This window comes from Lagopus muta, chromosome 4 (assembly GCF_023343835.1).
Source record: "Lagopus muta isolate bLagMut1 chromosome 4, bLagMut1 primary, whole genome shotgun sequence".
Lineage (NCBI taxonomy): Eukaryota > Metazoa > Chordata > Aves > Galliformes > Phasianidae > Lagopus > Lagopus muta.
Genome location: NC_064436.1, coordinates 38,462,772 through 38,518,290, shown reverse-complemented (window position 1 = coordinate 38,518,290; position 55,519 = coordinate 38,462,772). Strand labels below are relative to the sequence as shown.

General features: G+C 38.6%; 1 protein-coding gene across 1 annotated transcript; it reads left to right on the top strand.

Moving 5' to 3' along the window:
- The first annotated feature begins 351 nt into the window (after window positions 1-351).
- Window positions 352-54,284, top strand: EGF (epidermal growth factor). The gene is made up of 25 exons (XM_048942397.1): window positions 352-994; window positions 8,025-8,156; window positions 10,913-11,112; window positions 12,046-12,227; window positions 14,957-15,187; window positions 16,160-16,362; window positions 20,126-20,251; window positions 21,186-21,308; window positions 23,180-23,302; window positions 24,476-24,601; window positions 25,430-25,566; window positions 26,714-26,862; window positions 29,328-29,432; window positions 31,040-31,263; window positions 33,991-34,158; window positions 34,967-35,116; window positions 36,068-36,217; window positions 36,540-36,656; window positions 37,616-37,741; window positions 39,282-39,401; window positions 41,198-41,348; window positions 42,920-43,078; window positions 45,913-46,015; window positions 49,678-49,780; window positions 51,229-54,284. The coding sequence occupies exons 1-25, from the start codon at window positions 814-816 to the stop codon at window positions 51,429-51,431; spliced, it is 3,792 nt and encodes a 1,263-aa protein (XP_048798354.1). The 5' UTR covers window positions 352-813; the 3' UTR covers window positions 51,432-54,284.
- The last annotated feature ends 1,235 nt before the right edge of the window (window positions 54,285-55,519 follow it).

Here is a 55,519-nt window from a genome sequence, read left to right as displayed (position 1 = left end):
TAGCACAGAGCATTTTGGAGACAGGATTTGTTTGTGGTAGTAAAATGCAAGAAGGTATGAAAATGAATGCAGCTGATCACGACTGAACAGGCAAGATTTAAATCAGGCTGCAGTCTGTGAGAAAAATGTGGCTGTCACACCATAGGTACTTCTCAGGCCCAAGGGACTGCCTTTCTAAATAGGCTGCTCATTATGGGCAGCCATGTATCTGGCATTCTGGCTCTGGAACTGACCACGTTACTATTTGCAAACACAGGGTTCACTTGAGTGGTACTAAAAAGAGAAGAGGTGGGGCAACTGGTGCCTTAAAAAGGAAAGAGGAGTCCGTCCAAGTCTGTGTGTGAAAAGCAACTGTGTTTCACAGGACAGTACCTGGAGATTGCGCTCCCTGTACTCCACTGAGGGCAGCAGTGAAGTTTTCTGAAATCTTTGCTTTTAAGACCCAAACGGCAGCTTTGCGTGTTGTGAGGAAGTTTGCAGTGATGCTTGTGAGCCTTGCTTTTAAGCTGTGTTAAATTTGTGGCGAGAGTGTCAGGCATTTCATACTTGGCTTCCAAAAAAGAAAAAAAAGAAAAAAAAGAAAGAAACGAGAGAGAGAGAGAGAGAGAGAGAGAGAGAGAGAGAGAGAGAGAGAGAACGACGTGTGTGGGGAAGAAATCTCCCAGGAATTTCTTCAAGGTTGTATTCAGACACGCTGGAGTGACAAGAAAAGCAAGGCAAAGATAAAGCTTTGTGCTGTGATAAGATGTCTGAGTGTAAAGCAGGAGATCACAAAGACTGTTTGGGATTACCTATGTTCATCTCACCCTGGATATGACTGCAGACAAGCTAGCTCTTCTCAAGTGGCAGTTTAAAAAACTCAGGACTATGTTTCTCTTCCCTGTTGCTTTCTTGCCAGTTTTTTTTACCATTGGCTTTGCCAGCCCTTCAGCTCTGCAGCACTGGAACTGTCCTAATGGATACAGATTAAAGAGTGAAAGTTCTGCCTGCGTAGGTAAGTGGTGGACCATTCACAAATTAAGGAAAAGCATCTGTATTCGTTTAACTGAGCTTTATAATTGTCATGAGTTTTCTATATAGATTGCCTATGCGTAGCTGCACAATTGATACAGCAGCTTCTCACTTTCTCTTCCTTCTCATAATGGACATTTTGTCTAGTTGCTTTTTCAGAAATTGTTCCCTTGTCTGCCAGTTCAGCTATAACAAAGCAGGTTGAAGTTTTATGTGGTCAATAAGAGATCAGAACTGCTCACTAATCACAAAAATTCCTTTGCATAGCTGTAGTGTCTCTGTATTTTTACACACTCGTGCAGATTCCTGCTTCTATATGTATATAATTTGTGCATGTTTTTTTGTACTTCTATATGCATATAGAAAGAGAAATGTAATGATTGTGCATGTGTACAAGTAAATACTTTGATAAGGGCTGGATAACTTTAAAAACTGCTCTTTCTAAGATAGTACTGTTATCTACAGATTTGTGTGCAAATATACAATGAATGACTCACATGTACATAAAAAAGATATATTTGGAATTGTACTGCTATAGTTTGAGGGAGATGTGTTACATTAATGTTAGTATGATAACCATGAGTGATTTAGAATATGTAAAATGCAGGTTCTTATTATTCACAAAGTGTAGGATAAAACACGACAGAAACCTTCTTCCCCAATGTTCCTTGAAGGACTATGTTTTTTTTTCTGGTAAGGAGATAAGGAAATGCCCTGGAAGCCTTGCACCCAGACCTAATACTTTGAGTTCATGCTGTGCTTTAGTTACTTGGGCTTCAGAAGCTCTGACTCAGTTCTTGACATGATTCCAGTGAGTTAATAACAGGTGCCTTCTCTGTACATCCTGCCAAGAAATACCAACTTGTAAGCAGAAAATAGAAGTACACATGTTAAATGTCCTTGTATTGAGAGAAAAGGAGCTAGGCATTTCTTATATATAAATGATAAACCTGACCAAAGGCTTGCCAGAGCACCAAACACACCTAGGGTCCCTCTACACTGATTCTTGAATTCAAGGGAGAAACATGTTTCTGAAACTAACCTCCATACTTTTGCCTCTTACCATGCTTGCGTTCACATTGTGGGACAGTCCCAGAGTGCATGGACTGGATTCCTTTTATGTCAACCTAAACCAGAAGGTGTACCTTAAGAGAACATCTATCCTCTCTGCTGCTGTTGGCCATTTGGTCCACAAGACCATGTTAGACCTGGTTCTCCATAACCCTACGTGGAAATATGTGCAATCTGGATGTCAGATCCTCACCAAACATTGCACACTGCAGAGCCTCTCCTATAGGTCCACACTATTTACTAATATAAACCTAGCTTCCAGGAACTAATTAGGATGTACATTAACTATGAACTTCCGCATTTTAGGGAAGCTCAGTTAATACCTTGTGTATAATAAGGCAATCCTGAAATGAAATGAATTGATGGCACTTTCCTTTGGGTCAAAATGTACTCCACATCCAAAAGGTGACTATATATATATTTTATATATATGAAATATTATATACATATATATAATTTCAGATGACCCATTTTGCACATTAATGTACACTGTTCTTCCATTAATAGAGACATAATACTGCGTCTTCTGTTGAAATTTAGATATCCAATTGCTCTATTGGCCTTGAGGAGAGTCTGGGTAAAGCACCAAAACAGAATGGCTGCTAGTTCAGCAGCCAGTGCAAGAACTGATAGAAGTGGTCTTATGCATGAGAGCTGATGTTACTGTGAGCAATTCTGTGTAACGTATAATAAACAAAGAAATGAGCTATGCTAAGGTATCTTTTTAATTAGAGACCACTGATTCATGGGAGATTAAGAAAAGATAAAATTTTGGTGTGAAATATTAGACTGAAGGATGCTTTGATGGAATGGATTTCCTGTGTTCTTCCATGAACTGGATATGCAAATTCTGTTCTGACCAGAAGAGCGGATGTGTGATATTCTAGTTCATTAACTATGTGAGAGAGACTGCAGTGGCAGCAAATGGTAGGAAGCTGGGGGCAGACTTTGAAGGTAATAGTGGGGGTGCAAGTGGTGAGTGGGAGACATGACTCATGCCACTGAGCTGTGAACAATGACAGCAGGCTCTGATCTGTGGCTTGGCAACCATTCTTGGTGCTTTAATAAATACATCAATTGTAAAATGTTCTGTATCATCTGTGACCATGGTGGCATCCTGCCAGCCATAAGGACTACAGTGAATTAAGAAGCTGTCCCTTACAAACAGCATTGACTGAAAAGTGTTTTTCCAACTTTTCTAGAATAGTTTTCCATACAACTACTGTTGATGAAGGCCTAGGCTTTGCTCTTCACACACTGTTAAATAATTCACTTCTTAATTAGTTCCTTTTATTTCTAGGGATATTCAAAGATCAAAGGCATCTCATCCTGTTGAAGGATACTGAAATCTAGCTCTAAACATGTCACATAATTTTATACAGTTATTTTAAGAGACATTATTTGAATCCTGACTTGGTATACCAAGAAAGGAAAGGCCTTTAAGCAGGGAGCATGTATCTCAGAACAGAGATGCAGCACAGTTTATAAGAGACAAAGTATGGGAGAACAAAGCATGAGATCAAAGTAAGACTGGCCTGTTGCAAGGTTATATCCATTTATAAGAAATTTATGATGCAACTGGAAGCATTTTTTTTCTATTTTTGACATTGTCATCTTGACTTATGATGATGTAAAGAGTGGGGACTCGGTTACCATTAAATAACTTACCTTCCTTAGAAACAAAACCTACTTACTCTAAAATAAAAATAGTCTTGGCCACACTTGGTTCTTCCTGCAAGGTAAAAATGTGTACATAGAGAGGGCTTTGATTTCTCATGTTGTTAACCATCTAAGCATTCATGATACATCAGGAGATGGGTCTTATGCCTGTTGAAATCAAATGATTATCCCTTCCCGAAGTATTGACTTAACAACACTTTTTATAGTCCTGAGGGATATAGATACTCTCCCCACTTGAAACCAAGAAGATTTCCCACATGGCAGTGTTTATTTGAAGACACCCATAGAGCAGCCTCTTGCATTACCAATTTTCAGAAGGACACCAGTGCCTGTTCCTCTTGGGCTACCAAAAGTATTATGTTATGAATACTGCAAGATTTGGTATGCACCTTGGCTTCAGGACTGACTTTGAGAACTCATTCTGTCAGTTATAAAGGAAAAGAAATATAGTTATTAAAAATACATTTATTTTTTATAATATTGTAAAATTGTAACATATAATAAAAAGGGAAAACACAGCCCTTGTTATTAAAGTTGTACCTACCCATAGAACCTTACTCTACTGTCTCTACTAACTTCTGATGTTAACTGATCAGCTCTTTTCACTTCAGCATGCTGCACATTCCTACAGAGCTAAAGTCTGCAATTGAAGGTGACGACTGCAGCTATCTAGGTCAACACTTTCGGTCAGATGCTTCTTTCTGTGTTTCAAAATTTCCTCCTTTCTTTTTTGCTGTTGACTCTTCTCCAATCATAGAATGCTAGTGACATGAAATATAAAAGTATTCCTCTTTGTATTACATCTTTAAATTCATCTTGGCTAGCTAAATGCTGGCTTCAATTTGCTCCATGCAGCCTCACACCTTTTTAAGAATTCAGAAGAGCTGAAGTAGAGGCATGTGTTTGCCTCTTTTCAGTAGCTGACTTCCAGATATCTTACTTCGTATTACACTGCCATGGGGAAGTTGATTGAAAATACAGTTAACAAATAATAAGAGAGAATTCTTCAACGTGGCCAAATCATGAGAAGATTCCCTCTGAATTCTCTGGAAATTGATACAGCTGAATGTGGGTAAATACTGTCCTTATCTAGAAAATCTTGGATCAGAATAGAAAGGAGGGAAATGTGTCACAAGAGATGACAGAATTGGCATCATATTACATAAACATGAAGTTTAATGCTGAAAAGCAGATTCCAGGGCCAGTGACTGTTATTACAAGACTCATCAATGTTTTTCTCAGTGGAAAATAACAGATATTAATCTGACACTCTGTTTTAAGCAAAAATTATGACTTTATAGAATATCATTTGAAATTTGTTTTTAAAGGGAGCTGGAAGACAGTATTTCCTGATGCATTTCAAGGAGGGGTAGATAGGTAATAGCACCATAAAAAGCAATCCAATAACATTATGTTGAAAATTGAACTCTGTGATCTGGGAAGTAGAGGTCTGCTGGAACTACGAAAATACCTTGCACATGATTTTGTAGTTCCTAATTTATGTATGTTGTTTATTTATTTTTTCATTCTTGTGGCTTAACTCTTGAGATCTGAGTCCAGAAAGGTAGGATACTGAAGGTATCATAGTCCCTTACCACAATACAGGAGCACTCCAGAACCTCTACCCTCTCAAAAACTGTCAGCGCTTGGGCTGTACTTAAAATTTCATTTAAAAATTTGGTTGTAGAGATACTTAGTGTGCCACTTTAATCTTACTGTGACCCACTGGTAGCTGAAGAATCTTTTCTGGCTGTGTTCTGTTCTTTGAGTTGTATGTTTTTAACTAAATAGTTAGAAAAGATGGGTTGTTTCCTTAAGTGTGAATTTCAACCTTGTTGAAAAGGTTATGCTGGTGGCTAGATAAAGTGAATTTAATTCATCCCCAAAGTCCACATTAACCAAATTTTGAGTGAGTATGCCTATCTGCAAGTGTGTATTTTACATCTATAGTCCGTTCGCTTGGGGCCATAATGAAAGGCGACTTCTGGCTCACTGTGGTTTCTCTGTGTCCCTGCCAGGCATACTAATGCTTCACCTTCTGCAACTAGAGCCTTTCTCAGGACTCTCAACAAAGTGGCATATTTGTATGCAAAGTCATTGAGAGCTGCCAATGTCGTGATGAAATGATTCATCGTTTTTGTTGATTCTCAAGGCATTTTCTGCATAAAGAAGCCTTTGAGAACAGAGCAGAATCTCATTCGTCCTTTCAGGACTGGCTGTCAGGGCACTGCAGACAGCTTTTGTGTTCCCTAAGCTTATTTCTTTCACAGGATAAAGTTCCCACTGGGGTAAGTGGTTGCCAGGAGGTGTGAAACAGCTACAGCAGGATGCTGTACAGTTATGTGCATGGCTTTGGCACAAGGAACTCAGGTGAAGGCATGGCAGGTTTCAACTTGTGGATGTTTTTGTGGTCAAGTTCTCCCAAGCATTAAGAGACATTTATTTGTTTACTTCCCGCCCCTCTCCCCATCCCCCCGACTTTACAAAAAGAAGGGAGTATGTTAATAACAGGACCTTCTTCCACTGTTATCAAAATAAGAGTCAAATGTTAACAGTGTGTTTAATAACAGCTCAGTATTTCTCATCGCTTCCTTTCTACGTCTGGAAGGTCCACTCCTTGATGCCTGTGTGTTCTGTCTCAATATCCCTCTGCTTTCATTGGCAATTGATCTTCAGCTGGAGTGATTATTCACTTTTCAGTATGTGTGAAATTTCTTTACTGTGTGAACTTTGCTAGTGGTGAAAATGGGCATACTGATAACCTTAAAATCCTCTCAAGTACAACTACCCAGACAAGCAGCATAAATTCTTCTAGCCTGAATGATCAGTGTGATCTGATCTGTAGATTCATATTGTTTAATAATGGAGGAGACCACCCTGTAAACCACAGGCCATTTTCCAGTTACTTTAGTATACAGCTCGGCATCCTGTGCTTTATTAAAGCATGTCTCCCCATTCTGGTCTTGTCTTGAGAACATCCACTAGTGGTTTTCACAGTGTCACAGTTTTTTTTTTGTGGTAGCTTAGCAGTTCCCTTACTGAATCATATTTTCTGTTAACTGAATTGATTTTCTCTCATTTCAGTTCTCAGCCATGAACCTTTTTAATTATTTCCTGTGGGAGGTTAAAACGTCTCTGAGAAAAGCTGGTACTTTGTGAAAGTATTTATATATTGTAGTCATCTTCTCCCAGGTTTCTTTCTGATAAGTTAAACAGACAGAACTCTCAAGTGTCTCACTGACAAGCTGTTTTCTTACACTCAAATCATGCTTTTATTCTTATTGTGTACACTTTTTAATTTTTTGATCTTGGCTGAGGGAAAAGCTGCTCCTCGGAGCATCCTTCACTGTGCTTATACAAGAAATACAAAAGGGTATGATGCCAGCGACGTCAGGAAGTTGTTATCAGATGCATTTTATTTCAGTAGAAACTGAAGATTCTCCAAATTTTTAGGGACCATCATCCACGGTGCTGAGTGCTGCCCAATAATATCTTCCCCTTTTATTATTGAATGGGATCCTCAATGGTGACTGTTTTGAAAAATAAGGTCCTTAATTTTCTATATTTACTACTATTTATACCCTACCAGTTAAAATTCTAATTTGTTTGTTTGCTGCCTTGGTTTGGGCTTGCTGATCTCAGAATACACACACATATATATATGTATGTATATGTATATGTGTATATGTGTGTGTGTGTGTGTGTGTATATATATATATATACATATATATATATATATATATATAAATTTTTAAGTGTTTTGTATATGTTTTTTGAAACTCAAACAAAAAGGGCTTAAACAAAAATGAGCTCACTGCCATGGTAGACTGCTGCTTTGCTGTTTTTTGCAAAATTTGGTGTTTTATTTTCAAAATGTGGATAGAGGGATAATGATAGAGGGAAGCAGCTGCAGAGGGCATTTGCTTAGCAGGTGATTATGTAAATAGCAGAAATGGAGTATGAGACAAGTTCTGTTCCCTCATTTTGAGCAATTGGAAACCATTTGTATAGAGTGCCCAGACACTGGGTAGAATGGTTATTTCCCTGGATAGTCTCTTAAAAAAATAAAAATTGCTCTGTGTGTGATGGCAAGCAAAGGAAATAATTCTGAAAGCAATGCATAATGCAATACATTCACCCTCCTTTCCTCTCTTAATGTGATATTTTGTACCTACCTTTCTCTGTGAAGGGATTTCTTTCTGTTTGCCTTCTGCTGCTGTTTCTAGTTGAATTACCCTGATCTGTTCAAAAACCTGTTTCAGATATTGATGAATGCCTTGAAGGTGGTCTGGGAACCTGTGGCCAAACCTGTACAAACATACCTGGGTCCTACTTCTGCTCCTGCTTGCCTGGTTACACTTTGGATATCGACAAAAGGTCTTGCTATGTGAATGGTAAGTTCATTTTCTTTTTTATGACTAAAAAAGTACTTTAGAGTTCAGTTAGCAGTCAGCATTGTATTTAGAAGTGAGCAATATCTCACTGGACCCTACTCATGGTGCTGACTTAGATACTGCATAGCAGCTCCGGTTTGGTGACTGAAAAACTGCGTCTTCTGTGTGGTGATGGGAAAATGAATGAAGGATGGAAGGTTCAGTAGTGGGAAACAGGAAAACACACAAAAGCAAATGAAAACAAACCATGATTTTCTATTTAGCAAAGTTACTCTTCCTCTGTGATCAGAACTGTGATCACTCTACTACCGTGTCCCTACTTTTACCAGAAGAAGACAGCAGCATGTGAGATTTTGATACCTTCATCACTTTTAATCTGTTGGCACTGATGTCCAGCGTATTTAGGGTAGAGGCAGAACTGTGAAATGCAGGTAGCGCTTACTTTTTGGTTTGATCCGTAGGAATTTTCATAATAAACATGAATCACAGAATTGTAGGGGTTGGAAGGGACCTCCAGAGATCATCGAGTCCAACCCCCCTGCCAAAGCAGGTTCCCTACAGCAGGTTGCACAGGTAGGCATCCAGGCAGGTCTTGAACATCTCCAGAGAAGGAGACTCCACCACCTCCCTGGGCAGCCTGTTCCAGTGCTCCGTCACCTCACTGTAAAGAAGTTCTTGCGCATGTTTGTGCGGAACTTCCTGTGCTGCAGTTTCTGGCCGTTTCCCCTTGTCCTGTCTCCTGAGTGCTAACGTGAGGTCTTTCTCTCCTGCTCTCTTGAGGGTTTCAATTGTTTTTTGGTCATGTAAGAAGTACTGACATTTAAAGAGAATTTAACCCTTCTGAGAGGAAAATATCTATAATTACACCTTCTAAATAACCTTAGTTTTGTAGTCAATTGGTGCTATTCATGGGAAAAAATCTGGTTAGATTTTATTAATTGTTTAACCTTGCATCTAGAATACGGTGTGTGAGTGCTCTAAATTTCGCCTCTCACCTTTCCATGTTGGTTTCCTGAATGTCTGGTTTTGGTTCCTGTCTGGGACTTGCTACAACTCCCTCCTGGTCTAAGAGCTCAGGTTTTCTTTCTGATATTCACTTGGGACTCTCCCTGGCATGGAGATGGTATGTGGTAGAGCTGGTTTCCAAATGAAACCATTTGGAAACCATATTTGGAGATGTCCTTGATTCTCTCTGGATGTTTTTAATCTTCACAATAATCAATACAATACAATAATCAAAAGTATTCCATACAGCTCCCAAATTGTCACCAATGCAAAGAGCCAGGCTAGATTTCTTTCAGTACTTCTTAAGAATGTCTTCATATAGATTTATTTATTTTTTAATTTGGCTGCTTTGTAAGCCATTCACCTTTGAGCTGAAGAGACCTGAAAACAAACCTGTTAACCTGAAAGATATTTGTGCTCAGGTATCTTTCAAATAACAGTCTTGCTTTATTATGTTGTATGAGGGCTTCAACTTTAGAGGTTATTACTGATATTTATAGTAGTAATAACAATAGTTGAGAGGTGATAAAATTTAATCCCAAATCTGTCTGGCTCCTCTGTGATCAGAATCAGATTAGTTCAGTCCCAATTCCATTTACAGCCCTCATTTACAGGCTCCATTTGGGAAATTCAGAGAGTGGAAAGGACAAAAAAATGAAGTATAAAAATGCTCTTGGTCATCTAGTTGGCAGAAATGCTGGCAGTACAGCTGTCACATTCCTGAGATAAATCAACCTTGCTACACTTCTCTGTTCATTTACCATTTATGTAAAGCAAGCCTCCATAATTTAAACACTCTCACATGGGGCTGCTTAGTGCAAATAGCAGCAGAAAAAGGGAGACACTAACATCCTAGGAGCAATTTTTATAACTGGGTAATACCTTGAAAACTCCAAATACGCACTGCTGTAATAGTCTTGAAATCAGAGTGTTGATCATCTTCCTTGTGAGCAGCAGTTAATTTACATCCTGGTTGCTGTCAGAACTTGTTCAATGGAGAAATCAAACTTGGGCTCTTTCTTCTGCTGTGAAGGGGATTGAATTCTTGGAAACGTTAATTCAACAAGTGACAAGGTTTTAAACCTGTTATTCTCTTGGATCTGTATAAGTGCTTGTATTTCAAAGTCATTTGACAAGAGAATTTCTTGTATGCCATGATCTGTTGTTTCAAGCAACCATTTTATAAATCCCCACGGTAACAACCATCATGGGACTTTCTCCTTTGAATGTGCTTTAATGGTACACTAAAGATTGGTCTCTGTTCTAGTTACAACTTTTTCTGCAATCTCAGTTTCACTACTCAGATTTTTGACTTAATGGATTTTCAGCAGTAAATGTGAATGGACTATTATATTTATATCACATTGGTAATTGATTCTCTGTGATGTTACCATTAAAAATGAAGGAGAAGGTTAAATTTCCTACTCTGTCTAGGATAATACTGATGAGAGTTTAGAATCATAGAATCATTGAGGCTGGAAAAGATGTCTAAGATCATCTAGTCCAACTGTTTACCTACCCAGAAATATTACCCACTAACCCGGCCCCTCATTACTGCATCTATGCTGTTCTTGAACATCTCCAGGGATGGTGTCTCCACCATCTCCCCAGGCAGTCTGTTCAATGCCCATCCACTATTTTGGAGAATAATTTTTTCCTAATATTCAACCAGAAACTTAATGCAATGCAGCAAAAATTCAATGCTTATCTATTAATTGGTGTTCCCCTCCTCCCCTTTCTTTCAACACTAGACCCTGCACCATTTCTACTTTTTCACCATGGAAGTGCCATCTACAGAATTGACACTGAAGGGACCAATCATGAAAGATTGGTGGATGATGCTGGTCCATCAGGACTTATAGATTTTCATTATACAGAAGAGAAAGTGTACTGGGTAGATTCAGAAAAGCGACTTCTGCAAAGAATTCACCTGAATGGCACAAAAAGAGAGGTAAAGTCATCATTTCTCTCAAATTGTTTGAGTTATTGGGCATTAAACTCTATGCAGAAACACCTACTCAGAGGTGCAATTCTGCTTGTTTATTTATTGGCATTTCAGGCTTATTAAACAGTTTGCAACCATAATGATTCTGGTTCTGAGCCTAGGCTGTTTTACCAACATTCACAGTACATGTAGTATTTTCTACAGATCAACTAAAAGGGAAGAAATGTAGACAAGCCAAATCTTTGAAGACAATAACGTCTCTATCAGTTTTAAATTAATCTTTGGCATTATGAAAGTTTGTCTTTCAGATTAACGTAACTCAAACCACCACAAATGGTATGAGAAGAATGTGCTTGAATTCCTGCTGGTTTTTTTTTCCCTCAATCTTTTTATCGGCTTCTATGGTTGCATAAATGCTTCTTTTAGAACTGCATCCTTTGTTCAGAAAAAACTGTGTAGTTCATTGCCTCTGGCTCATTAAAGGGAAGACAGGCTGGTATGGCTGCACTTCAGTGCTGTGAGAACCTTCTTTTGTTGGAGAGAGATTACTGGTTTTGCTGTACCCATGCGGAATCTTAACTTACGTATTTTAAGCTGTTTTTTAAAGATCAAACTCCAGCAACAGTGTGTTAGGTTGTCTTTCAACTGGGTGCTTCATAATGTTTTAAATGTAGGCAGAAATTGTAGCTAGATCAGTCCAGTGTATCGCTTACAAATAATATTTTCTTTTACCTGTGGTTCACTCATTCAGAAGGAGTGTATGTAAGAGCCAAGGGAAAATGAAAGCAATTAAAAATCAAGAAAGACCAATAATACAGGTCTGAGAGAAAATGAGGCAGGCCAGTGGAATGAGATGGAATCCTCATTCTGGCACAATAGTCAATGTACTGAAAGTCAAGCGTATGATGCTTCTTGTTAACAATTTTTTGTTGTTTACAGAGATTATGTTATATAGACAAAGGCATTTCAGGATTTGCTATTGACTGGATAAATCAGGACATTCTCTGGGCCAATAGACAGAAAGCAACCATAGAAGCAACTGACATGAATGGGAAGAAACGTCGAGTTCTTTTAAGAGATATTGGTCGTCCCACAAAGATTGCCATTGATGCTGAGCAAAGGTAATTTTAACTAGGTTAGTAATTTCATTAAAATGAATTCTAATATACTAAGTACTGTGACTGGTTTACCAGTTATGGAAATACTGTGTGCATGGTGTTTTGTCTAGTACAATCCCTACCTGAATGTTGATAAAATCTTAGAACCATAGAATTACTTTGGTTGGAAGGGACCTTGCAGCTTATCCAGTTCTGATCCCCTGCTATGGGCTGGTTGCCCCCCACCAGGTCTGGCTGCTCAGGGCCCCATCCAGCCTCGTCCTGACCACCTTTAGAGATGGGGCATCCACACCTTCTCTGGGCAGCTGGTGCCAGTGCCTCAAAGTGAAAAATTTCTGCCAAACATCTAATCTAAATCTCCTTTCTTTAGGGGTAATAGAATAAACGATTAATAAATATATAAGAGAGAACCAGAGAAGTGTGTGAGAAATGCCTACTAAGGTCTAATGCAGAATCTATACCAATTGGTCATCAGAGAAAATTTCTTTAGTTAGGAGATCTGAGGATCTGCTGGTCCTTTCTCAAAGAGAGCATAGTTTCAGGGCAGCAGGAAGAATTTGAGCAGCAAAAGCTACAATGCCTGCAAATCATAGAATCACAAGTTTGGAAAGGACCTACAAGATCATCTAGTCCAGCCATCCAAATGTTGCTCACAAATGTTCATCCCAAATGTTGGGAGTCCCTTTTACTCCCAAGCTGGCATACTTAAACTATAAATATGTGTATTTTCATTTAAAATATTTTCTTCTGATTGACTTAAATATAGTGTTTACCAGCTTTGGAAATATTCACAGGTCCTTACATCCATGGTCAAATGCCACGGATGGATATGTTACAAAATGACATTATAGAAGTATATTTCCTGAACTCAATGAAACGTATGTAGAGATTCAAGTTTGTATATTCACCTAGGTGTGATTCACCATGCACTGTAACTGTACATAATATGCTTACAGAAAGCCAGTAATAAACTGTAAAGAAAATAGACTTCAAGAAGTTTGATGTTACAATTCTGTCCTGGTGTGTTTTGCTTGTATGAAAACCCTCTATTTTTAATGTGAATTAAAAAAAAAGAAAGAAAGAAAAATACCCAACAATATGTTTATGCACACAGGTATGCACATTCTCTAAGTCTGATGTTAACGGTGTCTTTCCTAAAATCTATGCAACTCTTAAGAAATGAAAGTCAATGTGGTACCCTAGTAATGGAGTTTTTCTCAAGGAATGTGCCTAAATATTAGTGGTAATAAGATTATTTTACTGCTAATGATGTAACCCTAGCTGTAAGATTGATTTTTTTAAAAATGCTATTAAAAATGCTGAAAAATCAGAAGTAAAAATAAAAGAAGGAGATGACAAAAAAGGTAAATGCTGGCAATTACTCAAGCTGCTTGTAAACTTTGTTCTTCAGTTTACCTGTATGTTAAGATCATAAACAAATTTGCAAAATATCTTCACAGAAACTATAATTACTGTTGTTTCTTAGTTTCCTAATTGACAAAAAGTGAATGCTACCATTTATTCAAACTTCCAGAACATTGAGGTTTCTTAAATAGCAAAGGGTGACACAGAAATGCAAGCAGGTGTTAATGAAGTGTTAATGACAGTAGAAAGCTGGACTGTCCTTCTGGAAACATATTTTTGCATCTACTTTAATAGTCTATGGTGACTGGAGGACATGCAACAGGGAGAAAAAGCCATGAGGCAAGGGTTGTTTCTTCCTGCTTGTTTAGTACAATAGATTAACGCAATAAAGCTGGTTTTATGCTGTTTCATACTGTAAATCTTGCAGTTTTGTGAAGATAAGGCAAAATTATAAAGTGTCTTGGATTTTTTTGTGCTTAAATGTAAGAATCTAAAGCAAAGAATCTAAACCCAAGCCTTAAGAAATAAAATAGACTAGTGAATGTTAACTTGCCCTGTTAGAGCTGTTGCTAACCTTAGTCACATCACTAAATCTGAGTTCTGATCCATTAATAACTTCAGATGTATGTAAGTTCAGTGCCTAACTGATCTGGGTATTGAAACTTTGTCTTGACTGGGCCTTAATTTAATGACATCATAGGCTGGCTGCTGTAACCAGGAGGAAGGTGGTAGAAGGAAATGATTTGGTACTGTTAAGTAAAGTACTAGTGTGTGTGGTGTTGGTCTGAAATTTTTGGAGATGACTTCCTCCACAGAGGCAGAGGGCCAAACATCTGCTTCAAAGATACATTTTTTCCTAAGTTTGCAGCAGTCCCCTGTAGATTTCAGAGGTTGTTCTAGTTTCCCTCTCTGACTGCATGGTGGAACAAAGCAGGGAGAGAGATAACTGTGCCTCGCGGTTAAGCTGGGCTGATTCCTGCTTGACCTACATGAGATTTCTAGTATATCATTGCTTCCTGAACAGTCATAAGTCTGCTGGTAGAAGTATATTTATTAAAACAGGAAAACAACTGTAACAAAAAAATTAGTGGTAATATTGATTCCATTAAACAGGGAACACCCTTTTGGCGAAAATTATTTCCATTCTAAGTAGAGCTATGTTTTGAAGGACATATATGTTTTTTTCCTGGAAAAGGTCAGTGTATATTGAGGAATCCCCTTGCTTTATTATTAGCTTTGGTTCTGAATGCACTTTGGTAAGATTGAAAAAAGTTTGCGCATGGGAGCAAGGAATACATACCAGTGATGTTACCTTGTAAGCATATAAATACTTCATTTTTTTCCCAAAACATGCCTCTTTCCTGCAGGATACTGTTTTGGTCATCAGATGGTACAGTTTCAAGCATATACCGCGTGTCCCTCAATGGAAGTGATGTGAGAAATATTTTAAGAACCACAGAAAAAATAAAGGCCATCTCACTAGATTTTGTTGACGTAAGGCTCTACTGGATCCAGCATGACCATGGGAATGACATTTCCCATATTGGATCATGTGACTATGAAGGGGGTGCTGTTCATTTGCTCCGAAGTTCTGGTCGGTGAGTTTTTCTGGGCTGTCAGAAAGAAAGCTTATTTCCTGGGCGTGCAGTTAAAGAAAGCATAGGAGACTTTTATTTTGTTGCTTCACAACACTGTAATGCATATAAATGTTTTGTAACTGTAGTTCTACAAAGGTGAAAACGGAAAAAGCTAACTGTTGAATTCACTGCAGATAATACTGCCACTTAGTACTCTCCATCTTCTAAGCTTTTAGCAAATGATAACCACATAATCCTCAGAAATCCTCTCTGAGTGTTTATTAGTAGCCTTTTTCTGCAGATAGAGAAGACGAAAGCAGAGAGCTTAAATGATTTGTCCAGGGTCACTGTAGGTTAGCTCAGGTGTCTGAGCTATGCTCAAAAGCCTGAGCTCTATCAGGTCTTCCCTGTCCTCTTCTAAGCCTGTTGTCCTCTTCAGCTGCTGCTCAGGGAGGTATAGATGGTGCCCTGTGCTCAGGCTCTTCAGAGAAAGTCAGCAGATTTTTAGTTATCCTTGTCTCCCCAGTGCCTGACTGAGTGCAGCAGCAAGACAGATTTAAGGAAAACCCTGTTCCTGTCCCTCCATCTCCATCCTAACTTCCTGAGACAGTCAGAAGGTTCAGAGAAGGCACTTTCCAGTGCCACACTGGGAAATGGGGGTAATTTTCTGGCCTAAATCCTTCAATAAAGCAAGTGCCCATTTTAATTGCTGGTTCAATAGAATCTGTCTCTGTCAGTTGAGTCAGTCTTAAACAGCATCTCACATACTTTGTGAGAAATGATCACAATTTTTGTAGCTGTTTCTTGTAAATTTGAAGGATTCTGAGTGCTGGGAGTGTCTCTGGCATCTCATCTGACTCTCACATACACCTAAAAGAAAACAAAGGCTATTTACAGTAAACTTGACTGAACTCACTGCTCAGAAAATGTGTGAGTCAGTATATACAGGAATTGGGTGATGTGCCATTTCATACTAATTTTTCAATGTTGTAGATATCAGTTGCTCGGTATGACTCTCTTTGCTGACCACCTGTACTATTCGGAGCTGAAGTCTGGTACAGTACGAACAGCCAACAAGTATACTGGAAAGGTTGTAGTCACTATTAGCCTGAAACCATCACTTTTTCCACCCGTGGAGATAAAAGTAGTGCATCCATTTAAACAGCCTGGTGCAAGAACAGATCTTCAAGAGTTTGGTAAGTAAACTGTAATGTATTTGTGAAAATAATAATAACCTACATACTGACCTTTCACAGTAATAATTTTCTTCTGCAAAATTCCAGGCCTCAGTAAAGTCAGTGACCAGGTTTTCTTCAACTTCAGCAACCCATATGTTCACTAGCATATCAGACAGGAAGCTGCTCTTTTCATTAGTTTGAATGCATATAGATACAGTTGACGATCTTCAGAGGTTTCTCTCCAGCCCTGTGATTCTATGTGTGATTTTCTCTGTGTCATCACTTTTCCAATTTTCCACTTTTCCAGTTTTCTTCCCTTCCACTTTCCTTTTCCTTTCTTTTCTTTGTTTCACAAATTTATTTTTATACTTTGTTTCTAAACGTAAAGACAGCCTTTTTGTGTGTGCGTGTTGATTGTATTCATCAAATACCAGTTCTCTGCTGGAAGTTTTAATGTAATGCACATCTAAATACCTCTGATTGATTATTATGGCACTGAAGGATTTTAAGAAGAATATAGTGTGACCTACAAGTGATAGTGTGGATGTCTCAGCTTCATTGGATTAAGATTCATCTTGTTTAAGACAGGTCTGAGGCTGCCATAGTAACTATTAAATGAGAGCCCTGGGTGTCTTTAATTGGTATCAGTTGCAGCCTGCAGTATGAAATAGCCATGCCACTGCATTTCGTTGTGGGATCAGAAGATGAAAGTTGACTGCTTTCCTTGATGATTCTTGCTGAGACAGTAGGAAGTGCAGGGTGCCCAAGAGGTACAGGTGGTGTAAAAACATTAGGAAAAAGTGGTGTGTGCTTTTATGAGCAAAAATGAAACTGTGTCCATCTCTTTTGAGCCAGTTTGAAATATCTACTGCATAATAAGCTTTGTCTTTCTTCATGCCAGCCAACAGCTTTATTTGGTATAATGCTGTATCTCTCCTGAACTCTGATCTGAATGGGAAAATCAAAATTTTCAAGGGAACTTTCCTCACAAATGCTTTGTTTGCAGTGCAAGAATCTGTTGAGGTGAAGAATAGAAAGTAATCTTGGAAATCAAACTTATGCTTGTAATCACAGGGAATCTTCATTCAGAGACAATACTGGTTCTGTGCTTCCTTTGAGAACAATAGTTTTCTCAGCAAATTAAAGCACTTTCTTCAACTCATACATTTAGTTCTTACACACACAGAATAACTATGAAAAGGTGCATTTGTAGAGCAGATAGTATAGTGACAAGACCACACATGTCTCAGTGCTGTTGCAAAGATTCCAAAATTTGGAATGCCCCATGTAGTGTCTCTTCTTCGGTACTGCCTGTTGCCATATCTGCATTTTCATGAAGATAGAGAAGGGGATACAGTGGCTGAGGAAGGTAGTTCATGACAGTGTTCTGAACCTCAGGGGCTATTAGTTGTTACATATGTTCTCTCCACAAAAGGGTGTAGCATAGTGCTCATTGACTATGGTCACTTAGTTCTTCCTTCTAGAACATGTTATTTTCCTAAGTTTCTTTTTGCACTAGAATGAGGTTGTCCCCACCTCTCTTCAATAAGTCACATACTAGTGCTATTAAATGCCTTGCATCATTTACTTCCAACATGTGTTATGAAACTATGACTGTTTTCAGCAGTAGTTCTATTTTATTCTAAATACCTTGTAAAAATGTCTGAGAAGTGAAGGAGTAGAAAGAAGCGTAAAGGGTTGAAGCCAGATGAACTTTCTGGACTTTGCATATACGTTGCTTGGCTTATCCACTGCAAGAACTGAGATGAAAGAAGGGCTAATGAGTCTGGAGTACAAATGAGATTTATAGCTGATCTTACAACAGAGTAACCTGGAGATGAAAGCATAACTAAACTAATTGGATGCTCTGTACAAGCTAAGAAAGTATATGTTATACTGTAGTGTCAGCTGTGAATTATCAGGCCTTATTTAAAGCAGATAGCAAATAAGTCCTTCAGATGAAAAGGAAACTGACAAGAAGCGCTCAACTGATATGATCAGATTTTTGACAGGAATTTGGATTATTTATTTTACATTTCTCATGTCCTCTTTCCTTCTTCTCTTTCAAAAGGCTTTCCTGAACTGATCAGAGCCAATAAGTAGGGAGAGGGACATTAATTCAGCTGTGGGGTTTGCTATAACCCCACACAACTACTTTGGCATGGTAGACCATCTTCCAGATACTTTAGTTTAACTGAAGTCTCTTTGATAACTAACCCTAGATTTGATGTCAGTATGTGCATTCACAAATGCCAGTTGGAGTGCTCTTTCCACTTTTATTAATGGTTCATAAAATGCTTTAATTACCTTGAAGTCTCAAAGGCTCTGTCTGGAATTTTTAAAAAATATCTTCTCTGATGGGTTAATAAATCAAGAGGAAGTGCTATTCAGAAATCCCAGGATTTTTATTTATTTATTTATTTATTTTGAGTAATTACCTTCTGTTTCTTTCTAATATGAGATACTGATGTCAAGTAATCATCTGAGAACAAAAATTTCCATTTAAAATGTGATAGGGTAGGGAGCAGTGAGAAAATGCGGTTCATAACGACTATTTCTACAGAAAATACTATCTTAAAATTTTTGTGATTCATGACTTAGAGACTGTTCACCTTTAATTTTAAGATGCAATCTTGAGTGTCATCTGGTTGCTCGTTTGTACTGTTTTGAGATAGAATATATTTGCACTGCTGTCATTGTGATTTGTTCTGTATTTGGAAGTTAGACACCGTAACGTGTCTGATTCAGCTTCAATAGTGACAAAGATTAAGCCCCTAGTTCATAAATTCAAAAATAGTTCTACAAAAAGGTAGGCTCAGATAAAACTACGTAAGATTCAAGTTTCTGATAAGTTCACATGCATGGTGACACACATAATATCCATCTAGTCATCCATCATTGTTTCTCATTCAGCAATATGATTTTTGTTAGAGAAAAATTAATCAGTCTAATGCAAATATGTCCACTGCTGATACTTTCAGCCAAGATGAAATGTCTGTCTAGGAAATTAGTTCACTCTTTTATAGATGTGATCTGTCATTGCAACTGATGGCCAGCTTTTCTTCCTCTGTGGCTAGCAGAAGATTAAATGCTGAAATTTAATATCATGCTGGTGTCCATCTCTTGGAATTTGAATGTTAGATTGGAGATGCTATGAGCAATTCCTTCGCATCCAGTGTCTTCCCTGCCTACATGAGACCATGATTCCCTTTATTTCACATACAGCACAGGGCAAGCACAGAGTTGTGTGTGGGTGGCTACATGCCCATATCCAGTGGCAGCAGTTCAGCTATTCTTAGCTTGGAAAAGGGGCAAGCAACCCTAGAAGAAGATTAGGAAGATTAAAACAAAAATAATAGTTTGCAAGACAGAAATAAGAGCATGAGTGTTGCATATCTGCGGAAGCACCAGCTGTGGAAGGTGGCTGAGCTGACATGAGGCTCTGCCAATCCTTCCTGTGGAAAGAGATGCTTCAGTGCCTGTTTGCCTTGTTCTCTGAAGTGAGAGTAGCAGTAAGGCTTCTGCTGTGGGCTCATTTCTTCTTCCTCTGAAGAAACTTACCTTTTGTCTTTGAAAAATGTACTCTTTGTCCTACAAATGCTTTAATTTGATAGCGAATTTTTGGCTTCATTTTACCAAAAAATCAGAAAGTTATAGAAGTTATTAAAAAATAAGTTACTCAGGTTGAGTAAGTTGCTGTTGAGAAGGAGAGGTGTGTCACTGAACAAAACAGTTCCTCCTTGAACAGAAGATTATATTTACATTATGTTTGCTGTTCCAGAAAAAGGAATCTGTGATTTGAACAAAGAAAAGTGCAGAAGAAGAATCTGCAGGCTGGACTCAAGGACTCATCGGTGTAAATGTTCTAGTGGCTTTATTTTAAGTCGAAATAAACAGTTTTGTGAAGGTAATACATAGATCTACTCTCAGCTTTATTCCACCAGATAAAAAGATTCCTCTGCTCTTTTACTTTATTCCAATCTTGAGGATGAAGAAACACTTCAAGGTGACATGTCAGTTTAGTGGCTTTCCCTGTGCTAGTACAGTCTAAAAGGAGACATACAAAAATGCCACAAATGCTGTCCTTGTGAGAAATGTTGGTCTTAGCTTAAGAAATTGTCATTCTTATGGATCTTGATAAAACTTAGAATGGATTGCATCACTGTAGGTGAAATGTTGAAAGATATCGTTAACACGATGGCTGTTTTAAGCCTCACCTTTGAAAACTGCATTAATTCCTAACAGGTATAAATGTTTGAGTGTGCATTGCTTTTAATAAAAATCTGGTATTATTAATTATTGTCAACATATGACTTTTAGAAGCACCATTTTCACCACATGACCAAAGTTGGATAGATGTAAAGGCATCAGAATTATGAGCTTAAAACGTTTACAGCAGCCATGCAGTCCTCAGGAAATTAGCCAGAATTGTTTTCCAAAATGAATCTTCTAAAACACTTCCCCACTTTGAGAATTTTTCTCAAGTCATGTTGGAGCCATTTAAAAAAAAAGAATTTTTTTGTCAGAAGGAAGTATCTAATGAGAATTTTTAGGGTGCATACAGGATTACGGCACTGGAATCTGTATGGGAAGGCATACTTTGCCTCTAGACACATATGTTGAGCACATACAGCCTGAATATGGTGCTTGAAGGTTTTTGAAGCTTATCTGAATTAGGTCTAAAGACTTGCTTTTTAAAAAAGTATTTAGTAGGACCAACATATCTTGTAAAATGGATGGGAAATAAAGAGATTTTTTGAAGACTGTGAGGCTTTGTTAATTCAATTCCATGACATTGGCTGATGATCATATTCTGACACAGTGAGTGCTTCTTTTGGCAGATATCAATGAATGTGGCTTCTGGAATCATGGCTGTACTCTGGGGTGTGTGAACATCCCTGGTTCCTATTATTGCACCTGCCCAAGAGGTTTTGTTCTGCTGCCTGATAGGAAAACATGTCATGGTAAGTAGCACTAATTCAAAGATGTCTACAGTATGATTAGATATAAGGAAGAAATGTTTTATGATGAGGGTGATAAAGCAGTGGTGCAGGTTGCCTGGAGAGGTGGAGGATGCCCCATCCCTAGAGACACCCAAGGTCAGGCTGGAGAGGCTCTGAAGCACCTGATGGGATTGTAGGTGTCCCTGTTTTGTCCCCTGTTGCAGGGGAGTTGGGCCAGATGACCTTTAAGGGTCCCTTCCAATTCAAACTATTCTGTGATTTTATAATATGGGAGACAGTCCTTGTATAACTCAAACATCTGAAAGTTTTGCTTGTTGCATTGCTTCTCTCCTTTAGTATACAAGTAGGACTAGCTTAAACTGCGTGTACCAAAGACAGATGACATTTTTAAGGAAGTAAGTCACACACGAGTAATCACATGTGAGCCTCTTGTGGACCAAAGAGGATTGAGGTTTCATGCATCTGTGTATCTGATTCTAGATGCCTGCATGCAGCACTCATGTTGAGTTGTGGCCTAAGCTTTACAGTGTTTGCTGAGTTGCTTTCTAACTGGCAACATCTTTTCTTCCATAGTTCAGTGTTGTGTATGCTTGGCCTACAAATGAATCCAGTTTTTCTAGGACATAAAATGTGAAACTGAACAAAGTTCTTCAGGTCTTGGGATATCTCCCATCACTTTTCTACTTTGGAAGAGGCATGTAAAGATCCTTCTTGTTTCCACAAAAATTAAACATTGCTATATGAATAGAAGTGCCTCTTTAGAAGTGCCAGTGCACAGCAGTGAGTTCAGTATGGATTGTGGCAGGCTGTAGGGTGTATTAAATATCAATACTAATGTCTAAATATAGCCGTACAGCCTATTGATTTTTAAAACTCCAAGAGGCACTTCGCCCTTAGTTAAATGAAAGCTAGGTACAGGACTCAGGGATCTAAGCATAGGTGTCCAGGCTGTGGGAGACTGCATGAGGCAGTCAGATGTGACTGAAGACCTGCAGCCTGCGTGGTGTGATGTCCCCGTGTGTCCAAGATGACTAACTTAAACTCTATGCCTACAGTTTGAGTGCCTCAAATTAGATAGATAATGCAATTTTTTTAACATAGGTTAGGGATGTGGCATGGGTAGTATAACTCCATAAGCACTGCAACATAAGGCAGACATGTCACTATCTATGTACCTTGAGATTGTCTTGTATGCAGCTGTTCATCCAGAACCACATGCTGTGGTGGGAAATAAACATGAGGTTGGTTTCTTCACCCTCTTCACAGTGCCTAAAGGGTTAGAGCAGTCCAGTTCAGAGCACAGCTGCCTGGGAGGAGTATTTGCAACAGCTATGCCCCATTTAAGCTAGTGTATGCAGCTGGTTCAAAGAAGTAGCTGTGTGAAACCTGTGTTAGTTCCAGGGGGTGCTGCCTTGTGGTGCAGAAATGGGGCTGCAAAGAGATGCAGCGCTGCAGAGCAGAGGTGGAAGGAGAGGATCCTTCTTAAAAGTAAACTGCATAAAAGAGGGAGTCATTGTTTTTTCCTAATTGTCTTCACGTTTTTCACATTAAGTCTGACTTCCTTTTATATTGGAAACTTGACCCACATTAGATAAAGTGTAAAATTGATCATTTTCTTATCTATTTTAATCTCATTCCTTCATAAAAATTTGTAAATTTTAGACTGATGAGTCTAAGGGCTTCATGACTCAGTGATAAGTTTGGGTTTTCCTTTGCTGTAATTAAGAGAGTGTAAAAAAATTTGAATGGAGGAAAAAAACCAAACAACTGAATAACAGCTATGAAAATGTTAACACGCCTCTTGAAGAAGGTTTAATAAAAATTTGTTCTATCATTTATGATTATCTTTTTTCCTCTTTAAATTACTGTAGAGCTAATTTCCTGTTTAAATAACGACACTGAATGCAGCCATGGTTGCCTTCAGACATCTAAAGGGCCTGTTTGCTTTTGTCCTGAAGGATCTGTACTCAAAGAGGATGGCAAAGCATGCACGGGTAAGTGTTTAACGTTTTCATAGTGGTAATGAATGCCAAACTCTGTTCTTGGCACAGAGAACCAGAAGTAAATGATGGCACCTTACAGTCATTTTGCACAGCTGTATATGATTGTACAAGATAGGAGGCAGTGGAAAGTCTGGCTCTTTGAGCGCTGAGATGTGCAATATTCATCTTCATTTTTAATAGATGCTTACTAGTAACAACATTCAATATTTACAGGCCAAATTCTTCTGCTGTCACACAAAACAAGGCATCTCCCAGATATTGGTTGCAGGTGGCATCTACAGTTTATATTTGAGAGGAATCATACAAAATCAGGGATTGGTTGAAATCTGAAGATGACTTTATCAACATTGCACAACCTAGGTTCTGAGGCACTTTAACTTGCAGCAATTTCATCTAGTTAGCCACAAATTATATTTTTGCAGTTAGAGTATTTGGAGAAGTTCCACCTACTCATCTGTCATTCCTTATTCTAGTGGCTCTCCAAATTCAGACTGTACTTTTCAGCTGTATTTTTGTAAGCCTGGGGATCAAGACAGCACAGTTAATGCCAGTCTCATGCCTTGACAAATCCCCTTCCTCTTTTACAACTGTGACTTACTTTGCACTGTACCATATACATGTAGCAATGTTGCCTTTTTGCTGGGGATGCTCCACTGAGTTGTACAGCCCAAGAAGAATGAATGGTTTCCTTTTGTTTTGCCTAAAATTTTGGCTTGTTCTATTAGGAAGTCACTGCATTTCACCAGTTCATCATCCTAGATTAATTAACTTGCAGAATAGCGTTTATTAGCTGCTGCTCTGCATGGAGTGCCATCTCTGATAGAATTTGTTACTGTTTTATTTTGGATGAGATTTCCATGGTTGAAAAAGTTCTCAAAACCAATCAACACATGGAAGCCTGGTCATATATCCCAATCCCATGCACTCCCACCTTGTGTCCTGAATTTTCAGGAAAGGCTCAAGGGGAAGCTGAACCTAATTGTATTTCATTTCACTCGACTTCTGCTTCCAACATGATGCTTTTCAGAATTCTGTCCATCACAGAGAGAGTTTATACTGTAGAAATCCTAATCAGAGTGACTTGCTCGCTTACTTATACTTACAATTTTGTTGTATTTTTTCCTTAGGATGGCAAAGTTAAAATTTTCCAATGCTCTGTTTAAGGTTGCACATCTCCAGATAATGGTGGCTGTAGCCAGATATGTTCTTCTTTAAGCCCATTCTCCTGGGAGTGTGCTTGCTTTCCTGGATATAGGCTTCAACGAGACAGAAAGCACTGCACTGCTATAGGTCAGTATCTTGATAAGCCTGCTTATTTCTGCCAATGAAAGCAAAAATGTTTCAGAGGCTTTTAAAGTGGGTAGCATAACTGGAGTACAATTTTGCACTAGTTCCATATTACTTTGAGCAACACTTAGAAAAATAATTTGGTTACTGTCTATCTATGTATTGGTTCTAGCACAATTAATCCTAACCTTGCTTTTAGCTCAGTAATGAGAGTGGTCACAATGTTCTCTCAGGAAATAGTTTTAGACTGCCGAATTAACTTAATAGATGCATGAGGTTACCTCAGATGTGTGTGAGATTTAAATCCAGGCTCCAGAGGTGAGAGGCTAATAAAATGAAATACTACAAAATTCCTTCTGTCCTTCTCTGCTATGTGCTTAAGAGATTTACCTAGCAGTGGAGGTGGAACTATGTCTTAATTCCTAAATGTTATATTCAGGTTTTTGCCTCTTCTTTTCTTGCTTCTTTGTTACTTTTGCTTTCACACTTTCAGACCTTCCAGGGACAAAACTTTCATTGCTTGCTTAGGGTTGGCCTCAGGTAATTAATATAGTTAAGTGAGAATGAAAATAATTTGACCTGAAAAGATGTACATAGTTATACAGAATTGAAAAAAAAAAAAAATACAAAGTGTGAAAAGAAACAAATGAAGCAGTGCCCAGAATGTACTTCAGTAGTTAAGGTATTGGTGATTATATTATTAAAGTGCCAGAAAGAACAGAGCATATGCAGGAGCTGTTGTTCCCACCCACAACATTCTATGTAGTGATGTATTCTAGGGACCATTTTGTAGCTGTTAGAATTAACATATGTGCAATTCTTCTTCACCAGGCCCTCGGCCATTTCTGTTGTTTGCAAACAGCCAAGATATCCGCCGGATCAGTTTTGATGGAACAGATTATGCAAGTTTACTTGAAAGGCAGATGGGAGTAGTCTTAGCACTGGATTCTGACCCAGTGGAAAATAAGGTAAGGTATTAAAAATGAGAGGATTTTGAAGTGTTGCAAGGAAAAATGGATTGGGATCTCGTGTGCCTTAACCTTTCTGCTGTCAGTGATCCAGATTACACATTGCTCTGCGTGATGCTCTGTTGCCTGCCCAGGATTGCCACTGGCACAAGATGCCACACACAAGTTGAAGTTTCACCCTTTCCTTACTGCCTTAATATGTTTGTTGACACAGCTAATTCACAGCAAATTTGGTTTAGTGTATTTTTTTCAGAAGAGCTACATGCCGCAGTCCCTTCTAATCCGAGGAGTAATGGTAATTACTAAACAAAACTCATGAATGCTTGCTGGATTTTTTTCTTATTACAAGATATTCCTGTTGGAAAGATGAGTGTCCTCCTCATAGAGAGCAGTTTGTATGGGTGGGCACATCCCAGTGTCCTGCACTTTGCCTGCGGAGTTTAGAAGAGAAGTTCAGCTATACTTCGCTGAGTCTCCCATGGCAGATGGTCATTTTTTGGGGGATGGTGAGATTTATTTACACTCTTAGAGAGACACAGAAGGGTACTGGATGGTACAGTGAAAGCCAGTAAGGAGTTCAGTTATGTTGCTGGAAGCGTTTCAGGGACCAGATGGACAGAACTAAATAAATGGGAATGTAACCGGAGCCACATTACAGGGTGATCATTTCAGGTGCCACTGGAACATGGCTTCCTGCCATGAAACAGGGCCCTGTGTGGGAGCTCACAGTTCATCTGCATTGTACCCAATGTAAATCACCTGCTCTGGTAGCATTAAGACCCCTTTTCCAAGTGAGCAGGTAGTGGCAGGATAACATGCTTCCTTTTGCTTGCTCCTGCTTTTGCCTTCTTAGCTGTGCTGCATGTGCAGCAGTTGCTTACTGCAACAACCCATAGGGTACTGAGGTGACTGTATGTAGGGCAGTTAGGATTTACTGCTAAGCACAAGCAGCCTGCAGCAGTCATCCCGGTTGAAGGACATGTGCCTTTCATTTGGTCAGGAATCACAGGTGGCCTGTGCAGATTTTTGAGAATAAGCATTCAGGGGATTTCTGAGATGAAAAAGTTCATTCAAAAGAGGAACTGAGGGAAATAAAGCAGAAAGTGCAGTGGTAACTAAATACGCCTCATGTGTTATTTCTTCACAGATTTACTTTGCCCACACCGCCTTGAAGTGGATAGAACGAGCTAATCTGGATGGCTCAAATCGTGAAAAAGTTATTCATGGAGCTATAGATATACCCGAAGGCCTTGCTGTGGACTGGATTAACCGTAAATTGTATTGGACAGACCGAGGGTACATGCTCCACAGTGCATTTATGTTGAAGCATGCCATAAGATATTTGGAATAAATGACTGGTGATACAGAAATAGCTGAGATATCACTCTAAATTCAGTAACGTTTCACATTCTGACTGGATAGCTGTAATCTTTGGTATATACAGTAGAAGGATCTTTAAAACTATAAACTATAGTGCGGGAGGTTCATGTTCAGTCTACTATTGTATTTTTATCTTTGTCTGTCAAAGGAGCAAGGTTTTGGACTCAGTTGCAAAAAATCTAAAGCATGTACCACATATATACATTTATATGTGCGCGCACAAGTGAATATATGTATGCGTATACAGTCGAACATATATATATATTCGCAATGCATGTTTATAAATATATTTTCATATTTTTTTTCAAGCTATGGCAGGGGAGATTCAGGCTGGACATTAGGAGGTATTACTTTTCAGAAAGGGTGGTCAGGCACTGGAATGGACTGCCCAGGGAGGTGGTGGAATCACCGAGCCTGAGGGTGTTCAAGGAAAGGCTGGATGTTGTGTTGAGGGACATGGTTTAGTGGGAGCTATTGGGAATAGGTGAACAGTTGGACTGGATGATCTTTTAGGTCTTTTCCAACCTTGGTGATTCGATGATTCTATGATTCTATATATGAGAGTATTACTGCACTGAGTACATCTCAGGATGGACTCAGTACTGCTGACAGGTAAACTTATGCCCCTTAAAGCTAATGGGCAATTACTTTAAAATAATCTTCTTTGTCAATTCTCTGTTATTAAAGGGAACTGACCACTGGCAATCAGTATGACTTCATGTCTCAGCTAGTAATCAAAGTTACATGCAGAGTAAGAGAATTCATCTGTGGTAAAAAGGCGGTGTCAGAATAGAGCATGCAGCAATGGCTTCTTAAAGAGCAGTCATGATACTCCAGCATAACCCATATTTTATTAGTCAAGAAAAGATCATTTTAAAAGTCCCAATCATGGTCACTGTCCCTGTTAGATACATTACTAGTCCACTTCCTTGATATTAGGTACAAACTTTTCTATGCAATCATACTTCCATATAAATATGACATAATTTCTTGTGAAATGGGAAACCGTGGTTCTCCATAAGACAAAATCCAAGGATGTAGCCATGAGTTTGTATTTGCTACTTCTTCCTCACTTACTGGGTTTACCCATTTCTATTCCACATATATAGATACGTAGGTTGCTCTGAAAGTAATGGCTTGCATTTATTTCCGTGGAAACCACAACAGGTACAAAGAGCACAATAACGCTACATCATAGAGCATATTCTCAGTTATCAGACCACTATTTTTCAACATAGTCACCACCATTAGCTACGCATTGTGGACAAGAGCCTGTATGGTATGACCATAAATATCTGCACCAGCAGATGTTTCACAAGTGCTACAAGAATGATTGCATCACTATTGAGAAAATGTTGCCTCTGCAGTCCATCTTTCATTGATCCACACAGAATGAAGTGAGAAGGTGTCAAATGTGGACTGTGTGGTGGGTGTGGCAAAGCATTTCTGCCAAAATGGACTGTGTGCTCCATGGTCTTCAAACTGCAATGAGTCCTGACATTATTGTATTGCAAGAGAAAGGTTGTCCTCTTCTTCTGTGACACAGTTTTGCTTCATACACATTTCCATGTTAGATGCCATTTCGTCAGACTGCTCCTCTGCTGCCATCTGTCACATGGCAACAACACGGAATGGGATGGTGGTGGGAACGTTCCGTCTTTACTGCCATATTGCCAACATCCTCCTCTGATATCATGGGCCAACATAATAAAATAGGAGACATTACTTTCAGAGCAGCCCTAGTGTATATGTTTCTCCTATCCTTGTGTGATATTTCTTTATGGATTGAGGAAGGCATGGAAAGCGATAGGCTTGCTTTCATGTAGAGGCTGACGTTTGTTCAGCAAGATGCAGTTTCTAGCAATGAACATCTACAGTTCTATACTTCACTGCTCTAGATTATAGGAGTGATCAGAAGGACTTTTACTTCTGTCCCTATAAAATAGATAAAATGTGTAAGTTGACTGCAGTTTATGGATGGAAAATGCTACAGAATGTGCTATTTAAAAAAATTCTTCACACACTTGATAGTGTCATTCAATTAGGAGCTGTTTTTTCTCCTGACTCCTTTTAAAGTTAAGATTAATCTGTTAGCAATCATAATTCCAACTCATCATTTTCCTGAAAAAGGAGAACTTCAAGTCATCTACACAGCAGCAGCTATTTTATCATGTCCTGGACCAGATAATGGAACTGTAACGTGAATTACTTATAGATAAAAGAACTGGACACCCCATAGCAGCAGGATTACTTATGTCTTTGCAAAGTGATTTCTTACAGTTTGTACTAAATTAAAGCAATGAAAAAACTTAGTACATTCTGCCTGGAAAGGCAATTAGAAAGATAGAAGGGAGGACCTAACAGTGTCTTATGTGTTGCAGGAAGGCATGCATTGAAAGAAGCAATTTGAATGGAATGCAAAGAAAAATGATCATTTGGGAGGATATCTCTCAGCCCCGAGGGATTGCCATTCACCCTTTTGTGAGGTAAGGAGTGATAAACATGTTAATTGTGTAGCAGTTAGCAAAGCTTTTGAAAAATGAGCATGCCAGCCTTGCCCTTTTGGCAGACAACATCTACATTAAGCCTTACATTAGGACAGTAATTGCCTAGCAGAGTGATGTGAGCTGCAGTGATTTATGGCTGGATTTTTGTTGTGAGTTGCAGCATGTTAATTCCTCATTTAGATTAAAGAAATTATAACCAATAAAGATATTGTATGTGGTTGAAACTACAGAGAAGTACAAGCTACTAAAATCATCCTAACTGATAATTGTTTTGTTTTTCCATATGTATTGCTGTGAAGAAAGTGTAGGCACTTTTGACATATGTGGCTTACAAAGGATTTTTTTATGGCCATGTTTCAGTTTCCCCTGAAATCTACTGTTGTGGAGGTGTGTTGGTTTAAGTATACTTTGTACTTTCTTAGATAGTGCTGAGGTGATCACAGAAACAGTGAAATTTTAGAACTATTGATGAAATTCTGACAATTTTAATCAGCAATGAAGTCCCATGGATTTCAACATGTATACCTATAGTAAGGTGGTTTTAAGGGGATTCAGAATCCTGTTGAGTTTCTTTGTGCTAATATCCTGCTGTTTCTAAGTACTGATGCATGAAACCAAATCAGGGAGGGTGTTTTGTTAGCTTTACTGAGGAAATCTTTCCATAGAGATGGAAGATGGTAGTGGCATTATGCACAAAGAAGGTCAGTTCAGGGAGATTGCTTATCTGAAGTATCAGTAGAGGCATAAAACTTGCACAGCTTGGAGCAATAGCTACCAGGGGAAAAGGAGAAGGAAACATCACTAAACCTTGCTTTGTTAGTGGAGAGAGGAGTGACAGTGTCCGTAACTGTAAAGCCAATGCTGAAGAGGAATCTGAGATAGAAGAAAGACAATCGAGAACACTGATCCCTGCATTGGCTACAGCGAAACTACTTGTGTAAATAAAGCAAAGTGAATCCAGGGGTGTCTCTGTAAACCTGAAAAAGGTAGCTAATGCCTTGGGCTGAGTCCAAACTTTGAAAGTAATTTCTGGGTTTAGCAGTCTCTGTTTTGAGCTGTCTTGCACTGTTCCTTGAAAAAATCAGCATTCACTGTGTAACACTCAGGACTCCTGAGGGAGACCCTGAGAATTACGAAGTTATTAAAAGATGAGGCAAGATCTGTCACTGATTTGTTTTTTTTTAAGACAATTTGAGGACTCTAGCTTGCTCTCCATAGGTGGTGGGTAACTTTGCATGAGTGCGTTGTTACATCGTTGTTTAGCCAACCAGCTGGGTAATGCATCAAGTCTTCTATTGCCTGACTTTGCTATGCCGCTATCAGCACTTGTGGAAAGTGCAAAAAGCAGATTGGAGGACTAGGCTGGATAGGAGCTGTTTTTGAAGGTTTTGTGCTGACAAACGTGGCAGGGATTCAGCATTAGTTCCAGTGTAATCAGCTGGAATCTTATGTCAAGGTATAAAAGATCAGCGGCCAATATATTTGTTTGAAGCAAGCACCTTTCCTTCTACTTCTTGAAAGAACTCCACAGAGTGAATAGCAATCACTTCCTTATTGACTCCCTGTTTGTGTTTTGTTTTCTAAAGGAGATTATTCTGGACCGAAATGGGCATCCATCCCCAAATTGCCAGCTCTTCGTTAGAAGGCATAGATCGTCGGGTTATAGCCAGCATAGGTCTCGTGCATCCCAGTGGAATAACTCTTGACTACTTATCCAACAAGTTGTACTGGTGTGATGCTAAGCAGTCAGTGGTTGAGAGTGCAAATCTGGATGGTTCAGGTCGTCGAATTCTTGCACAGAATGATGTAGGTGAGGCTTTGGGGTTGATAATTACCTACTGCTTCTTGTCAACATATATGTGCATGTATATGTGCCTATGTGACTATGTACTGGAGATCTTGGTTGCTGGCTGTACTGTGTATCCCTTGCAACTCTGTATTGAACTTAATGGCATTACTTAATTCTCTGATCTGTCGACCGAATGACATTTATTGATCTGTTTTAACAAAAGAACACCTTTCTGGCAATCTCTGCTTTTCCACATCAGCAATTTTGCATTACATATAGATCTTCTCTGCCTTCTCCACAAAAATGAAAAGAAGGGAAAAATTAACTGTGTTTGGCTTGTTCCATGCATGGCTGCTTAGTTTAAATCAAGTCTTGCTGTATTTATTGTGCCAGTGAGTTAATATTATCATAAGCCAGAAGACAATCTTGGCCATTAAGGTCCTTGAGCAAAGAACCTGCGTCTGCAGTGTTGAACACTGGAAGAATTCTAAACACACAGAAGGCGTTGAATGGAAGAATGATTTGTGCTGTATGCTGGTAGATGCTATTGCTGAGTTGCTATTGTTTGACATGCAATTGACTTTTTTTCTGGAGCAAGAAAAAAAAAAAAGTATTAGCAATGAGGAACTGATGTTGTACCGCATTTAATGTAAACCATGTGCTTGAAAATCTCATACACGGCAAATTAATTTCTGGAGAGGACAATTTCCTTTTGTGCTTGAAAACTCTCTGGGGACCAGATTTTTTTTTTGTAGGTTTACATACAAAACATGGACAGAATGAGGACTCTTTGTTCAGCAATATGATTGGTGTGTTGAATTACTGCTGTTCTGGGCTCTGCTTTGTGAAGGCTTGTGTTCATTCTCAACCCAGCTACCCTCCAACTTGTTTGGAGGTGACAGGGTGAGATCTAGGAGGAAGCACTGTTCTGCTTGTCTGTAGGATATTAGAAACCCTGGGCAGAGTGACCTTGCCAACATCTCTTGCCCTGCTGTATATTCTGCTGTATACTCCTCCTTGCAGCTGACTTGAGAAGAAAGGCCTTAGAATCTATTGATTGTCTCACTTTCTTTTTCTGCAAGGAACAGGGCAATATGTCTTTTGGCTGTATATCAGAAATAAGTTTTTTACAGTATGTGTAGTGAGGCACAGGTTGCCCAAAGAGGTGGTTGTGCCCCATCCCTGGAGACCATCCCTGGTCAGGCTAAAGGGGCTCTGAGCACCTGATGGAGCTGCAGGTGTCCCTGTTCAGGGGAGTTGGACTAGGTGACTGTTTAGGGGTCCCTTCCAACTCAAATGAACCTATGATTCTGTAATACTAGTGTAATACAGTGCTGCAGTAGAAATTTTTATTACAGCAGCTCCCTCTAGTGCCTCTGTACTGAGAATGCATTTAGTCTAGTTGCATGTGAAATAGGTAAGATTAGTTCTGCTCTTCTCCTAGCCCTATTTTCAGCTTTAAGTAAAACAGCTTGTAAGCACTTGCCCAAGGTAGTAAATGTCATGACCATTCATTTTCCTTATACTGTGGTTTGAGTTTTTGGAAAGGCTTCTGCTTACATGTAACTATTAAGTTTCTTTCTTCTTCCTGGTATCTCCATTAATGATGTTGTGTCTCTATGTTTAATCCATAGTATCTTTACCAATGAAGAGATTAAGAAATTTCTGGTCAAAAGGAGTGTTGTTGATGGTGTAGGCTATATATCTTTAAAATGTGAATAAATGTTGAAATAGAAACAACATGTAGATTTTGTACTAGTTGCTCAAATTTCATGGAAAGAAGAGCTAAGAACAACATCCAGTGATTTTTACACCTCAGTGGGGGGTGGTGAAGTGCTAGGAGAATAAAAATATACTCTATAATTTAATATTTAAAAACAATTATGAAATATCTTAGAAATTTTCTTACGTAGTATTTTTCCAGTTTATTTGGGGTGCGTATTTAAGATATATCAACATATACTGCTTCTCCAAGGATCTAATTTATCTAATTTACTTGTTTTGTTTGGCTCTGATTTTTGCTAAAACCATTACTTGTAGGGTTCTGACATTTGTTGTTGAAGCTAAACATCATCTAATTGTGGCTTACATCCAAAAATAATAACACAGAGCATAACATCTTGTGTCTAAAAGATACACCTCTCAGTGAGGCTCAGACAGTATTCAGAATGTGGGTGAGGACCAGGAGGAAACAAATCTGATTCAGAAAGGAAGAACACCCCTCTGAGACCAGTTAGACATCCATGAAAGGTCACGATGTATTCTTACCTTCCACTGCAAAAAATTTGTTCATGGATTATACTGAAATCAGGAGATTTCTAAATGAGTAGAAAGACTAATGGCAGTTTTCTACCACAACAGAGATACTGAAAACAGAATAGTTTTGTAAGGTTTTTATGTCTACCCTTATATGTGAAAGTGTCCTTAGGACTCTGAATTGCTGAGTTCCTCTTGGGAAGTCAAACTAGGGATCTGAAGTCTTCTGGTGCAGATAGTGTTGTGCTACCAAGGGAAAATTTATGCACTGAGCTGAGTTGGGATTTCTCTTACCTGCTGTTATTCTGCTGAGAATATGAGTAACAAGTACCTGTGGTCCATCATTCATGGATACTTGGCTCTCCTCATGAGAATGTTGAATAGAGAAGTCATTATGAAGAAGTAGGCTATTATGCAGATACAGATCTTGTATACTTGGTTTCTTGTGTATATTCTACAGATGTGGAGATGAGGAATCTTGTTTCTTTCTAGGCCACCCCTTTGCTGTAGCGGTGTTTGAGGATCACCTTTGGTTTTCAGACTGGGCTAGGCCATCACTAATGAGGGTCGACAAGAAGACCGGGCAAAACAGGGTACGTCTTCGAGGCAGCATGCTGAGACCCTCATCAATGGTTGTAGTTCATCCCTTGGCGAAACCAGGTATACTGCAAAAATTGAGCAGTCATTCCCTTCCAGCCTCCTCTTGATGTTCACTGATGTCGATATAATAGCTGTTCTCATGTCCTTGGGGAGAGGATTATCTTCTCAGAGACAGGTCCTTTAAAGGCCTTTCACAGTTCAACTGGCATTCATTGAAAGCATCATCTGGGCATGTGTCCAGTAATACTAACAAATTTTTTATATTTATGATCATGCCCAAGAATATATGCTCATCAACTACCACAAAGCTGCCACAGACTTGTAATTCCTATTTATTTTAGTTCACTAGCACCCCACTCACAAAAAGTAATGAACTATAACATGGAGAAAGGTTTTGTAATTTATATTAGTTTTTTGATCAAATAATTTGATTTTCTGTTCAGAACAATCTCCCTGTAAGCAGACAGAAATGTCATGTAATTCAGTAGACCATGACTGAGAGAAGATAATCACAGGTTCCTCATGCCCTTGTAATGTTTTTTCGGGTGATGTTAGGACTCTAAAAATTAAAGAAGAGATAATAAGAAAATAATAATACAATAATAAAAGGTCACACATTGGTTAAAAAGAGAATATGTAAATCTGCTTTCCTGCCAGTGGCTTGGTGATAATGTTTATGCTTTAATATATACATCTATTTTTACCTTTAAAAAAAAAAAAAAAAAAAAAAAAAAGCCAAACAACACCCATTAGAAACCTACTAGCTTTTCTGTCCTTACTGTGTTTCCTACTGCTCTAATTCTGCACGGCTAAGAGGAGATGTTCACTGAAGAAACAGCTTGTTAAGTTGCCTGGTTTTCTTCATTAGGGGCAAATCCTTGCCTTCATATGAATGGAGGCTGTGATCAGATCTGTGAAAACAATTTTGGAGTTACCCATTGCATGTGCCACCCAGGATTTGGGAAAACTCGAGATGGAAAAACCTGTCAGCCTCTGAATTCTTCTAATGTGACAGCAGGTACAATCCTCTAATTCAAGAAAAAGACCCGCTTAAAGAATCTGGCAAATAACATTGAAAAACGTTCACCTTCCATTACATAATGAATGACAGCTTCTCTGAAGAATGAAAATGCACATTTTCCACTGTATGTAATATAGTTTCACGCTGCTTCTCACTTTTTTTTTTTTTTTTTTTTTTTTTTTTTGTCCCAAGGAGGCTGAATTATTCAGATTTTGTAATTTTTCATGCATGGATTTATGTTACTTCCATATCTTTTATTAGAATGTTGTGATTAGAACTGTCAAGAAACTTCACAAGGTCCACTAGTAAAACTGGCAGCCAATTGAAATGATGTGGCTCAGGTGAACAGCTTGAATGTAGATACTGCAGAAAGATTAGAACATTTATACAGTACCAAAGCTTACATGAGAATGGAAACTTCTTTACTGTATCTGTTGAGAGAACTCTGCTTTCCAGCCCTATCCTTGTACTTTGTTTTGAACTGAGACACTCTGGGTTCACAGTTGGCAGCTTTGCCCCTGCTCTCCACAGATTTGTTGTCTCCTATTTGAACATGCAACTCCTTCTGAGGTACTAACGCATCTAAGATACTTTTTCATGAATGCTTTATTCTATTTGCAAGAAACAAATATAACAAATTTCCTTTAACAAGCACTGGAATGTTGTCCTAGGACAATAAGGTGTAGTGTGACCACTGCAATTTTTATATTATCTGTGAAAGTGATGTCTGTAGTGTTGACATAGTTGGATTCCATGTTCTTTGTATTTGAAAAGAACACTAATAAGTGGTTTCAGTAATAATTTGAAGCCAGAAGCAGGATAGTCTGTGTAGGAAATGATTTTTATTAAAAAGCAAAAATGTGATGACTGGAAAATAGAACAGTGATAGAAAATCAGACAGTTCAGTAAATGTAAATAGTCTGTGTCACCTTTTTCTTTTCTTTTCAGAAACTATCTCTGTGCAGAAGGAGGCAGGTCCAATGCCAACACTAAAGACCCCCCTCCAGAGCACACAGAGTAATGCAATATTTAAGGGTACAGAAAATGGAGAAAAGAAGAAAATTGAAGTTGTTTTGATGGCTGAAATCATGATATCAGGTAGAGTCTGAAAACTGTTATCCTTCAACAACAAATAATGTCCTAAAGGAAAAAAGACTCAAGCCAAGGCTGATGGTGTTTTTAACGCTCTTATGACAAGACTGGTCCATGCAATTATGCCATGTAAAACTGCTTTTTTATTTGTCTTTGTGGTGCTTTGATATGTCAACAAAACTTGATAATATTATCCAGGCCTAAATAAAGTTCAGTGGCAATCACTGTGCTTCAAACTAGGACCCTATGTTTTGTTTTTCTAATTGATTTTATTCTGCTGTAATTCCTTCTTTGATCCATACAAATATATGTATATTTTGTGCTATAGATGAAGATGACTGCGCTGCACTAGAATGTGATGCCAATGCACAGTGTGTTTTGCTGGAAGATGGTGCTGTGTGCCAGTGTTTGAAAGGATTTACCAAGAAGGGCAAATCATGCTATGGTAATGAAAAACTCCACCTTCAGGAAAAACGTAGATGCGTGTAAAGGAAGAAAAACAATTTTTTTCTCCCATTGGCAGCTCTGCTGTGTAAATCATTACAGAAAAGTCAGCGAGATCACTTGTTTTGAAATGGTTGATGAGCAGAGAGCATGTGAGATGAAATGGCTGATTATCACAGCTTATTTTCCCCTGAATATGAACGTTAATCTTATTAATATTAACGAGCAATAATGGAGATAATAGGAATAAAAAACTGGAGTATTTATTTGTAAAAATTGTCCAATTATAAAAACTCAGTCCATAGATATGAGAGTTGATGTATAATTTAGAAGTACATGCTAAGAGATCTCTTAAAAGTTAGTATTCCTGATACAGTATTTATATGAAAGGACTGTTTCTGTTTTTGTCTAGCTCTAGAGAGAGGCTAATAATCAGACAATTTGCTGATTAAAGATCACTCTCTTCAAAATAAATTTTTGGACTTGCATTCCAAAAGGCATCAGAAACAGAACAAGTTACCTCTTTTTGTTCAAGCACTGAGACTCACAGGAGTTTATGTTTATACAGAAAAGGGGGGGAAAAAAAGGGAAAAAGGGAGGTGGTTTGGGTGTAAATTCTATTTTCAATGACCTGTGGTACAAATTTTTTACACTCTTTCTCCTTCAGCACCAAATTTGTCTCTGAGTAGAGGTTGAGACGGTAAGGATATAAGAATGATTCTGAATGGGATAACTCCATCCAAATAGGATTATTTTTGAAGCAAATGTTTTTTTGTGGAACATCTGGGTTTGCAGCTGAAAGCAGCTGTTTGATTTTTCAGGCTCTTTAGGAAAATTTCATACCAAAGAAAGAGCACAAAGTCCCTCTCTTTACTTTGTGTGTACAAATGACAGGTAACAGCATCATCTGAGAGATGGTTTCATGACCCACATATCCCTTCTCCCTGTTTCATCTCACAGATGTCGATGAGTGTGCTGCAAATATGGATCACTGCAATCGAAACCTGTCAGGCTGTATCAACACCGAAGGGGGCTATGTCTGCAAATGCCTGGAAGGCTACATGGGAGATGGGCTCCATTGTGAAGGTATGGGAGTGCACGAGGACTGTGCTGCTTCTGGAGATTGGAGAGGGAGGAATGAGCAAGAGACACTTGTAGTAATTTGGGCTAGCTCTGCATCAAGCTGTGGAGCTGTCTTGTGACCATGTTGATTGGTTCTGGTTCTTTTTGAAGAATCTGATAAGGGTGTGGATCCTAGCAGTGGCTCCCCCAGACAGTAGACATTAATCATTTCTTGCTTTGTGATTCTTTCCTTCCTGTCTGAATTGTGGCAGCCTCAACAGCTGATCATTATGCAAAGCCTGTAGTTTTCAGTATATAGTTCAGTTCCTCTCTGTTTGCACACTTTTTAGTAGCTACAGCAGGAGAGAAAGGATGAGTGAATTGGAGGAGAAAAATGGAGGAGAACAAGTAGAGCTTTATTGGAAATCATTGTCATGAATACAAACGAAAGCAGGTATTGAGTGTGTCATAATACTCATCAAATAATGTAATAGTTGGCTTGATAGGTATGAAGTTCAAGGTATTGACACTTAGAATCTGATTACATTTAGAGTCTTGTTAATAATCAGACTCACTGATTCTCTCATTCATCTCTAATGCCAGGTCTTCAGTTCATTACCTACATTTCTTAATTTTTTTAATTTTACATCAAATATGAAGAAACAGGAAACTGTTTCTCCCTTCCAGTATTTGTATAGTACAGTTCAGTACTATCTGTACTAGTACAATAGTACTCTCACAGCTTTGTGAGAGTCTTAATTTCTCTTCTGTCCTTTTCTTCTTCCTTTCTCCTTTATAGCCTTATTCAAAGCCCATTAATTTTGACTCAAACCTTACATAGTTCTCCAACACAGGCAAGGGCCACTGAAAAGTTAGGATATTATTATCAGCAGGATGTAGAGATGTTAAAGATAGGATGTTGGAAAAATCTTTCTGTCCCAAAAGTCAGGAACATGTTTTTGAGAATGTTTGGAAGTGCAGTCAGATGTGACAATCTCCTCTGGCTGTCCCTCACCACCTACCAGGCACATCTGCATGCAGCTGTGGGTATTCTGCGACTTAGGTGCTCAGCTAGAATCACTGTGTTATATGTCATTGTTATTAAAAATAGTCAGTTATCTTCAAGTTAACTTCACACTGTGGCCAGATACGTTTCCATAACGTTTTATAAATGTTGAGATTTTGTCTTGATGTGAATAAGACTGAAACAACTTACATTTATTGAGTTGAAATGTACTCTAAAAAGCAGAAACTTATGGCTAAGTAATTTTGTACTTCGGTTTTAGATGCCTAGTTGTATGCACAGTGCCTAGAAACCTATAAATACATCCAGAGATGGTACAAGGTGAACTCATCTTGTGTTTCATCATGTTTCTTGGAATATGAATATACTGCAACAGAGCTGGTTGCTCTTCTACCCCAATTTCTACCAAGGAAAGTGCATGGAGGGAAGGCCCCTGGCATTTTTTCTCCACTGCCAGGAGACTGTGGTGCTGCTGCTGCCCCTTTAACTGATGCTCTGGGGGCATTTCATTCTTCTAACTGCAGACTGTTTGGCTGATAGATATTGATGAGTGCAAGATGGGGACCCACACCTGTGGAGAGAACAGAACCTGCACAAATACAGAAGGAAACTTTACTTGCTCCTGTCCTGATGATGCTTCTGGAACTGCCATGGGTTGTGGTGAGTATTTGGAAAGAGAATTAAAATGAAATGGTCCTAACTAGGATCTGTGGTCTCAGCCAAATCGTTTACTGGGAAATTAAGGAACGACCATGTAGTGGCATACTGGGCAGCTTGTGAAACTATTAGCATTGCTTTAGGAGAGTGGGTCTGAGTTTAGCTTGGAAATACCTACATTAATATTTGGTGCTAAATTGTACTGCCTAAATGAAATGACACATCTGTCTCAAGGCCTTTGAAATCAAGAGCAGAAGTAAATACTCCTCAGAGATTATGTTTTTGGAGTTGATTTTGGGCTGTGCTGCTCTTCAAACTGCATGTTCTTTATCTCTGCAGGACTCCAGCACAAGAACTGTTCATAATTGAAGTCCCATTTCATTCTTCAGAATGTTAGTTTTCCAGATCCTAATTTTTCAAAGGGCTTTGAAACATTTTAGAAAATCTGGTTACCAGATTAATGAAAAGAGCAGTTCATAGTATCTGATGCTCATTTCAGTTCCTCAGTGTGACAGCTGCATTTTCTGAAAATGTGGAGCAAAGCGACACATTGGCATCCTCCGTGTCAGCCATCTTCATCAGAGTGAATTTTGCCACAGATCAAGTGACAATTTGGTAACAGAAGGGCACTGTGAGATTGTTGTAGATATTTTTCTGCAGAAAAACAGAAGGAAGTTACGGCTTTTTAAAGTAGAACATCAATCAGGATCCTCACCCCCTTTTCAGCCATTTAAGCTTTCAGTAGTTTCAAGTGTCACTCAGGAAATGATGATTTTAAATGATGTATGACTTGGAAGTAATGCCTTATAGGTCCCTCAGCTGTAAATATGATCTCCTGTCTTCATGTGTGTTAACACGCTGTTTTAAGTCTTTGCCTAGTAAGCTCTTTTAGCAGGCTGAAATTTTCTTTGCAGAATGCAGAACATATGGGATTCACTGCTATCACTTATTCCTTTCCAGTCTGGGCTCTTTGCCCTGACAGTTCTCCTGCAAATGAAATTTTAAGAAAACAAATGTCATTAAAGGTCATATTGCAATAAAACTGGTGTGAGTCATAAAACTGATCCCACAAATGTGTGGGATTAGGTATATTGCTGCTAAGCCACACTGCTGTGTAGATGTTCAGTTCTGACTTACAGATTCAGTGTAGCACTGAAGTAGGCAAAAATTTGTTCCTGTTCTATAAAAGCACCTCTGCAATATGTATTACATGCAGAGATATCAGAGCTCTCTGATAGCCAGTTGGGGTACTTGTGGAGGTGATAATCTGTGCAGTTGTGAGCAAGCTACAGAAATCTTTGAAGAATTGGGTCAGAGAAGTTCTGTGCTTCCAGTGAAGCTGTTAACTATATTTGAGATAGCTTGCACAGATGCTATCAACTGGTAGCTGCAAAGTAGAAATAGTTTGTGCAAAAATGTCCATTTGCCTGTGAAAACTTTTCAAGTTGAGATCCATATGCACAAAGTGCACCTTTCACCTGTATGTCTGACTCTGCATAGTGGAGATTGTGGAGATTGTCTGTACCCTCAAGCTGGGTAAGAAATCATTTGATCGTGAATAATTAGGCAGCCAATAGTTTTTTGTTTTTTGTTTTTACCAGAATTATATTCACACATCTCAAAACACAGCTATCCTCTGTATGCCTGAATTTGATATGCAAAACAAGCAAACAGATTAAAAACAATTATTTGGTTGCAATTGGAGAGTCTTACCTAATATCCTATCTTGAAGTTCTGGAACTTTTTCAGGCCACCGTAGTCAACAGCTTGATATGTCTTTGTGAAATCCTGCCTTTCAGAATCTACCTTGTCTCCTACTGTTGTCAGCAATGAGTACTCTACACGCCCTGTGCCAGGTGACTCTGTAGGATGCCCCCCCTCCTATGATTCATACTGCCTCCATGGGGGAGTGTGCAATTATGTTTCCGACCTACAAGACTATGCCTGCAAGTAAGTACAGAGCTGTATATCATCTGTGCTTATTAATGGTATCCTTGGGGCACAGTTGAGTGCAGATTATGAAGTGCTTGCCCACAGATTGTCCATCGCCTGTGCTGGCAATTATCTTTAAATTCTGGTCTTTTCTATAAATACTCACTTTGTTCATACCCATTGTAATTAATAATAGGATTGGATTTGTTCCCTGAAGACTAAATTCTTTGTTCTTGAAGTGTGAAGTAAATTGTTAAATGACTTGGTGCTCACAGCCTTGTGTGAAGACAGTGCTTGCTCTCTCTCTGGTGTAGGCTTGCATCTGCCTGTTGGCCTTGCTGTTCATTTTCCACTGCCATCTGACCTCTATACCCTCAGGAATAATTGGGGAATATATCTTTCTAGGTGTATATGTGAGAATTAAGTATATACGTTGTGCTGTGGGTCTGTTAAGGTCACCACGGCTGTTATAGGAGTTGGTATGACTTGTGCTCATCTCTGGTGTTTGCTACAATTTTTTACAATAAACCACAAACATTCAAAGCTCTATTTTTTTCTCCTCATTCAGTTCTGCATACTGAAACTGAAAAGTCTACAACTGCAGAACATTTAAATGGGAACTTATTTTATCTTTTTTTTTTAACTGTTAGGGTGTAAGAACCCACAATTCCTTATTATTTGGTACTGGAATTGGAAGACGTTAAACAAATTGTGGACTAGCTGTACTTAGCTCTGTTCTGCGGGGTTGCACTGAGCTGATTCTATACAGTGGTCACTAGATGGCAGCATTCATTCATGTAGGCTGTCAAATAGCTGAAGGAAGTCATGGAAAAACGTTATCTAGCAGAATTTTCACAAATAACCGAGTGTATTCATTAATTACTTATGTTAATATTTTGACGTGTTTCTTCACTTTCTAGTCGTTTTGATATATACATTCCATTCCTCGATTAGCTATTTCATTGTGGGGCTTTTACAGTGGTAAAAATCCTCAATGTAGTAAACTAAAAGAGCCTGCAGAAGAAGCTTGTAATAAAACTAAATTATCAAGACATTTCTAACCCATATATCTTTTTCAAACATATCTCTTTTTCTTTGTTTCTGTTAGCAACTTTTCAGATTAAAAAATCGATTTCTTCAACAAAATGACTTTCCAAGAGATAACAACTTCTATGATGCCAAGTTCAAAAAAAGGGGAACCTTGCTTCTGAAAAGGGTTAAACAGAAAATCCAAGGGAAACATAGATCATAAAAAAGCAGTCTGTGGAATTTTTGAAAGTATGTTACCCTCTGGAATCTGAGACATATAGTCTCACTGAATAATTCGATAGAGCGCTTCTCTCTATCGAGAGAAGTGCTAGATTTACATTAACATTACATTAACATTAATAGATTTACATTTAATATTGAGTTCTATGTGTTTTGGCAGACCTTCCTTTAATGTCCTCTTGTCTTTACCCCTACTAAATTCAACAAGATATTTCCATGAGGGTTGGCAATGATAAATCAATACGCAAGGTGACTGAGGCAATAATTTGGGTTGCTTTCTTTGCTGACACTCACAGAATGCTCTTGCTTCCTTTCGGCAGCTGTGTGACAGGCTATGTTGGGGAACGGTGCCAGTTCAGCGACCTGGAGTGGTGGGAGCAGCAGCATGCTGAGCGGGTGAAGGTGCGGAACATCACCATCGCCGTGTGCTTAGCAGTGCTGCTACTGCTGCTGGGGTCACTGGCCACCTACTGCTCCAGGTACTGCTTCCAAACTCGTGTTATGAGCACACCACAGAGGGGCTGAGGTGCTTGTGGCCTTCACAGGTGGCTTGTGGAGAAGAATTTGTGCTGTTCCTCAGCTGCTGGAAATCCCATAATGTCCTTGCTCCTCTCTTGCATTTCAGGAATTTGTTGTATGAATAATGCATAAAATTCTGGCATGCCCCTTCACTGCAGTACTCATGTTGATGTTAAAGACTGATGTGTGTCTGGGGAGAGAAAGAATAAACCTGTTTAGGTTTGAGGAGGAGCCATAATTTGTATTGATGAGAGATTTTCATCTTCTAAGGAAGATGACTGTATTTACATCTTCCTTAGTTTCCCTTACGAGCTGTAGATGTCTGCAGATGCCATGGTAGGAATTTGCTCTTCTCTGCTAAGTGTATTAGTTTTACTTCCCTTTCAGTGTAAGACTGTACCTTAATATTTCCTTGCCAGTGAGAAAAGCGCTGTGTTACCCTTCCAGTAGCCCATTTCTACAGTGATACCTGCAGCACTGAATGTGAAAGCAGTTTTCCTGGTAGTAGATGTGGGTCTAAGGCACATGTGCTCTAAAAGTACTCCCTGGCATTTTCCATGGCTGTAATGAATTGTGAAGGTTTGGGATTCTTCTGATGGCAAAGAGAATCCCTATAGTCACTATTTAAAAACCTACTCTGTTGTGAAATAAATGTCATTGGTGTCCCTTAGACTGGAAAGAATTCAGCATTTAATAAGTTTGTCTTTTGGCCATGACCTTGTCAGAAAACTGTTCTCAGAGTCTCTTGTTTAAATGTATGCTTTTTATTTAACAAGTAACAGAGTAAACAAATAAAAAGCCAGACAGCAGCCAAATCAACAGTCCCCCACTGCATGCCTACCCGCCTTTCTAATGCAGGGTTTTGTTGATTTTTTTCTTTTTTTTTTTTTTTTTTTTTTTTTTTTTTTTTTTTTTTTTTTTTTTTTTTTTGTGGTTTAGACTAATTTTAAAATTAGAACCTTCAAGGCATAAAAAGTTAAGCTGCAAGAGAAGCTAGCTATGAAAGCTAATATTTTCTGCTCCTATTTAATGGTTCTCAGCATATTTAGTCCATAAAAGTAGATAAGCTGTCACATTTCTGTGTGATGGTAGCTGATGATAGAGCTCCAGATTTAAAGCTAAGTGCAGGCTGATTTGTTCTCATGACCTGGGATTCAGAAGCTAATCAGTGGAATGATACATGCAGAACAGACAAATCATCAGATTCCTGTATTTCCCATACACATCTTTTAAACTGTCATGGAAAATAGCTACAATATGGCCAATTTTAAGGTATAAAGATAATGAATATCTCTTCCCTTCCTCTCTCTCTCTTGTCATTTCTCCCTGATTTACTTTTCTTTCTTGCCAAATGCTTTTGATCAATATAACTATTTATCTCAACAACAAGTTTTCAATTACATGCTTGACTGCATTTGTACTGCAGCTATTACTAGCCTAACTAGATCAAAATGAAACTGCTGATCTGAAATCCCTGTTTAACTGGAGTCTGAAACCAATATTTGTCTTGAAATCACTATACTGCTTTTCCTACAATCTACAGTATTTTGAAATGTACCGATTAAGTCTACAGCAGTCCTATTCCTTCTTCAGTATAACGCAGAGTTCTCTTTCTAATTGGAGAAAACAATTTCCAATTTGATAACTATACAAACTGGAGGCAGAGAGTGCTGAAGTATTGCGTTGGTTTGTTCGGTGGCTATAGCGTGCTGTAGGTGTTGCTCTTCATTTATGATTTAGGTAGTCTGGATGTGTAGGATTTCAGGTTTCCTGTTGTTTTTGGGAAGCAGGGAAACAATCTCTCTTCCAACCAAGAATCACAGATTTAACACCCACAGCTTGGCAGAGGTCACTCAAAGATTGGCAGAAGGCCTGGGATTAGGATTGAGAAATCCTTGGCCTGTTGCACATGCTCAGTCAACTTGATTCCACCTCCTGCTTGTGCTCACTGAGGCTGCTGTGCCTACCGAGTCCGTCTGGCATTTGTCATTCTGCAAGCTGCAAAGTGAGCCACAGAATTAGAGTGATCCTCTTGAGCAGGGCATCCTCCTCAGAACTATGCCTGTAATGCAGTGTGCTCTGCTCTGTTTTACCCCAAGAGCAATGGGCTCGACTTCTGTTAGCATGATGATGTTCAATGCTGAGCAGATGCATCCAGGTGAGGTTTAAAACACACACAGCAAATTAGCTGCGGTGCCAGGAAGGTAAAATACCTTGAAACTTCTGGAATTCAAAAACATGACTTTTAATCTGATGTTGAGAAGAAAAATTGAGTATATTAGGTCACTAAGCATGTGCTGATTTGAATCTCAAGTAGTGTAAATGAGCTGTTTTTCTTCTGACCATGTCTTCTGCTTTGGAGTCTATACTGGCTTTTAATCCTGCCTTACAAGTGGTCAGTGTTGAACTGCGAAAATAAGAGTTTTTGAATGCATAGAGCTAGTCATTTGGAGATATTTGTAATCTTTTCTCAACTCAAGGTTTTACTTACAGAAAAATATAAGAAAATGAAAGGGCTGTTTAAAATTTTAAGGTCTACTTTTTTTTTCTAATGAATGAGCCTTCTCAGATGGCACATTACAGTAAGTGTTCATTCAGTTCTTATTTTTATTTCTGTTAAGCTGTTTGTTCTAGCCTCTGTGCTGTAGTAATCACTAATACTCCTTTTCAGAGGAATGAAAGAGAACAAAATTTATGTCTCTTCTGTAAATACCTACAAAGTAAAGTGTGAAAGGAAGCAGCATCTGTTCCTCCCAAAGTGAAATAATTTGTTTCAGCTTTTGTTCTGTTGCAGAAGTCAAAACTTTTATAAGAAGAACCATTATGCAGAAGCGATAAGAGATGCCAGTAGCCGCGCTGACAATGAGAACGTGACACCTACTTGCAACAAGTCTCAGGTAACTATATTAATATGGAGTGAAGACAAAAGTAGGAAGGATCAAAGAGTGTTAGGGATCCACTTGAGCTTATCCATCAAATAATTCACATCTTAAATACATTAAATAACTGCTAGAGTCATCAAGTGCTTTGCTGTGAACCCTAGTTCATCTTACCTCATTGTTATCCCTCAGAGTTCACAGCTGCCTGGTTGTATTGCAACCATTAGCGGGTGTTATTGTTAGCTTTGAACACAACAGTTGGGGAACTGTGTTCTAAATTAAGGAAATGGCAATGTGATGACATGGCGTATCAGAGTTATTTTCACAGGAAAGTATGCCCTCCATATAAAAGGCTTCTTGGAAGACAAGTATTGTGTGTGCTACCCGAGATGGTGAACTATATTTTGGGGGCTGATGCAATTAAATGTTGTGGTATTAGAAGGTGCTGCCTTGTAAAGAGAGCCTCCCAGGATGTTAATGGGCAATTTGGGAGGGAATATAAAATACTCATTCAGCATGTAGGTAGAAATGCCATGCTGGCACTGATGCATTTCTCTTCTCACTGGTGACAGGTGACAGGATGAGGGGAAGTGGCCTCAAGCTGCACCAGGGGAGGTTTAGGTTGGCAATCAGGAAACACTTCTTTACAGAAAGTGTGATTAAGCACCTGAATAGGCTCCTCAGGGAGGTGGTTGGGTCACCATCCCTGGATGTGTTTAAAAAACATTTGGATGTGGTGCTCAGGGACATGATTTAGCAGTGGGTTGTGAGGGTAGTATGATTAGGTTGCAGTTGGACTTGATGGTCTTTTCCAACCTGAGCAATTCTATGATTCTGTTGTCAGTTTTGAAGTTGCATCGGTGAAATTGGACCCAGGAGATCTGATCTAGGGATCTGGTTTTCGCTGGAGTTAAAAGGATGTTATACTGCTGGGTGGTGGCAGTTGGAACTTGGAGTGGGCCAGGAGGACATAATTGGCATCTGTGGCTACTTCTGTGCCCAGACGGAAACTCCTCTGTTAGAACAGCATGACTTTCCGTGAGATCTTGTCCACACACATCCATCCTCTAACACTGTATAAGCTGCTGTAATGCAGATAGCAGTCATATTTAGGCAGCATCACATTATCTAAGCAGCATATATTCTTCAAATAAGTACAGTGGAAAGGACTACTGAAAGAGTTTGCTTGTGCTGGCTTGGAGATAAATTCTAGCGATGCACCTACTTTTTATTGGGATAACTGCGCACATTTATTTATGGTATAGATATTACTTGAAAGGATTGAAAGCCACAGTTAGAAAGTAGAAAAACTGCGCACAGTGAACAAGATCACAGGTAAATTTGGCTTTATATATTTACTTAAATAATAATGGATACTTTAGCTTTAAATTTAGACTTTATTTGCCTGAACCTGAAGTTTTGATTCTGCTCCCGGTCTTTCAATCCAGAAAGAGATGAGCTTGTTTTGCTCGAGGGTGTGTTTAAGGACTGAGTATCTCAAACTACCTGTAGTGCAGAGCTGAGCATTTTTAATCCACATGAAGAATGCCTCACATATTGTTTATTTTAAGAGTCAGGCAGGATTTGTGAGTAACCACTGAAATACTCTGTTGAACATGTCTGAAGGGTACCAACCCTAGTTATGACGTGAAGGATCCCCTTACCTGGTCAGCCTGGGGGTTTCAAGGGCCCTTTGTTACTAGCTGCTGACCTGGCCAGCACTCTGTTCCTCCAGATAGCAGACAACAAATCTTCTGAACCTTGTGCTGCCATCATTTGTTCATGGCAGAGACAAAAAACATTGTTTGCAAAATATCTGGAGCTGGCAAAATCAGAAACATTTGTTGGGACTGAGAACAGCTTGTTGCCTGGGAGCCCTGCTCTAAGAGGCCTAAGACTCATCAGTTCTGTCCCTGCCTGCTGTTATTCTTGCAGTTATTGCTAGTGGTTGGTGACATTTTTGCTGGATATAGGACTAATTAGACAGCTAAGCAATAAACTGAATCAAATTAAACAAATCCTACCTATTAATCTATTACACACTCATGTTGAATTTCACTATGCATTCTTCTGGGAGAAAACAAAATGCATTAATAATAAAGTAATTCATTGTAAATGGCTTCTTGGAGACTGGAAGGGGAAATCACTGACCCCTTGATAATTATTGCATCTTTCACAGTAATGGATTCCTGTGGTTTTGTTGCATGTGATTTTCTCTGTGGTGATGTAACGTAAGTGTTAAGCTCATTGGGGCTCCATGCATGCATTCACACAGGCTAGAAAATGAAGAGCTGCCAAAAAGCAGCAGGAAGTTGTCCACTTCTGCTGTTCACTTGAAGTGGTTTGTTTGGCAGATTTGTTTCAAAAAAAAGACCCAAAACAATAACAAAAAGAGTAGTTCTAATGAAGGACTGATGAAGTTCTCTCCTTTTGTAGCCTGCAGTGCTCCTGATAATTTGTGACTCTGGAGAAGGGATGGAGTGCAAAGACATTCCTGGTGTTGCCCACTCAAGCTACAGTATTGGATGAATTTTTAACCTGTCACACTTGTCAAATGCTAGATATCGTGATATTGAAACTATACCTACAATTCTCTCAAGCATCATTCACTTCTCTGTTTATTTTGATAGAGAAGGCTGCATTTTAGTGAGCGTATGCCTTAGGTATTTTTCTTTTAACATTTTTACTAGACATCCATAAGCCTAGATAACTCTGTCCCTGGAATATGGAAGCCTTGGTAAACTTCAGCACATGCCCAGCACATGCTATTCTGAAACTTGTAAACCTGCAAGTGTTCTATTTTGCACAGCGAAAGGAATTTTGCAAAACTGTGTGTAGCTCCTCTGGGGGTCTGTCACATGTGACTTAGCAGCTGTAAGACCATGGATTTTATGCACACAAAAAGACGCCTAAATGGTCGCACCAGCTGCAGATATGACCTAGCCACACAACTCCACCAATTTTCCACCTTGACAACTGAATCTGTCAACAGTCTTCTTGGAACATCTTATTTACAGACATTTTCTATACTTCACTAGTTCTGCTCTTTAAATACTATCCTCCCCCCCTCATTCCCCCTTTCCTATTCTTCAGTTGATCTTCTCTCTTTCCCTCTATACTGTTTAAGCACATCACTTCCCCCTGTGTCTGTTCTTTTTTCTTTTCCCTCTGGTCTTTACAGCACGCTTCATCAGAGGGTTCCATCTTCATGGTACAGTCTCACTTGTCTGCCACAGTCACTGTGCGATAATGGAATTGCACCCCCAGGTGTTGCCAAGAGCTGGGAAAGGGAGGCTTGCTTCCTTCTCTATGTCTGACAGGGTTTCCTGCTGCCTGGTTGCAGGCCTCCCTAATACTTTAAATGTGGCCCTAAATACTGTGGAGAGAGTCAGTTTTCACGTACTTTTGTTCTTGCATCTGGAAAGGCTGATTTGCAGAGCAAGAGAGTGGGCACTTTTTTACTTGACTGGGACTCACACTTTTCAAAGACCAGGGCTGTCATCAACTCCAATGTTTAATTATCTGCAGGGGAAGGGTCATCCCAGAAGCCAGTATGACCTTTTTTCCCCCTGCTGTGGTTGGAGTGTGTGGCCTTTCTAGTCTGCCTCTTGGGTTTCAGAGAACTGGTTCATTTCATATTAATTTGGGCTATGTTTTGTGCATATTGTATGTATTTGCAGTTTGCGGTTGTCAAGGAGTGTAGCAGTTCTCTGGAGACTAAAGTGGTTGATCTAATTGAGTGTGAGACAGCAGACCCTCATCCTGCCTGTCCTTTGCAATATGGTGAGTAGGCTTTTCTTCTTTATTACATCTCTCCTTACCTTTGTGCCAGCAGGAGCAGTAGCTGGTGAAGGAGACAGAGAAATCAAATGATACCACTGCCTTGTTCAAAGCATGCTGGGCAGAAATGATATTTGCATTGTTGTGAAATCACTTGGTCCTCTGCTTTGCAAGTTATACATCAGGAATTATACTGTAACTGTTCTTTCACACATAAGAAACCAGATGCTTCTCATGATAGTAATAACATCACATCATATTTTTATGTTTACATAAAATTTCATGGGTTTGCTTCATAGCAGTGAGTTATCCAAATCACATTGATGGCGAATGCATAGCATTAGAAAGATATGCTTTGACAGTCCTGATTCATTCCAGCAAGATAACTGACAGGGTGTGAAGAGTCCAGAAACCTCTCGTGCTGGAGCAGCAACTGCAGTTTTGCTTTTCTGTATTAAACAAGATGTTTGACTGCCTGAGGAAAGCTTAGTGTTTAAAAAAAGATGAGATGAATGAAGGAGATATTCCTCCCATCACTGATGCAAAAGGTGGCACAGGAGCACACAGCAGGCATTCTTGGCCCACAGATTACCAGCTGGATTGCTCTGAGTTTAAAAAACCTTGCACTGTAGAATCAACTGGATCTCCTAATTGCTCATGTGGTGAAAACTGATGGGGAAAGGTGGATGTCCTTAAGTATTTGTCTTATATATCATACTTACTTCCTGTCCACCAGCCATTTTGAAATATGCAAACACAAATATTTGAGGATACTTAAATGGGCAAGCATCTTGTAAGATCTTCATAACTGTGCATCCTGTCCTCAGATATATTTTAGGAAGTCAATTTATTCATCAGGAAAAAATATGCCTCACATTTACTTGGTTGGACTAGTATTGTGAATATGTGTAGAACCATGTTGTCCAGAGAAGGAAGCCTGATGTTTCCCATTAGGAGACTCTGTTCTCACTTACAGTTTCATCAGATGTAGCTTTTGGAACAGAAATTTCACATGGCAGGTGTCTGAAAATATTAAGAAAAGTGGTTCAACCACTTCAGAGACTGATAATAATCTGATGCCATTTTTAAGGCATTAAAGAAAGTTATTCCCTGTGTCACTGAATGATTCTAAGACCTTTAGACTTTGGAGTGGGGTGGTCTTCCTGTCACAGGCATGTCTTTCCTGATCTTACATGTTAGAATAGAAAAATATGAGATTTGCCTAGGGCACATCACTTATTAAAATCTCAGTCAAGTTATTGAGTTTTTCTCTTTTTTGTTCTTTTTTCTATCAGTTGTTTTTCTAATTTTTTTTTTTTTTTTTTTTTTTTTTTTTTTTTTTTTTTTTTTTTTTTTTTAAATTTCTGCTGAGCTACTATTAACTGTATTTTAGCCTAGGTGCTGTGAAGCATCCTAAAGAGCTTTCAGTAACATATATCCATTTTGTTTAGTGGAACAGCCTATTACATATGACAAAGTGGCAGAGACTTTGGTGGAAGAGAAGAAAGAGCAAGGCTGCCTGGAAGATGTTCCCAGCACAGACAAATTTCTTGAACCCACAGTAGAAGAGAAGAGCCTTTCCCAGGATGTCTGGAGAGCCCATCCCAAGCCCTGCCAGCCTGCCCCAGCCAGCCTGCTGATGCAGCCAGACTAGAAGAAGTCTGAGTTGAGTAGAAAAAAGAAGAAGCCATTGGAAAATGGAAACTTAGGAAACACTGAAACAGCCTTCATTGTTGTTGTTTTTTTTCCTGTGCACTAGAAAACTGACCAACCAACAATGGCACAAACAAAAATGGAACAGAGAAGTTGTTACCAGTCCTTCCCTGTTATCTCCACTTGGAAGAATTACTGTGAGCAATACATTAGCAACAAATACTCTACAAGTATCATTTTTAGGGTCAACACTGCAAATTTCATTAAATTGGCAGCTAAAAGGACACTGAGAGAAAACAGACTAGTGGGTGGTTTCCTAGAGATGAAAATTTTGTAATGGAGATTCATGCGAGAGACAGTCTTTATGTGCACAGAGAATCCAGAAAATTGCCTGTATAGTGGGCCACAAGTGGTGGAGAAACTGGGATTGAAGATGATGCAAGAAAATGAGATAAAATGAATCTTTTTTGTTAAAATTTTGTTCATGGACACTGTAACTCTCTCCACAAAACTGCTTTTAAACCAGTGTAATTTCTGGGACTTCACTGGAGCTGTTGTTGTAATAACTGATATCAAACATGGTTCTGTGTTTCTCAGATTTGGTGGGTTGGAAGAGTGTGTGTGTATGGTGTTAGTGATGGTCACGTCTCTAAAGTGTGATGAAACATATGAGGAAAAAGTGATTCTTCCATTAAATTTCTGTGACTGGCAGCAAAATCTACACTGTTATACAGGACTTCGTGTCCATGTATGTTTCATGTTGGAAGAAAAGTCCAGCCAGTTTCTGCACCAAAAGAATACAAGAAGTGAGACAAACAAACAAAATTCCCCCTCAGTTTGGATTGATATCCACATAGGCGATTTGTGCTGCTTCATAAATTCCATGTGATCAATTGGAAAACAACACCTGTTTTTCTTGTAACTGGCTTTCTAACAGCTACAGCTCTCTTCCAATTATTTGCTAAGAACTAACTTGCTTATAGTGCTCTGTCATATACAGAGTTGTAGCTTAGTTGTTTGTCATCTCATCTGAATTTCACCATTAATCTAAGGCTTTTCTCAGAATGTTTGGGAAGATAACTGGAAATTAGCTGTTACTAATGTCTTTCTCATTACAGGGGATCTCTCAGATCTCTATGTTTGAAATCTGCTGCTATAATTATTGAACACCTCCTCTAAGCTCCACTACAGTGGTCACCAAGAGTGTTCCTCATAATTCATTAGTTATATACCGGTGGTTAATATTATTCATTTCCATATTTAACATCCTGCTTTTTATTTTTTGGAGCTCCACTATGAAGTTATGATGTCTTGTCATTTGGTTACCAAGTCTGTAGACCGGTGATGGAAAAGAGTATTGAATGGCTCTTATCTGATGCCCAAAATTGTTGCACTCTTGAGTAACTCTGTGAAGTTGCTTCTGATTTATGTAAACAGTAAGAACATTGAGCCCAAGATGTCTGAACTACAGAAATTGTAAGGTTCTGTTTTGTAGACAGTTGTCACTTAGTGATTTATCTTTCCAGTGTGATTTTTTGGTGGATAGTTTTGAATTAATTTGTCAGTTCTGAGTTCAGAATAAACTTGTAAAACAGATCTTTCCAAAGCACGGTTGGAATTGGCAGCAATGAAGGCACATTCTCTTGTATGAATGGAGACAAAAGTGCTTACATGGAAAATGTGTCTAAGGAGGGTTGGCCTACAAAATTGCATTAAGGCAAGGGGAACCGCATAGCTGAACCATTAGTATACAGTGGATTGGATTTTAATTTAAGTATAGTTTAATTTCATTAACATCTTAAAAAGCATCTAGATTGGGTTCTCCAGTATTTCATAATTCGTTAGCAATCTTATGTATGTTGTTGGGAAGAGAATCCAGCTATAAAGGCAAAGTGGTTTATTTTAATGAGATCTACGCAGTAAAATCATCTTTATCCTTGCACTTTGTTTACCTCTGGTGAAATATGTTTCTGTGCTTAAAATCCAAGTGCTATGTTGAATGACAGTCAACATCTAGTTGGATGTTTCCCTGATCAAAGGAAATAAAGACTTGTAACTTTGAATCTTGTCTAAACAAAGATATTTTAGACTCCTTACAAATTAGTTTCGTATTCTATTCCATGTTTTGTTTACTTTGCCTTCCTTCAGTCTGAGGATCTAATTTTAAATTTGATAGCATTCTTTAGAGAATGAGATAGGAAACTCAGAACAGTATGTTTTTATGTTTAGAGTGTTACAAGTTCTAAATGTTTCCTACACTCAGCAGAAAACTCAAAATAATCCTTAATGATAAAACATTGAGATGGTATTTCAACATAAATATATTTGAATTATTTGTATGTTTATAAATTTTTGATTTTTTTAAAAAACTTTTGATTTATAAAAAGAATACTAAAGAGGATGTTTGGTGTCCCTCGTTTTGAAAGAAGTGTGAGCAAAACTTACAATTTAAACCATATCATCTTTGTTCATAGCTCCACTGATTTCATGCAACTACAGTGTAAATGCCAGGACAGTACATGCAGGGATCATGAGTTTTTCTTTCACCACTTAGAGGATCTGTAAAAATGAAGATTATCATCTGAAGCTCACAATAAGATCCCAGCTAGATTGTGGTAAGCTTTCATTTGTGATTTTAATTACATAATTTACCTAAACCAGTGGAAGGTAAACATTTGTTTTTGTGCACATTTAAATGGTTCTTTTATGAATGTTGCTACTTCTTTGTCTAGAAAAATTACTGATGATTTCAAAATATGTTTTCAAACTTGTCTCCACTATGTTATTCCCAGGCTTTTCATGCAAATCAGCTGAAGTCAAATGGTAGAATGCTGGAGTTATTATTATTATTATTATTATATTTTTTGCAAATTTATTTATTTATATCTTACCTCAGAAGCTTTTAAAATTATTAAATATTCTGAGTGTGTAGCTAGCTTAATATATTAATCTCAAAACATACTGGCATAGCCTAACTTTTAAAAATGAAATTAATGTGTATTGTATTAAGCTGCAAAAGAAGGATTTTAAAACACTGAGAAAAATCTTGACAAGCTCAAAGTGAGAAAACTATTAGGCAGTTCTGGGGAGAAGAGTAGAAAATGAGTTTGTTTAGTTTAGTAAATCCTGATTTTATTGGGCTTGACATTTCAATTCTCCATAGCCAGATTTTCATCATAAATGAATGAGGAATGTTTCATGCTCATTCACTGCAGACATAGGCAATGCAATGGTTCCCAGTCATTGGAACGCATGACATGTCTCAAATTTAAGTCCTCATTTTCAGTTACTTGCAACTCTGCAGCCTTTTACCTGTTTGGGTGATTTTTTTTCTGTCCTGGAAGTCTATTTCAGGATGGAAATATTTCAGAAAAAAAAATCTATGAAAAGGTAAAAACAGTTCAGGATGGGATAAGGAGAAGCATTTGCCTTGCTAATGTATTTTGTGGTTTAGTCTTACTGGGAGTAATTTTATCTCATGTTATTTCAAGGTGATGCCTACACTGTTCAGTTAGTCTTCAGGACACACTTGGTGTTATTGCTTCACACCCTGATAACTTGCTATCTTTATCTCTCTGCTTGTGAAAAGGAAAGATGTTAGTGGCATTAGAAGCCTCCCTCAGAGTCCCAGGAATGCATCCAAAACACTTCTGCAAAGATGATAGTCTAAGTTAGCTCATGTTCCTCTGATCTTTTATTGATACTACTGCTTAATGCCAGTTTTGAGGTGGACAAGGAACAGCCAACTTTGTGAAGACCATTCATCACAGGATTAATTTTTAGGCCACTCCTCAATGCTAGGATGGACTAGATTCAGACAAGTAAAAAGCCCTAGTCTCTTCTACCAGCTTTAAGGGGCCCTCAACATCCTGTAATTTCAAAGCTTTGGATCTTGAATTTTGATGCAACTAATGCAGTGATCATATTAAAAGATTCAAAACCTTTTTTGTATTGGAACTCTGGCCACTACCACTTCTTCCTCTTCAAGTCTCAACGTTACAACCAATATGTCCTCTTCTGCCTACCCTATTCTTGGAAGAGATAGTTAAGATTCTTCCATTTAGCAGGAGCTAAACCAAAGCCTAGGAA

Excerpts from the sequence above, each read along its gene's own strand:
- EGF (XM_048942397.1), top strand. The coding sequence starts at position 814 with ATGACTGCAGACAAGCTAGCTCTTCTCAAGTGGCAGTTTAAAAAACTC. Across the intron at positions 24,602-25,429 it reads AAAGCACTGCACTGCTATAG|GCCCTCGGCCATTTCTGTTG; the intron begins GTCAGTATCTTG and ends CTTCTTCACCAG. Across the intron at positions 39,402-41,197 it reads TGGAACTGCCATGGGTTGTG|AATCTACCTTGTCTCCTACT; the intron begins GTGAGTATTTGG and ends CCTGCCTTTCAG.